Raw genomic sequence first — 63,960 nt, forward strand, 5'->3', positions numbered from 1 at the left:
CCTAATGGCGGGGCCTACTATCCAGCCAAAGCTGCTACATACGCTGCTTCGTTTTCGTACGTTCCTCATTGCGCTGACTGGTGACATTTGCAAGATGTACAGGTGTGTCCGAGTATCTGAGCCGGACAATTACCTGCAGTGCATCTTATGGAGGGATTCCCCTCACGAGGATGTGAAGGCGTTCAAGCTCGACACAGTAACATATGGAACCAAACCGGCTTCCTATCTTGCAATTCGTTCCATGCTCCAATTGGCAGAAGAAGAGAGGGCTGCATTTCCCATTGGCTCGGAAGTGTTGACCTCCAACTTCTATGTCGACGATTTGATGACTGGAGGAGGATCTGTAGAGGAAGTGCGCGAAAAGATGAGGCAGACATCCCAGTTATTGGCTCGGGGAAGGTTCCCAATTCGGAAATGGTGCTCCAACGTCCCTGGCGTACTTGAGGGAATTCCTGACAAGGATAAGGAAACGCTGCTAAGGTTCGACGATGGCACCGACTTCACAAAGGCTCTTGGATTGGTTTGGGAGCCTTCATCTGATAATTTTCTCTTTTCGGTAGTACCCACGCAGCTGCCATCAAAGCCGACGAAACGTTCAATGTTGTCAACGATTGCTCGTTTTTATGATCCTTTAGGACTGATTGGGCCTGTCATCGCAAAGGCAAAGATTTTCCTTCAGTTGGTATGGAAGGAGCAGCTCCAATGGGATGAGAGTCTGCCAGAGTCTCTTTCATCAGCGTGGACCATTTTCTGCGAGAGTTTGTCCACCCCTCAACTGTTTAGATTTCCTCGTCTGTCAGTTCTCCCCAATTCAACAGTGGAAGTTCACGGGTTTTGTGACGACAGCCTAGATGCCTATGGAGCATGTATTTACGTTGTGTCAAGGACAAATAATCGCGCGCACGTGCAACTTCTGTGTGCGAAGTCTCGTGTCGCCCCTCTTAAGGTATTGACGGTGCCCAAGTTGGAGTTATGTGGCGCTGACTTGCTTTCTCAATTGATCAGTGAGATACAGAAACTTAAATTGTTCACTGGAAGCTTCTATTGCTGGTCGGACTCCACAACTGCCTTGTCTTGGGTGCGCCATGACTCATCAAGCTTTAACGTATTCGTTGCAAATCGGGTCTCAGCCATTCAGGAGCGGACTGCTCAGATGGAGTGGCGCTACGTGCCCACCGCCCAGAACCCTGCTGACATATTGTCCAGAGGCGCTTCGCCGTCAGAGCTTCTGGAATCGCATCTTTGGGCCCACGGGCCACCCTTTCTTCAAGATGAGCAACCTCTGTGGCCAGCAGCGTCTATTCAATCTGCGCCAACACTGGAGTTGCGCAAGAGAGTCCTGATTGCAGTTTGTCCATTCGTAGACTTATCTGACGGCCGAAAGTTCTCCAATTCCTTCGGAAAGATCCAGCGCACATTTGGATATGTATTCAAGTTTCTGCAGCGCAAAAGGTCGTCCGGATTAACAGTAGCTGACATCGTTGGTGGTACGCGGATACTTCTTCGTTCGATTCAGCGAGTGCATTTGTGGCCTGACTACAAGACTCTGCGTGACGAACAGCAGGTGCAGTCGTCTAGCTCCATCTCGTCACTCGCGCCGTTCCTGGATGACCATGGCTTGTTACGCGTCGGTGGGCGGTTGGAAAATTCATCACTTGATTTCAACGCACGGCACCCAGTCATTCTTCCAAGGCGTCATCCCGTTACATCTGCTGTAATTGTGCATGTCCATGAGCAGAATCTGCACGCTGGGCCTCGGTCATTGCTCGCACTTATTCGGCATGAGTATTGGCCGATTGGAGGGCGCAAGACAGTGGCCAGCGTCGTAAATCGCTGCACCAGATGTTTTAAGGCCAAGCCGCGCCTGCTGCAGCATATTATGGCCGACTTGCCGAAGGATCGTGTGAATGCGTCGTACGTTTTTGCAGTCACCGGTGTGGATTTTTGTGGTCCGTTCTTTTATAAGAGTGAGGTGCGGACCAGACCACCCATCAAATGCTACATATGCCTCTTCATATGCTTTGCCACCAAGGCCGTTCACTTGGAGCTTGTGCAGGATCTATCGACGCCAGCGTTCATAAGCGCACTAAAGCGATTCATTTTAACTCGCGGTCGGCCCAGGGAAATTTGGTCCGATAACGCAACCAACTTTGTGGGAGCAAAGAACGAGTTGGCAGAGTTGAAGAAGCTGTTCCTGGCAGAAAGGCATATGAAGGAAGTTCAGGAGTTTTGCGTTGCGGATCATATTGACTGGCGGTTTATTCCCCCTCGCTCTCCCCACTTTGGCGGACTCTGGGAGGCTGCGGTTAAAACAGCCAAGCATCATTTCTACCGTTCCGCTTCCAGCTCCTTGCTGTGCTTTGATGACCTGAGAACGCTTGTGTGCCATATCACTGCCATAATAAACTCAAGGCCATTGCTTCCCATTTCAGAGCATCCTGACGATTTAGACATGCTAACACCTGCGCATTTCTTAGGTACTGCTCCAATCCGTACCTTCGCGGAACCAGATGTGACCGGACTCAACTTCAATCGTCTTGATCGCTGGCAGCAGGTCAGCTTCCTGCAGCAGACTTTCTGGTCCCGCTGGCGAGAGGAGTACCTCACGCTTCTGCAGGAGAGGGCAAAATGGAGGACTGAGCAGCCTAACCTCAGCGTCGGCGACGTGGTCCTCGTAAAGAACGAGAACTTGCCTCCACTTAAGTGGCCGCTGGGAAGGGTGACGAAACTGATCGCCGGCAGAGATGGCGTTTCCAGGGTAGCTGAGCTCAAAACGGCTACTGGGAGCACCACGAGGGCTATCGCAAAGCTGTGTATGCTGCCAAAGAATGATGTCGAAGACCCGTGCTCTTCAACGGGGGGAGAATGTTCGGCTAAGCGCCGGCCCATGGCAGCTCAAAGAGAGCAGAGCTAAGCTCACAACATTGCCTACCTGACTCTGCGCTCTTGAGTCATTTTCCCCCCTCCCGAAAATCGTCAGCCGACGAAGGCTGTGAGGGAGGCTCGTCTGCGCAGCAGAGACACTTCGAAATCTAGCATCATAAAACGTACAACATATCGTCGGTTGGCACAGTGACCTGCTACATTGTTATTAACCTTTATACAAAAACCCATTATTGTTTTCGCTGCAACACGGTCCACCACGGGTCCGCCTGTTGCTAACTCTTGCCCATTCTACTCCCACTCGCCTTGCATGGAAAATAAAGAAACTAACATAATCAAACAAACTGTGTTGTGAATTAATCAAAGTACAAATTGTCGATTTAACTCTACGCTATTGAAAAATCTCAATAGCTCAACAATGACCTACGCGGAAATGCTGAACTTTGTCACCCGGAGCCAAAGCGAGGAGCTAAAGAGTGTCGGCGAGAACGTGCGCAGGGTCAAGTGCACAGCCAAAGGCGCGCTCCTGCTGGAGCTGAATGGAACCACCCCGGAGACAACGAGGCGGCTCCGAGACAATATCGGGACTGCTCTAGGAGGCAAGCGCTAACCCAGCAGACGAGATTACAGGTAGTCGATCTGGACGAGATGGCCTCCAGGGAAGACCTGATGAATGCCTTCATCGACCAAATCGACATACGACTCGATGCGGACGCCATCAAGAGTCTGCGCCCAGCATTCGGAGGTACTCAGCGGGCTATTACACTAGTCAACACGATTTTTCCTCAAGGAACAAAACGAACTTTTTCTTAAAGATTTGGGGCTTAGAAATGGTTTGATGATATTTTTTTTTTTTCTATGGCAGAACTTTTTTTTGAAGAATTTTTGAAAACTGGTATTTTTTTTTAAGATTTTTTCGCTTGTTTTTTTCACATAGCTCTAGTATCTTACGTCTGGTTGTAAAGAACTTTGCTATTTTGAAAAGGTAATTAAAACAGCTAGAAGTTAAGCCCAAATACTTTGTGATTTCAGCTTACCGTCTGGGAAATATAAAGCATTGAAATGCAAAAATGATGATTTTTGTGCAGTATTTTTTACGAAATTTTGACTTTAAAAACTTAGGAAAAGTTCGATTTTGTCGAGTAGTGTTATTCGTACGATGCGTTAGCTTAGCTTAGAATTGAAAGAAGATCAAAACAAAATCAAAAATTGTAACATAATCACTATCTAGTCAGAATCTGGAATCAGTCATACAATGCAGAATGTAAGAAATGTGTAATTGGTTCAAATTAGTCAAAGTTTAGCAACGATGGCACGTGGTAAGCCGATTTGCAACGAAATAAGAAGTTTAGTTATTGATTATTATAAATCGGGGAACACTTTTGGTGAAATAGCCAAGCAATTAAATCTGGCTAAGTCGTCCGTTCAAAGCATTGTAAACAATTTAAAGAAAAATGGCAATATTGAAAATAATATCGCAAATAGAGGCCGAAAATCGGCAATAACATCTCGTGACAAAAGAGCCCTGGCCACAATTGTGAATTCTGATCGTCGACAAAGTTTGAGAAATTTAGCCTCTGATTGGTCTGATAAAATCGGAAAAAGTGTAAAGTGTGAATGGACGAGCCTGCAGTTGCGAGATATTGGATATAAGTTCTATAAAGTATGTATAGTGATTATATGTATGGAGTATGGAGCATCATCTCATACTGCCAAACGGACCAAATCATGGCTGCAGTATTAGGAAATTGGGGTCTTAGATTGGCCATCAAATAGCCCAGACCTATGCCCGAGAATATATGGGGCATAATGAAAAGAAACCTAAAAAATGAGCCTCAAAGAACACTTTCTGACCTAAAAATAAAACGTCAAGAGATGTGGGACTCTATTTAAAAACGAGAAGGAACGTGTGAGTCGCTTCTGGGGACGCGACTCTACTTATACCCGTACTCAGTCAGTATATACATTTTTGAGCATGATTTTTTAGAATTTTAGAATTAAAAAAAAAATTTTACATTTTAAATTTTTTTGCTACATTTGTTATCTACATCTCATCTACAATGTCTATTCTACATCTAACATGTAGTTTGTACAAGTACCATTTAGATTCTACATCTCCTCCGCTAGGGGTTGCTCGCGCACTGAACGCGGCAAAGTGTGCGAGCGAGATGGAAAATGAGTTGTGTTGTCGTAGGCTGGTGGGGGCAGGGGAAGCAACTGAAAATTAATTTCGTCATTCTGGCTATAATTATGATCCGATCTGATTCAGATTCGGCAATCTGGTATATATGGGCATTCTATACGATACTGCGTTTTTAGTTTTATCGTATCTTTAAAACTGTGCCTGCCACAGATTTTCGTCCTTTGTGTGGGAGGAAGGGGGCGGGGCGAAATTTTGAAATACACTTGTAGCAGTGTGATATCACATGAGTCTGGAAACCAAATTTGGTTTCTCTAGCTCTTATAGTCTCTGAGATCCAGGCGCTCATCAAGACGGACAGACGGACAGACGGACATGGCTATATAGACTCGGCTATTGATGCTGATCAAGAATATATACACTTTATGGGGTCGGAAACGTTTCCTTCTCTGCGTTGCACACATCCACTTTTACCACAAATCTAATATACCCCTTAACTCTTTTTTGAGTACGGGTATAAAAGACAATGCCAGAATTTATTAAAATATATGCCAAAGCGTTGTAAATGCGCTGTAGGGGTCAAGGGAGATGTTACACAATATTAATATTAACAAAAATTATTTTTTTAATCAAAACAGCTAATATTTAACGCACCGTACGAATAATTAGTGGTCATATATTTCTTATCAGTTAAGCAAAGCATTCAAAGAAATGTTTGTTATTATTGTTGTTGTTGAAGTACAACAAAACTTTTTGTTTCTAAGGTTAAGAGAATAAAATGATCTTTCAAAGAAAAATAAGTTCACATGTGTTATCTACATTAGTATTGAAAATATCGTCTGTTAAACATTGCATATGGCTTAAAAAGCTTGCCGTACGAATTAATAGTGGTCGGGGCTCGTAGCTTGGCAGGTTCAACGCCATTTTCAGAATTTTCAAATAATGGAAGAGCAAAATATTGATGGACTTCCATTATTCAGAAGTTCAAGGACACAGCTATGGCCCGTATTAGTTAGAGTCAACAATTTTCCAAATGTTCCAGTGTTTCCAGTTGGAACATTTTTTGGAAAAAGTAAAGTAAAGTAAAGAATTAAAGAATGGCGGTCTATCCATTTGTGGCAGACCTATAAATATTATTATTAGGGCCGTAGTTTGCGATGCTCCAGCAAGAGCATTTATTAGGGCCGGCCCCGGGACACACATCTAGTCACGGGTGCGCCAAATGTACACAGATAGCCAGAAAGGTAGACAGAATTTTGACCTATAGTACTACTTCAGGAATTTTAATTACCAATGAAGATTTTGAGCTTAGAAGATATCCTTGTCATCATAGCAGTCAGTATTTAAATTGTAGGTCAATATTAGAAGAAATTAACATTTCCATGGTGACACAGATTCCCTTAGATTGTTTACATTTTACATTTTTTTGCTACATCTGTTTCACATCTACAATGTATATTCTACATCTAACATGTAGATTGTACATGTTCCATTTAGATTCTACATCTCTTCCGCTAGGGGTTGCTCGCGCACTAAACGGTAGCGGGTCTTTTTGCAGAAGGGGAATCGCACACTCTGCCGCGTTCAGTGCGCGAGCAACCCCTAGCGGAGGAGATGTAGAATATAAATGGATCATGTACAATCTACATGTTAGATGTATAATATACATTGTAGATGTAGATGTAGATAGCAGATGTAGCAAAAAAAATATAAAATGTAAAATATTTTTTTTATTCTAAAATTCTAAAAAATCAAATACTCAAAAATGTATATATTGACTGAAAACGGGTATAAGTTGAGTCGTGTCCCCAGAAGCGACTCACACGTTCCTTCTCGTTTATATATGGAGTTTGACAAGAATTTTTCGAGTCCGAGGTGCTGGATACTATGCTTTAGAATGGAAATCATAGGAATTACCAAACTGACGGTAACGTAGTTTTCTCCGCCTTTTTTTTTAGTTGCATCTTTTAAAGCAGGGACCGCAAATAAGAGTTAAGAATGCCAATTTTAAGTAAATAAATCAATATAAAGGGAAAACGTTACGGAAACATAAGCTATATCAGCAACAAATTTCTATTTACGATTTATATATGTCGGAGACTCGGCTCCCTCATTGGTTTTATCTGCCATCTTCACTTCTTTTTTCTGCAGCGCAGTAAGTCCAAGCGTGTGTGTCCTTTCTCCAACCTTGACTGACTGTCCGACTCACTAGGGTTGCCACTCTTCCCCTTTTGCACACTTTGACATACTCGGCTGACATCATTCACTTCGCTGTCACGCCACGCTCTATGCAGCAACTCTACAACATCTATTAAGGGTATACACCAAAACTTCCCTTGATCCGTTCTCATTCTTTATTCAATAAACAATATAATTACTTATCCAATCTACGACACGGCTTCGTTATTTCGATTTCATTATCTCGATATTACTCAACATTAAAAGCTTAACCAAGCATCCATCCTTTAGCCATTCTCACATATCCATCTGTTAAATCACTTCACAATCAGGCTCAAAATACAAACAATTTTCACTCAACCTGATTGTTTCGACTGGAGCTTCGTCACAGAGCAGATGTTCAGGCAGAGTTGCGTCCCGCACGGAGTTGCCAGACAGCAGCGGATCGACGCAGTGCTGCCAGATCGGCCAACCGGTTAGAAGGTGGGCGCCAACTTTTTAAAAAACTTTTTAAAAATCTGAAACGTAGCAATGGAGGAGGAGGAAAAACGGGCTTTCGAGCGGAGATCGAGCTTGCAGCGCTCCCCACCGCAGTGGGGAGACGCCTAGAGGCGTCTGGCCTAGAGAGCAGGCTATCGAAAAACGATCGCAAATATGCCTCGGAACGGCATCCCCACTAAAGGAGCCCCTGAGAGTGATGCAGCAGCCAACCCTGACTGTATCAGCCTCAGCAGAAGTCCCAGTCAATCCTTTTGACTTCAGCGGAGTTACCGTAGACAACAGTTCCACAGGGTCGGCGGAATGCGGAGACATCCGTGAAATCCTGACGACTCTGGTCGACAAATCGACGGAACTGTCCAAAATGATGAAGGACGCACGTTACCTCAACAAGGACATGAAGGAGCTGGCGCAGAAAGTGGCGAGACTGCAAAAGAGCGCGCTTTTCAGCCTAGACGCTAAGTCCCGGAAGAGTGAGGAGGTAGAGCGGCGAGACCAGGAAACGCAGTGCTCCCCAGAACAGATCGGGCACAAGCGGCAATTAGAGAGGATATCAAAGCGAATACCAAAGCGCAATAAAAGACCGGAAGGGCCCTACAGAGCAGCCCCACCAGCAGACTGCCCGGCGGATCGTGTCAGCTGCTCCCTCAGCAGATGAGTGGACCGAGGTCAAGGGTAGGTCGCATGTCCGACAGCTGAGGCCACGTTCTGATGCCATCATCATCGAGGCAAAGGACAAGATGACCTACGCGGAAATGCTGAACTTTGTCACCCGGAGCCAAAGCGAGGAGCTAAAGAGTGTCGGCGAGAACGTGCGCAGGGTCAAGTGCACAGCCAAAGGCGCGCTCCTGCTGGAGCTGAATGGAACCACCCCGGAGACAACGAGGCGGCTCCGAGACAATATCGGGACTGCTCTAGGAGGCAAGCGCTAACCCAGCAGACGAGATTACAGGTAGTCGATCTGGACGAGATGGCCTCCAGGGAAGACCTGATGAATGCCTTCATCGACCAAATCGACATACGACTCGATGCGGACGCCATCAAGAGTCTGCGCCCAGCATTCGGAGGTACTCAGCGGGCTATTACACTAGTCAACACGATTTTTCCTCAAGGAACAAAACGAACTTTTTCTTAAAGATTTGGGGCTTAGAAATGGTTTGATGATATTTTTTTTTTTTTCTATGGCAGAACTTTTTTTTGAAGAATTTTTGAAAACTGGTATTTTTTTTAAGATTTTTTCGCTTGTTTTTTTCACATAGCTCTAGTATCTTACGTCTGGTTGTAAAGAACTTTGCTATTTTGAAAAGGTAATTAAAACAGCTAGAAGTTAAGCCCAAATACTTTGTGATTTCAGCTTACCGTCTGGGAAATATAAAGCATTGAAATGCAAAAATGATGATTTTTGTGCAGTATTTTTTACGAAATTTTGACTTTAAAAACTTAGGAAAAGTTCGATTTTGTCGAGTAGTGTTATTCGTACGATGCGTTAGCTTAGCTTAGAATTGAAAGAAGATCAAAACAAAATCAAAAATTGTAACATAATCACTATCTAGTCAGAATCTGGAATCAGTCATACAATGCAGAATGTAAGAAATGTGTAATTGGTTCAAATTAGTCAAAGTTTAGCAACGATGGCACGTGGTAAGCCGATTTGCAACGAAATAAGAAGTTTAGTTATTGATTATTATAAATCGGGGAACACTTTTGGTGAAATAGCCAAGCAATTAAATCTGGCTAAGTCGTCCGTTCAAAGCATTGTAAACAATTTAAAGAAAAATGGCAATATTGAAAATAATATCGCAAATAGAGGCCGAAAATCGGCAATAACATCTCGTGACAAAAGAGCCCTGGCCACAATTGTGAATTCTGATCGTCGACAAAGTTTGAGAAATTTAGCCTCTGATTGGTCTGATAAAATCGGAAAAAGTGTAAAGTGTGAATGGACGAGCCTGCAGTTGCGAGATATTGGATATAAGTTCTATAAAGTATGTATAGTGATTATATGTATGGAGTATGGAGCATCATCTCATACTGCCAAACGAACCAAATCATGGCTGCAGTATTAGGAAATTGGGGTCTTAGATTGGCCATCAAATAGCCCAGACCTATGCCCAATCGAGAATATATGGGGCATAATGAAAAGAAACCTAAAAAATGAGCCTCAAAGAACACTTTCTGACCTAAAAATAAAACGTCAAGAGATGTGGGACTCTATTTAAAAACGAGAAGGAACGTGTGAGTCGCTTCTGGGGACGCGACTCTACTTATACCCGTACTCAGTCAGTATATACATTTTTGAGCATGATTTTTTAGAATTTTAGAATTAAAAAAAAAATTTTACATTTTAAATTTTTTTGCTACATTTGTTATCTACATCTCATCTACAATGTCTATTCTACATCTAACATGTAGTTTGTACAAGTACCATTTAGATTCTACATCTCCTCCGCTAGGGGTTGCTCGCGCACTGAACGCGGCAAAGTGTGCGAGCGAGATGGAAAATGAGTTGCGTTGTCGTAGGCTGGTGGGGGCAGGGGAAGCAACTGAAAATTAATTTCTTCATTCTGGCTATAATTATGATCCGATCTGATTCAGATTCGGCAATCTGGTATATATGGGCATTCTATACGATACTGCGTTTTTAGTTTTATCGTATCTTTAAAACTGTGCCTGCCACAGATTTTCGTCCTTTGTGTGGGAGGAAGGGGGCGGGGCGAAATTTTGAAATACACTTGTAGCAGTGTGATATCACATGAGTCTGGAAACCAAATTTGGTTTCTCTAGCTCTTATAGTCTCTGAGATCCAGGCGCTCATCAAGACGGACAGACGGACAGACGGACAGACGGACATGGCTATATAGACTCGGCTATTGATGCTGATCAAGAATATATACACTTTATGGGGTCGGAAACGTTTCCTTCTCTGCGTTGCACACATCCACTTTTACCACAAATCTAATATACCCCTTAACTCTTTTTTGAGTACGGGTATAAAGGACAATGCCAGAATTTATTAAAATATATGCCAAAGCGTTGTAAATGCGCTGTAGGGGTCAAGGGAGATGTTACACAATATTAATATTAACAAAAATTATTTTTTTAATCAAAACAGCTAATATTTAACGCACCGTACGAATAATTAGTGGTCATATTTTTCTTATCAGTTAAGCAAAGCATTCAAAGAAATGTTTGTTATTATTGTTGTTGTTGAAGTACAACAAAACTTTTTGTTTCTAAGGTTAAGAGAATAAAATGATCTTTCAGAGAAAAATAAGTTCACATGTGTTATCTACATTAGTATTGAAAATATCGTCTGTTAAACATTGCATATGGCTTAAAAAGCTTGCCGTACGAATTAATAGTGGTCGGGGCTCGTAGCTTGGCAGGTTCAACGCCATTTTCAGAATTTTCAAATAATGGAAGAGCAAAATATTGATGGACTTCCATTATTCAGAAGTTCAAGGACACAGCTATGGCCCGTATTAGTTAGAGTCAACAATTTTCCAAATGTTCCAGTGTTTCCAGTTGGAACATTTTTTGGAAAAAGTAAAGTAAAGTAAAGAATTAAAGAATGGCGGTCTATCCATTTGTGGCAGACCTATAAATATTATTATTAGGGCCGTAGTTTGCGATGCTCCAGCAAGAGCATTTATTAGCGGCACCCCGGGACACACATCTAGTCACGGGTGCGCCAAATGTACACAGATAGCCAGAAAGGTAGACAGAATTTTGACCTATAGTACTACTTCAGGAATTTTAATTACCAATGAAGATTTTGAGCTTAGAAGATATCCTTGTCATCATAGCAGTCAGTATTTAAATTGTAGGTCAATATTAGAAGAAATTAACATTTCCATGGTGACACAGATTCCCTTAGATTGCATGCATTTGGTAGAGTTAGGAGTGATGCGTAAGTTGTATTGTATTGTATTCGGTGAAAATAGCGTGTCTTATAATGTCACAGTTTTTTGCACGTAAAGGAGACTGTAGATCAAATCGGAGATCCGATTTCCGGCTCTTCGTATGTGTTTGAAAATTATTTACAAACTTTAAAAAAATGTGTCCGAAAGCCTAGTAAAATTCATGAACAAACATTTAGAAAAATTAGTGAAGACAGAATGGAAATAAAAGTACAGAAAATCCTAGGATAGTGGGTAGTAAGTGCTTTTTTAATAATTTTGTGTTATCAGAAAAGGAACCTGATAATTTTGATAATATCCCAATTATTGTGACAGGGCTTACGACAAATGAGGGAGGAGCTGTTATAGGGAAAAGACTTTCAAATATCAGAATCTTTTATGAGGAACCTATAAACTCAATCGGACTAGGAATAGCTTTAGTAAATAGGGAAACCATAGCATTAGAGGAAAGGTTTGAATTTGTAGATTTGCAAAATAAAGGTGTAGGTTTACCGTATGAGGGAAATATTTTAGTCATTCCATTGCTTCATCATTGTATTTAAATTTAAATATCTTGTCAGTACCTAAAATAAAAACAGATTTATATTGGGGGTGTTTAGTCCGTAGGCGTGTTTTTTCAACACGAATCGGGCATGCCCTTTATCGTCGGCTTTCAAGGGTATCTTTAGAAGATTCACCTAATTACCATGGTCCGCAAACCAAAAAAAAAAAATATATATATGTATAAATCTGTTAATTTTAGCAAAAAAATTAATAACGAAAAATGGCATCACCCAGAAAAATTAGCCGTTTCTCCATGTCAAGCAAGGGTAAGTATCTTTGTATTTTATATTAAAAAAATTAATACTATTTTTTCAGAAAATGAGCAGTGTAAAACCTGCAAGCAAATTTTGGAAGAGGTCAAGAGGTCGACAGGTAAATACAAACTTTGTTTCCAAATAAAATTGGAATAAATAACTCGAATTAATTATAAACTTTCAGAAAATCAACAGCGGGAGAATGATCTTTTTCATGGAAAGGCGAATAAGGATTAATATAACATTTTTTGTATTATCGAAATATTTATATACTGTCAGAAAATCTACAGCGGGAGAATGCTCTTCGTGGTAAGACGATAAATGTGATATTATTATAATTTATAAATAGAAATAAATATGTACTTTCAGAAAATCTACAGCAGGAGAATGCCGTTGTTCGTGGTAAGACTAATAAAGATTAATATTTGTATCAGCAAAATTAATGCCAAAATTCCTTTCAGATCAATTGAACGCATTAGCAAAAATTTTAGCTGACCAAACAGTTTTGCTAAAACAGCTTACAAAGGAGAAGGGCGAAATGAATTCTGTTCAGGACCAGTTCCCGATTGAAACGGACGAGCAGTTGATGAAAATGGAGGAGAATGTAAAAATGAATAGAGACATTTATGTAAGTAAATTAAAACTCTAAGTAATATGACCTATTTATTTTCTAAACCTTCTTCTTGAATCCTTCTATTTACAGATTTCAACAATAAAATCCATTTTACAGCCAGCCGGAGTGCGCGTCAACCTAAAATTTATTTTAGTGACGAAATCGTACTGGCGTATAATGTGGATGGAGTACAAGGGAAGAAAGCCCTCAGGAGCCACTCGGAGTTTTATGGAGCTTTGCTAGGTAAAATACACTACTAGTGTTTATTATATTTTAATTAAATTAAACAGATAATTATTACAGAATGTATTCCGCCTGGAGACGAAGCACCAGAAATGCTGATGCGCAAAGCGATGCAGAGGGTGAAAAAACGAGTGTTCAAGCAAAGGTGTAACAAACCCAAAAATGACTTAGAAACTGTTTAGGCTAGGCTAGATTTTAATATATATTTTAAGTTTGAATTTTGAAAGAATTTTGAATTAAACATTCATATAACACAATTTTGTATTTAATTTATTTATTATAAAGCCAGAAAGCTGCTGGTCAACCAGCTACTGGTAATCGAAGGGTAATCGATCGGAAACTAGTTGCTGACGATCTACTGGTAACTAGGCCGTACCCAGCGCCTAAGAAACCAGCTACTGGTAGTCGAAGGGTAATCGATCGGTAACTAGTTGCTGACGATCTACTGGTAACTAGGTCGGAACTAGCTCATAAGCAACTAGCTAGTGGTAGTCGAAGGGTAATCGATCGGGAACCAGGGGTGGTTACGCCCTAGGACATGCATGTGTTAAATTCTCCGCTGAAATACATTGTCGTGGAAACGAAGCGGAACTAGGGACATGAGAATGGTAGCTAGTTCGGCACCGGTACCGAACTAGTTGCCTGGTACTAGAGGGACATGACACACACACAAACATTTACGTAACTTGGAAACGATACTCAAAACAAACTCAAAACGGTTTCGGAAAATAAGAATTCATAAATATTGTCGTGTCTGTGTACACACATACATTTGCAATTCTCGGCTTGCTTTCGCATCTCGTCATGAATCGAACATGTCGAAAAAATGCCGAACGTCTCAGGGCCACGACCCGAACGTCTCAGCACCACAGCCGAATGGTCCCAGCACCATAGCCGAAGACCTGGGGGTGCTGAGACAGAAACCTCAACTGCGCCCCTTTCGTTGTATGAACTGACACATCTATATACTGTATTGTTAGTGGCAGTACTCAGGCCTTAAAGGCCTGTCTCCAGCACCGCGGAAAATTGCGGCAAGGAATTTGCTAGTTACTCCGTGAGGGTGTGGAACTTAGCTAAAACAGGGTTAATGAATCAGCTGTGTTTTGTAAACAGAGGCAACTGTAAAATTCTGCTAAAATTAAAAAAGGAAAAAAATGCACTCTGATGATGAAGTGATTGTGTTGATGGCGGCATATATTGTTGCAAAACAAAAAAGAATAATTTTCATCTCTCTTTTTGGTTTTGCGGAAAGTTTTTGCCAACATCTCGCACCATTCACTTCAGGAAGAATTGTAAAGTATATATTTCTGAGCTGGGTATCAGCTGTTCTCTCAGTCCACACACGGTCCCGATGGGCAACTATCGATATAAATCTGTGGATTCCGCTCGTGTTGCTGGATACACACTCCAGGAATACGTAAACGAAACATTTCTGTCACAGTTTTTTTTATATGGAGTTTGACAGGAATTTTTCGATTCCGCAGTGCTGGATAGTATGCTTAGGGAAAGAAAGGGGGAAGTGTGAGGAATGGACATGCATGGACCCTAAGGGGTTAAGGGATATCCGGGTTATCCGGATAAGGGCGAATTGACCGGTGGCTCTCTGAGTCTCTGGGCAACGGAGAGAGAGCCGCGTTCAGAGGGGTGCGCTACCAGGGAGAGTGGAGGAGCGCGGAAGAGCGGCGGGATAATGGGATCGGGCCGGCAGTGGTCTAGCGCATGACCTTTTATGGTCATGCGATCACGCCACCAGCTTGGTCCCGTTACGAAGCGAGGCAGGATGATGGGATCGGGCCGGCAGTGGTCCAGCGCATGACCATTTATGGCCATGCGATCACGCCACCGGCTTGGTCCCGTTACGAAGCAGATGGAAAGCATCAGACGAGCCGATGGAAAAGTACGGCCGCCGCGTGGAAGGAGGTCCCGTTGTTGCTAAGCAGCAGCGGCCGCGGCCGGGCATCAACGAGGGAATAAAAGGAGGCCCGCGGCAGCGGCTCGAGACAGTCAAGTGCGGAGAGTGCAAGTGCGTGTATTGGCGAACGTAAAGGAAAGTCGAAAGTCATTTCAGAGTGTCGGAAGAAAGGACCTGGTATACCGCTCACTCAACGGGAGAATCCATTGAGAGCGAACGTGTCGTGTGCGAGCTGAGTACGGCGGATTTGGGCCTAGCGCTAGGAATCGTAGTCGTACCAGTTCTTAGAGCTGCCACGCTTGGGGATTCCGAGGGCGGCGAGTGGTCGAGAAGGACCGACAGGCGGCAGGAGCGTCGCGTAGTGATAAACCAAAGAGTAGGCTAAGTCGTCGTCTTTAAGCATACTTCCTAAGATACCAATAAAGAACTCGTGTGTAAAGAAGCCATTCTCATTCTTTATTCTCTCATTCTCTACGATACTGCGTTTTTAGTTTTATCGTATCTTTAAAATTTTGCCTGCCACAAATTTTCGTCCTTTGTGGGGGCGGAAAGGGGCGGGGCGAAATTTTGAAATACACTTGTAGCAGTGTGATGTCACATAAGTCTGGAAACCAAATTTGGTTACCCTAACTCTTATAGTCTCTGAGATCCAGGCGCTCAACAAGACGGACGGACAGACATGGCTATATCGACTCAGCTATTGATGCTGATCAAGAATATATATACTTTATGGGGTCGGAAACGTTTCCTTCTCTGCGTTACACACATCCACTTTTACCACAAATCTAATACATTTACCCCTTAACTCTTTTTGAGTACGGGTATAAAAACAAAAGCAAATAAATAAACAAAAAAAACCTGGTCCAACTTAACAGATTGCAAGCAAATTACCTGTAGACGTTCATTTCTGATGAAATGTGCAGTTATGGTGAGAAACGATCGAGTTGAATTTTCAATTGTTACACCATCGCAGGTGAATGCAAAGTCATTGACCTCCTTAAAAATCTTTCAATACTTCTGTGCAATGTGTGTAATTTTCGTTCATCAAATATGTTATCTGCAAAAACAATATACATATGTAGATAAATGCGATGAATTGTTATTTATGTTTAGTGGCAACAAACAACAACAACACCACATATAATCTTTATGCTCTAGTTTCCATCCACTTGGAAATACATTTTGTGAAGTCCTATCTCAGGCTGAGGTATGCTTCAGTCTGTCCAAGGTCCGCTACAAGAAAATTTGTAGATTGCACGTGACTTCAGGTGTCGGGCTGGCTTGAAAATGCAGTATGCAAGGGAGAAATGATGACGCGAGAGTTTTATTTGGTTTGTTCTTGGTTTATTCAGTACTTTTCATTCACTTAGTTATTTGCGTTGTTGCCCTTGCTTTTGGCTGTGTGGTGCGCTGGTGGACTGCGTAGTGTGGTGTTTTGCGTTTGTGACTGCCTAGTGCAGTGTCTTGTGTTCTTGGCCTCTTTTGGTTTCGGTCTGATGTACTGCCTAGTGCAATGTCTTAGGTGTGTGACTGAGGAACTGCCTAGTGCAGTGTCTTGTGTTCGGGCTAATGGACTGCCTGCTCTTTCGGTCGATCTTGGCCCTTTTATGCAGCTGGCGATCGCACCTGAGACCCGAAAATAATTGCTTATTGCTAACTTATGATTATTGGGTGACAATAATTGTGGGGCGTGGAAAGTGGGTCGAAGCTTGGTGCTTCGTTGACAATTGCTTAGCTTTACACTGCACGAATCTATTTGTGGTTGATGCTGCAATTATTTCGTGTTGAAACTTTCAAGGAAAACAAAAGTTTAAAGCAAAACAATACATAATCCATATTTTGGACAAAGAAAAATTTGTTTTCCCAATTCCCATCGAACATTTTTTGTCTCAGTGTATATTTCAGTAGTAGCGTGGTCTCACATTGATGACGGCTGATCAGCAACTGATGCCATTTTCGTTCTGTATCTGGTGTGAAAACGAGACAACAAGTGCCGAAGTCGCATTGCCGAAGCCATACGAAGCGCCGCTGCTTTTTTATACTGTCGGTGTACCGGCAGCGCAGCAGCAGCGCCTTGTCCCGCACCCATGGGATAGGGCCAAAGACAATATAAGTATAAGATGCGGAACGCTCATACATTTCAATTGCCATATGCAAGACAATTTTCGGCCAGCGACGAAATTCGCGCCATCTCGCTCGCACAAATTTGAGAGCGTACGAATCTAAAAATAGAATCCGCTTGCATGTGTAAGTACACACAGAACAGCAAGTGCGTATGTGTGCGTACTTGTGCTAAGCGGACGATTTTCGAGACGGAAACCTTTTTATGAGTTGAGAAACGAAATTATATACCGGCGTTGAATACGTCGCATCCTGAAACCCTAATGGCAATTATTCCAATGTGATTCATGGAATTTCATGTATTAAATATATTATGTATTTTTATATATGTATATCCGATCATCATTATCGAATATACCATCTTAAAATAAATTATCGTTGAAGGGATATACATATACAATATAACAGTTTTTTAATATTGGGGTGGTAAGCGTCTTGCAAAATTAACTTACACTTATAAAGTGAAGGGTATATTTCGACAGCGCTGTAAAAAACGTATGCATGTGCACACATACAGTCGTCGCGACGACTCGGCTCGGCTGTCGCATCGGCAAAGAACCAACTTCGTGTGCCTTCGTATGCTGTATGCATACAAGAGAGCGGCTGGCTCTAGAGCGCTCTCTCTCTCTAAAAAATTTCAAGAGAGCCTGGAGCCAGCTCTAGAGCCAGCCTCAAAAATTCGTGTGCAGAAATTTCGTATGGCGTTACGCATCTTATACTTATATTGTCTTTGATAGGGCCGTGCCGAGCCCTGCACTACAGCTATAAAGTCAGATTTATTAAATTGTGTTGTCGTGCCGCCGTTTTCTTTTTTTTTTCTCTCTTCGTTATACTTTCTAGTGATGGGCAAAGCGGCTTCGTCCCAATATTTATTCGTTGTTTAGAAATATCGATAGCAGGCTGATAAGTTTAAGGGTGGGAGCATGGTTGCTCTAGCTCTTATAGTATCTGAAATCTAGGCGCTCATCATGACGGACAGACGGACATGGCTATATCGACTCGGCTATTGATGCTGATCAAGAATATATATACTTTATGTGGTCGGAAACGTTTCTTTCTCTGCGTTGTACACATCCAATTTTACCACAAATCTAATATACCCCTTAACTCTTTTTGAGTACGGGTATTAAAACAATTGTAAAAACCGCACACTGTACAACAAAACAACCGTTCGGGTCTGGCTCCAGCTGGAGATTGGCATGGGATCACAATTAGCTACAGGGCCATGGATGAATAACCACTTTTCACTGGGTCACTGTTGATGCCGTTCTCGGTTGGGCATGATGGCCATGGATCCCAGTCGCGGCTGCTGGGATGTGGATCTTCCAAGGGGGCCGCTCTTCGCTGGCGATCGACGCTTGGGAACTGGTACGCGCCTGCGGGACAGGTGTCGGCATCAATCGGGGACGATGCGAAAGCCTTCCAGCTTTATGGAGGCCAGCGGAGTGGTGGCGATTAAGGAAATATTTGGAAAATTGGCCAGCTACTTCTATCGGCACAGGGGACACCATAGACTCATTGTTGGAAGTGCGCACTCCAAACGGGGTCAACTGCTGGTCTCATGCGAGCCAATCTTCAGGGCAGACCGCCTTCTCTTGGGACTCAATATTTCTGTGATCACGTTTGTACGTCCGTGCTGTTGGACCGTCTCGAGGAAATCTTCCGGAAATCAGATCTTGCCAGAATTATTCTTCAGAATAATTTAGAACTATTTTCCTTTCTTTTTGTTTGTTGACAGTGGGAAACAAATACTGACCAATACTGGCCAAGTGATGGCTAGAACGTAGCTCACAGCAGACACTACTTAATTTCTCATCCCAATTACGTTGATCCGTGTCAACATAACTTTTAATAGCAGCAAGAACGGATCTATTTACTCTCTCCGAAGCATTGGCTTGAGGAGAATAGAATACAGTATAGGTATGAGAAATATTTTATTTGTCAAGCAGTGAGTTAAACGTTTGAGATTTTAATTGAACCCCATTGTCAGATACAATGGTTTCTGGGATACGAAAACAGTGGAAAAGCTCTTCTTCCAGATAGCTTTTTATTGAATCTGCGGTAAATTTTCGTATCGACACAGATACCAATATTGCCTGACCTACTTCTCGGATAAGATCCCGTATTTCCCATCGTAGGCTTTAAGGGTTGATTTGGATGCTTCGTGGCCTTAAAGATATGGCAATTATTTATCAGTTTTTTGCAGAGCTCGAAAAATATGCTCAGCAACTGAGCATCAGTCACTGAGCAAAACGAGCCAAGTGCATGCACGAAGTGTCTTTTTGTTGTAGTTGCATTAGGTATTTGTTTTTGCTACTATATATTTCCTCGCTGGCAAAGCGTCGAAGAGGAAGGGAGAACGAAGAACGATAATATAAATACGAAATCATAGACAAATTTATACTTAAAAGATTTAATATCCATATATTTACTTCCACATTTTCTTCATAACAAAACAAAAAATTTGCTTAAATTAAGAATCAAACTTAACAATTAATATTGAATTAATATTTTTGGGAGTAAAAGAGGTGCGCTTCTCATTTAAAATAAAATTAAGGGCTGAGAACGACCTTTCCACCGACACCTGAGTTGCCGGTGTGGCTAACACCACCTGTATCAGCTCACTTATTTGTGGAGACTTAATCTTTTTGTCGTGATAAAATTGTTTAATATCACTATTTAGTGGTAAACGGCCAAAAACAACATTTGAAATTTTCGATTTGTCCGGTACTTCTTCTCCATTGACTAAGGCACTGGTTGCAAATCATCTAAATATGATGATAGAAGTGACTGTTCCTCGGAAGCATCGATTCTGCTTGTTGTGGAAGAAACATCATTTGTTGACACGGGCTCTGACGTAACACTTGACTTAATAAAAATATAAATACAAACGTTATTATGGATACATTATTAGCACTTAGTGTATTAATTAGTATTAAACAAAGACGATTTTATTTGTTAGAAACAAATAACTACACACGTATCTATCTAAAAGACTGTAATAGGTCGTTTGGTCGAGTAGCTATATACTAATACAGTATATATATAGTACACCCTAAAAGTAGACACCGATCAAACAGCACTTAGAACGAACGTAGAGCCGTACGGTTTTGAAGGGGAAGGGCAAGCTTTAAGCTTATATATACGTATATACATATGTAATATATTAAAGCTTGGTGTTGACTGCCAACGTTCTACTGTGAGGGAACGCCAAGCTTTGAAAAGGCAGTTAGGTATATACATATATTAAAAATATTAGCGGCGCATCTCTATCAAACTAGGGTGAGAAGGCAAAGACCTGATAGGGCCCAAACGGCAGAGATAGGTAGCAGGCAAAGTTAAGGGTACTCGAAGCCGTTAAAACGCCCCCAAGCGGCGATCAAGGAACACTGAGGGCCGAGAGACCAGCTGTTAGGAGCAAATGTCAAGGGACAAGGATGCAAAAAGGAGAGAAGAATGACACTGAGCCTCCCAGTAGTTCCGGTCTGGGCTTCTACCTAACGATTTGGTTTCCAGACTCATGTGATATCCCACTGCTACAAGTGTATTTCAAAAATCTGTAGCAGGCACATTTTTGAAGATACGATAAAACTAAAAACGCAGTATCGTAGAGAATGACCATATCTACCAGACTGCCGAATCTGAATCAGATCGGATCATAATTATAGCCAGAATGAAGAAATTAATTTTCAGTTGCTTCCCCTCCCCCTCCCGCCCACGACAACGCAACTCATTTTCCTTCTCGCTCGCACACTCTGCCGCGTTCAGTGCGCGAGCAACCCCTAGCGGAGGAGATGTAGAATATGAATGGAACATGTACAATCTACATGTTAGATGTAGAATAGACATTGTATATGTAGATGTAGATAGCAGATGTAGCAAAAAAATGTAAAATGTAAATTTTTTTTTTCTAAAATTCTAAAAAATCATAAGCTCAATAATGTAAATACTGACTGAGTACGGGTATAAGTAGAGTCGTGTCCCCAGAAACGACTCACACGTTCCTTCTCGTTTTTTATGACTGCTTGCAAAAAGGGACCACTTCTTGCCAGCTCTGGTTTTTTGACGTCTGCAACCAAGCTGGGCCAATAATAAAATCGCCTGAGTCTTTCGAGTGCTTTATTTATCCCACTGTGTGCACGTAAGGGATCCTCATGGGCGGCTTTAAGAGCTGTTTCGACAACGGTCGGTGGGATCCAAAGTTTCCAGCAGGAATCTTCTGAGAACGAGTGTTTCAGAGAACGGTATCGAGAAATTTGGGCTATGTAAAACTGATGCGGAGCACATTTGAGACTTTAAGGACTCGAATGCCATCTGAGCATCGTCAGTCCAGTCGAACTTGCGCTTAGATTTCAGAGTATCTGATATGGGTGCACTGATAGCTGCATAATTGTGAATGAACTTGTTTGATCGACTGGGGCACCGGGAAGTCCCTAACGGAAGCTATTTTTTCGGGATCAGTGTGAATGTTTCCACAACCAATCACGTTCTCTAAGTATTTAACCTATTTTCGGTAAAATTAGCATTTCTCAACATTTATAGTGAGATTGGCAGAAGAAAGTTGAGTGGCCACAAGGGAAAACACCTCTAGATGGCGTTCGAATATAGCTGATATAACTAATAGGTCGTCTAAAAATATAAAGATTTTATTCCGTAGATGGGCTGGAATAAGTTTATCCATAAGTCGCGACATGATACAGGGTGCGGTGGTGAAGCCGAATGGCATAACTACAAATTTATATAAAGGACGGCCAGGAAAAGTGAACGCGGTGTTGTCACGGCAACTTGGATAGAGAGGAATCTGCCAAAACGCCTCCTTTAGATCAATGCTTGTGACGAACTCAGCTTTCGGTAGTCTACTTAAAATTCCATCTATAAGAAGCATTGGATAAGCATCCTTTACGGCAGCGATGCCCAAAGTCAGCTTACGGCAGGGCACTCACCAATACTCCCAAACAAAAACACAAAAACGAATAAAGGAACAGTGAAATCTCGAAGAAAAGACAACAACAAAATCATAACAAAAGTCAGGTAACACCAATCAGAGAAGAGACAAAACCGGTTTTTGCTGGACGGATCGCATACACACAAATTTGTTTGCATGTGTTGGGCTTTCGGTATTCTGGTACACAGCACAAACTGTGTATGCATACAAGAATTGGTTTCCTATGCTGGGGGCAATTACAAAAATAAAAGGGTTTGGAGGGCAATGGGCCTGGGCATCGCTGCTTTACGGTAACTGAGTTTACCTTCCTACAGTCGATACACAACCTAACTTTCCAAAGCTTTTTATTCAGCACGACGGGCGAAGACCACGGGCTGGTTGATAGAGATGGAGAGACAACGATTTGCTAGATATTCCGTGAGGGTGTGAAAAATAACTAAAACATGGTTGATGAATCCGCTGTAAAAAACGGAAAAAAAATGCACTCTGACGAGAAAGTGATTTGGCGGCTTGGCCAATGTACGCTCTATCTGTCGTTTAGTATAACTCTTTATTTCTTAATATTTGATAACAATGTCTGGTCGCGTGTCGTCGTAGTTGCTGAAGCTGCTAACTTCTCGAGAGTCCGTTGCTGGAGCTGCCATCTCGTCTCGAGGTTGTTGCTGGCCCTGCAATTTTGAATGTTTTTAAGCAGGAAGAGTTTATGTGTGCTGTGATGCGAAGTTGGAGTTGGCTTCACCACCTGCATTCTTTTGCGGAACTGACTGGCAAAGTCGAGTGGGTTCGAAGGCGCGTCTAGGTCGTAAAAGAATTCGTTTGGAAGGCGTAGAGTACAACCATATAACATTTCTGCTGCTGATGCCTTAATGTCCTCCTTGAAGCATGTGCGGAGGCCCAGCATGACGGTCGGAAGCAGCTTGGTCCATGGTGTATCCGGTTGGCACATCAAAGAGGCTTTCATAGACCTGTGCCAACGCTCGATCATGCCATTTGACTGGGGTTGGTATGGCGTCGTGTGAATGTGCTCGCTTCCCAGCATATTGGCCAGTGATTTGAAGAGTGCCGACTCGAATTGAACTCCTTGATCAGTTGTAATAGTCAATGGGCAGCCGAAACGTGAAATCCAGCGAGAACATAGTGCCTCAGAAATGGTCTCTGCAGTCATATCCTTTAATGGCACAGCCTCTGGCCAGCGAGAAAAACGGTCGATCATTGTCAGGCAATATCTGTATCCGTCAACCAAGGGCATCACGACAATGTCTATGATGGGTCTGGGAACAGGAATGGGCTCAAGATCGGCCTCAAGCTCGGGCTCTAGCTCGAACTCGGACACAGCACCCAAATCAATTTCACGAACTTTCTCTCGGGGTGGCATTATCACAGTTTTTTTCTTGCACAGACCGAATATACACAATTAAATTTAATTTTAGAATTTTTCCATTTGCTTTCGCCTTGGTTGATTTTCCAGCCGCAATTGGATGGCCACAAAAACATGCTCAATGCGCGTGACCGGTGACCAATGTTCACCCAGGATTTCCAGAGTTATAGTTCCAAATTCGTCCACGTTGCAATGATAAATCTTCGTGGTGAAGATCACACGTGGTGGTAGAAAAGGGTATTCCTCTGAAAAGCGTATATCCAAGTGGAACTGACCACCCGCGTAGGGAGTGTCAGACGGTCCGAGAATGGTGGCCACCCAGTGCCGGATATCGCCCCTAACGATATCCGCATGGCAGCCTACCAGCGGATTGCGCGTAATAGCGATGAACTCGCGAATGATGCGACGAGTGTACTTTGCAATGTCTGGTCGCGTGTCGTCGTAGTTGCTGAAGCTGCTAACTTCTCGAGAGTCCGTTGCTGGAGCTGCCATCTCGTCTCGTGGGTTGTTGCTGGCCCTGCCAGAGGGCCGCGATCCGGGTTGCCACAGTACTCCCCCTAGAAAAGTGCCAAATCTTAAGGTTTGATTTTTTTTTGCATATGTCCGCGGCACATTCGACTGCTGATCTTCCGTAGGGCTGGTCTCGTCGTTTGCTATAAATGCTGGCTTAAGCCGGTCGATTGAAATGGCTGTCTCCTTTCCATTAATCCGAATCAGGAAAACCCGGTCTGATGACTTGGATATAATCGGGTATGGTCCCGTGTACGGCGGCTCAAAGGGTTGTTTCACCGCATCAGTTCGGACGAAGACATGTGAGCAATTTTGAATGTTTTTAAGCAGGAAGAGTTTATGTGTGCTGTGATGCGAAGTTGGAGTTGGCTTCACCACCTGCATTCTTTTCCGGAACTGACTGGCAAAGTCGAGTGGGTTCAAAGGCGCATCTAGGTCGTAAAAGAATTCGTTTGGAAGGCGTAGAGTACAACCATATAACATTTCTGCTGCTGATGCCTTAATGTCCTCCTTGAAGCATGTGCGGAGGCCCAGCATGACGGTCGGAAGCAGCTTGGTCCATGGTGTATCCGGTTGGCACATCAAAGAGGCTTTCATAGACCTGTGCCAACGCTCGATCATGCCATTTGACTGGGGGTGGTATGGCGTCGTGTGAATGTGCTCGCTTCCCAGCATATTGGCCAGTGATTTGAAGAGTGCCGACTCGAATTGAACTCCTTGATCGGTTGTAATAGTCAAGGGGCAGCCGAAACGTGAAATCCAGCGCGAACATAGTGCCTCAGAAATGGGCTCTGCAGTCATATCCTTTTATGGCACAGCCTCTGGCCAGCGAGAAAAACGGTCGATCATTGTCAGGCAATATCTGTATCCGTCAACCAAGGGCATCACGACAATGTCTATGATGGGTCTGGGAACAGGAATGGGCCCAAGATCGGCCTCAAGCTCGGGCTCAAGCTCGAACTCGGACACAGCACCCAAATCAATTTCACGAACTTTCTCTCGGGGTGGCATTATCACAGTTTTTTTCTTGCACAAACCGAATATACACAATTTAATTTAATTTTAGAATTTTTCCATTTGCTTTCGCCTTGGTTGATTTTCCAGCCGCAATTGGATGGCCACAAAAACATGCTCAATGCGCGTGACCGGTGACCAATGTTCACCCAGGATTTCCAGAGTTATAGTTCCAAATTCGTCCACGTTGCAATGATAAATCTTCGTGGTGAAGATCACACGTGGTGGTAGAAAAGGGTATTCCTCTGAAAAGCGTATATCCAAGTGGAACTGACCACCCGCGTAGGGAGTGTCAGACGGTCCGAGAATGGTGGCCACCCAGTGCCGGATATCGCCCCTAACGATATCCGCATGGCAGCCTACCAGCGGATTGCGCGTAATAGCGATGAACTCGCGAATGATGCGACGAGTGTACTTTGCAATGTCTGGTCGCGTGTCGTCGTAGTTGCTGAAGCTGCTAACTTCTCGAGAGTCCGTTGCTGGAGCTGCCATCTCGTCTCGAGGTTGTTGCTGGCCCTGCCAGAGGGCCGCGATCCGGGTTGCCACAGTACTCCCCCTAGAAAAGTGCCAAATCTTTAGGTTTGATTTTTTTTTGCATATGTCCGCGGCACATTCGACTGCTGATCTTCCGTAGGGCTGGTCTCGTCGTTTGCTATAAATGCTGGCTTAAGCCGGTCGATTGAAATGGCTGTCTCCTTTCCATTAATCCGAATCAGGAAAGCCCGGTCTGATGACTTGGATATAATCGGGTATGGTCCCGTGTACGGCGGCTCCAAGGGTTGTTTCACCGCATCAGTTCGGACGAAGACATGTGAGCAATTTTGAATGTTTTTAAGCAGGAAGAGTTTATGTGTGCTGTGATGCGAAGTTGGAGTTGGCTTCACCACCTGCATTCTTTTCCGGAACTGACTGGCAAAGTCGAGTGGGTTCGAAGGCGCGTCTAGGTCGTAAAAGAATTCGTTTGGAAGGCGTAGAGTACAACCATATAACATTTCTGCTGCTGATGCCTTAATGTCCTCCTTGAAGCATGTGCGGAGGCCCAGCATGACGGTCGGAAGCAGCTTGGTCCATGGTGTATCCGGTTGGCACATCAAAGAGGCTTTCATAGACCTGTGCCAACGCTCGATCATGCCATTTGACTGGGGGTGGTATGGCGTCGTGTGAATGTGCTCGCTTCCCAGCATATTGGCCAGTGATTTGAAGAGTGCCGACTCGAATTGAACTCCTTGATCGGTTGTAATAGTCAAGGGGCAGCCGAAACGTGAAATCCAGCGCGAACATAGTGCCTCAGAAATGGGCTCTGCAGTCATATCCTTTAATGGCACAGCCTCTGGCCAGCGAGAAAAACGGTCGATCATTGTCAGGCAATATCTGTATCCGTCAACCAAGGGCATCACGACAATGTCTATGATGGGTCTGGGAACAGGAATGGGCCCAAGATCGGCCTCAAGCTCGGGCTCAAGCTCGAACTCGGACACAGCACCCAAATCAATTTCACGAACTTTCTCTCGGGGTGGCATTATCACAGTTTTTTTCTTGCACAGACCGAATATACACAATTAAATTTAATTTTAGAATTTTTCCATTTGCTTTCGCCTTGGTTGATTTTCCAGCCGCAATTGGATGGCCACAAAAACATGCTCAATGCGCGTTATAGTTCCAAATTCGTCCACGTTGCAATGATAAATCTTCGTGGTGAAGATCACACGTGGTGGTAGTCGTGCCCGAATCTATGGAGGTAGCTTCTAAAGCAGCCGTGCCCGCTTAGGAGTTGGGTTAGCCAAAAGTTGACTTCTCCATGCCTCCTGTTGACCCACCTACTGATGTCCGGAATTAGGGTATGAGTCCATCTTCCCTTTTGTGATGTGGCCCAGCGGTTCTGCCACCTAGCTAGGCTTCTTTCCCTCGCTGCCGTCTTTATACGTCTCCTATCTGCCGGGGAACGATGTTGAGCGGGAACGTCGAGCTCCAACGAGATTTCCCTAGCTTCCTCGGCTAGGTCCACCATTGGGAGCATTCCGGCGATGACTAGGGCCGCATCTTCCGAGATGGTTCGAAAGCCGCAGCAAACTCGCAGGGCTCCCCGGTGCGTCGCATCTAGCCCCTTCCTGTAGGACTTGATCCTCGCCGCCTCAGCCCAGATTGGGGCTGCGTACATCATGACCGCCTTTCGGACTGACTGAAGCAGGAGTCTGCGGCCTTGTTTGGGTCCCCTCGTGTTCAGCATCATGCGTGACAGGGCCCTGCCTAGGACTGCTGCCTTCTTGCTGGCTGCTTCGAGGTGCTCGCGGAAGGAATGTGCTCGTGTGAATGTGCTCGCTTCCCAGCATATTGGCCAGTGATTTGAAGAGTGCCGACTCGAATTGAACTCCTTGATCGGTTGTAATAGTCAATGGGCAGCCGAAACGTGAAATCCAGCGAGAACATAGTGCCTCAGAAATGGTCTCTGCAGTCATATCCTTTAATGGCACAGCCTCTGGCGACAGCGAGAAAACGGTTGATCATTGTCAGGCAATATCTGTATCCGTCAACCAAGGGCATCACGACAATGTCTATGATGGGTCTGGGAACAGGAATGGGCCCAAGATCGGCCTCAAGCTCGGCTAGCTCGAACTCGGACACAGCACCCAAATCAATTTCACGAACTTTCTCTCGGGTGGCATTATCACAGTTTTTTTCTTGCACAGACCGAATATACAAAATTTAATTTAATTTTAGAATTTTTCCATTTGCTTTCGCCTTGGTTGATTTTCCAGCCGCAATTGGATGGCCACAAAAACATGCTCAATGCGCGTTATAGTTCCAAATTCGTCCACGTTGCAATGATAAATCTTCGTGGTGAAGATCACACGTGGTGGTAGAAAAGGGTATTCCTCTGAAAAGCGTATATCCAAGTGGAACTGACCACCCGCGTAGGGAGTGTCAGACGGTCCGAGAATGGTGGCCACCCAGTGCCGGATATCGCCCCTAACGATATCCGCATGGCAGCCTACCAGCGGATTGCGCGTAATAGCGATGAACTCGCGAATGATGCGACGAGTGTACTTTGCAATGTCTGGTCGCGTGTCGTCGTAGTTGCTGAAGCTGCTAACTTCTCGAGAGTCCGTTGCTGGAGCTGCCATCTCGTCTCGTGGTTGTTGCTGGCCCTGCCAGAGGGCCGCGATCCGGGTTGCCACAGTACTCCCCTAGAAAAGTGCCAAATCTTAAGGTTTGATTTTTTTTTGCATATGTCCGCGGCACATTCGACTGCTGATCTTCCGTAGGGCTGGTCTCGTCGTTTGCTATAAATGCTGGCTTAAGCCGGTCGATTGAAATGGCTGTCTCCTTTCCATTAATCCGAATCAGGAAAGCCCGGTCTGATGACTTGGATATAATCGGGTATGGTCCCGTGTACGGCGGCTCCAAGGGTTGTTTCACCGCGTCAGTTCGGACGAAGACATGTGAGCAATTTTGAATGTTTTTAGCAGGAAGAGTTTATGTGTGCTGTGATGCGAAGTTGGAGTTGGCTTCACCACCTGCATTCTTTTCCGGAACTGACTGGCAAAGTCGAGTGGGTTCGAAGGCGCGTCTAGGTCGTAAAACAATTCCAACGAGATTTCCCTAGCTTCCTCGGCTAGGTCAACCATTGGGAGCATTCCGGCGATGACTAGGGCCGCATCTTCCGAGATGGTTCGAAAGCCGCAGCAAACTCGCAGGGCTCCCCGGTGCGTCGCATCTAGCCCCTTCCTGTAGGACTTGATCCTCGCCGCCTCAGCCCAGATTGGGGCTGCGTACATCATGACCGCCTTTCGGACTGACTGAAGCAGGAGTCTGCGGCCTTGTTTGGGTCCCCTCGTGTTCAGCATCATGCGTGACAGGGCCCTGCCTAGGACTGCTGCCTTCTTGCTGGCTGCTTCGAGGTGCTCGCGGAAGGAGAGGCGAGTGTCCAGCAGTACCCCAAGGTAGCGGATTGCTCGCGAGGATGTGATCTCGACGGAGCCGACTCGCACCGTCGCAACCTCCACTTTCTTGCGGCTGGAAATCAACACCGCTTCCGTCTTGTGATCAGCCAGCCTTAGGCCTACTGATGTCAGCCACTCTTGGATCACGGCCACCGCTTGGTTGCACCTGGCCTCCACTTCTCCGAGGTGCTTGGCAACCACTACCAACGCGACGTCGTCTGCAAAGCCTATTGTCCGAGTATCGGCAGGGAGCTGTAGCTTGAAGATAGCATCGTACATTACGTTCCAGAGGGTCGGGCCGAGGACAGAGCCTTGGGGAACGCCGCATGTGACCTGGTACTCCACGGTGCCGCAGTCTGTGTCGTACAGCAGCCTCCGGCTTCGAAAGTAGTCCTCGATAATGGCCACCAGGTAGTCTGGGATTCCCAGCCGCCTGAGGGACCTGAGGATGACGTCCCACCTCGCCGAATTGAATGCTTTTTTGACATCCAATGTGACAACGAGGCAGTACTGCTTCCGCCCTCCAAGCCACCTGGTGCCCTTTATGGCTTTTGCCGCGATGTCCGTCACTATGCGGATCGCGTCAGTTGTCGATCTTGCCTTCCTAAACCGAACTGCATGGGGGACAGGTCCCTGCCTGCGAATTTTTGGAGCTTCCTGCAAATGCAGCGCTCCAGTGCTTTGCCCACGTTGTCGATTAGGCAGATGGGCCTGTACGACGAGGGGTCCTCCTTTTGAGGCTTCGGCAGCAGGACTAGCTTCTGGAGCTTCCAAGGCGTTGGGAAGACTCCTTCACGGAGGCACATGTTGAAAGCCTGCGCGAAATCCGACGGGTGCGCGGTCATTGCCAGGTTGACTGCGGTGTCAGGGATGCCATCCGGGCCTGGCGCCTTGCCGGTTGGGGTTGCTCCAGCGATTTCCAGGATTTCGCTCGCCGTTATGTCGCTCCATCCGATGTGGCGATAAGGAGTTCGCGACGGGCTGACAGCTGGGTCGACGGTAGGGAAGAGGCTTTCGACGATGGTTTTCATTTTAACGGGGTCAGCCTTGGTAAGGGGCTTCACCGCGTTAAGCTTCTTGACTATCACCTTGTAGGCGAGGCCCTCTTGCTTCCTCTGATAAGCCTTTTAAGAGCACGGCGTTTCGCTGCGTACTCCTGGGACATCAATGGGAAGGCTTGGGATCCCCTCGCGCGAGTTTGGCGTCTTCTAGCACGAATGCATTCGGTGCGAGCCTCGGAAATCTCCATGCTCCACCAAAAGACCGGCTCGCGGTGGCGAGAGTGGCTTCTTTGCTGCCTTGTGCTTGCCCTGCATGCCGTTGTCAATGCGCCGATGAGGTTCGTTGCGCAGTCCTCTGCGGTTCCCGGGGCCTCGGGAATGCTCAGCTCCGACAAGAAGATATCCGGCCTGAGGGTTCTGGCATTGAAGGTCGTCCTTGGTTGGAGAGCTGTCCCTTGTGGGTGGGCCTCGATGCTGCAGATGATGGCGTTGTGGTCACTAGCCGTGTATGCGCTGCTGAGTCCCCACGCTGTTCTCCCAAAGAGAGCGGTGCTGCAGAAGGTAAGGTCGATGATAGATCCCAACCCAGCTCGGGAGAACGTGTGCTCTGATCCGCTGTTGAGAAGTTGTAGCTCTAGAGTGGCAAAGGCTTCCATGAGAGTGCGACCTCTAGCATTGGTGGACCTCGATCCCCATTCCTCTGACCAAGAGTTGAAGTCGCCGACCATGATGATGTTTGGCCGTCCCCTAGCGTCGTCTGCTATCTCATCGAGAATGGCTCCGAACTCCTGGATAGATAGGCGTGGTGCCAGGTAGCAGCTGTACAGCCAAAACTGGCCAACCTTGGCTCTTACGTAGCCGTTTCCCCTGCGAACAGACTCAGCTTGGGGGGTGGAGTGCCCGCATACCCATATCGCTGCCGTTTTCGTGCTATCAAGAATGTAGTTGGTGTTGCTGGTTCTGCGGTATGGTTCGGAGAGAACTGCCACATCCGCTGTAGTTTCTCTGACTAGCTGGCAGAGTAGATTCTGCGCGGCTTCGCAGTGGTTGAGGTTTAGCTGCAAAAACCTCACTTTGCTATCCGTTTCTTAGTCTCTGCTCGTCTACCCCGGCATCTCTTGCTGCCAGCTATGTGGTCAGTCGCTGCAGGATGCTTTTCTGCACCTTGGCTCGTCCGTGCATCCGGCTACTTTGTTGCCACTCTTTCCACACTTGTAGCAGCAGTTGCTGCGGTCGATGTTGCTCGTACACCTGGCTGCAATGTGCCCGAACTCTAGGCATTTAAAGCAGCGCCTCTGGCCTGATCGTTCTACGATCCTGCATCTCGTCCAGCCAATCTTTATTTTGCCCACCTCCGTGAGACGCTTCGCCAATGGGTACGCGAGTCCAGCGATAGCCACCTGCGAACTTCCGTATCCCGGGCGCAGGGCCCTGATGCTTCCTACACCCACCGAATGCTCCAATTGGGCAGACATTGCCTCGGCGATCTCTTCCTTCGTGGCTAGGTCGTCGATGTCGCGGATCTCGACAAACGCTTCGCTTACCACCGCCCGGACGCCTGCCTGAGTGCCAAGCACCTGGCTTATATCCTCCGTTAGCTGGGCTGTGTTCTCCTTTAGCGCACCATTCAGCTCTAGCAAGAGCTCTCCCTTTGCTGTCCGTCGGACTCTGTCGACATTGTTGCCGACTTCCTTCAGCTTGCCGTCATCCCTCCTGGTCACCATCCTGAGAATGTCGCTGTAAGACAGGTCTCCTGTAGTGGCAATTATAATAGCGTCTGGCCTATTACGCTTGGGCGGGTGGGATGTAGTCTCTCTGGGTCTGTTTGGTCGTACTACCGGCGCTTGGCTAGGCCGGCTTCTGGGCCTGCTGCTGACAGTAGACCATGTCTCTGCCTGCGGTGCTTCTACCGTTTGTGTCGATGCCTCCGTTAGCTTGCCTACGAACGGGGATGTCTGTTGGTCCGCCGTCTCAGGTGTGTGGACTTTGAGCTGCTCCTCTTGAATCCTCGCGCACATTGACGAGTGCAACTCTTTAAGGATTACTATAGAGTCCCTTGTCGCCTGGTTAATGTACCGCGCTGCCGGTCTCCTCTCTATGATCTCGAGGACCAGCCCGTCTAGGATCTCTCCCATTTCGGACGCCAGGGCCTGTAGGCTTTTGGGGACCTTCTTCTTCTTCTTTTTCGCCCTTTCCGTGCTAGCAGGGCTACCTTGCTGCCTGCCTCTTTTGGGCGTGTCGGCGTCCATGTTCGCGTCGCAATGGGGTGCAGACCCAGAGGGTGACCTCGCAATTTTCGCTCTCTGAGCGAACGCCTGCAGGTCGTCAGAGTCTGAGAGGCCAGATTGGGCCAGATTCGGAGCCCCTGGCGAGATCGGCTGCCGGCCTAGGCGGCCTCCAGTCGGTGAAAACGTGCGTGAACCATGTCTGCAAACTTTCCAGCCTAGGGTACTCCCCAGTTGCACAGCTGAGGTGCTTCTGGAGTGAAAAATTTGACAGCAGCACTCGAGAAAATGGGAATTGAAGATGGAGTAAAAAGAAAGAAAAAAGGCGGGAGCCCCTCGGCGTTGAGTGAAAAGGCCGCGAGCGCAGTCGACGTGAGCCCCAGCCCCTCCCTGCCCCTTTGGGTGACCGTGGAAGAGCGGCGAGAAGCCCGGTTTTCGGAGCCAGGAAAGTGGGTGCCTTGATCCTCCCAGGTGAGCACGCGGTGTCAGCAACGCCTGTGTTAATTTGCCGTATTTTCCGCAGGTCTCTATCGCGATTTTGGGTTTGTTATGCAGAGCAGCTGTTCGACGCGTCCGCACTCGAAAAATTCGCGTGTAGACTCCAAATGAAGCTCCATATGTCGCAAAACCGTGCCTCAAAATCAAACATCCGCATTAATTTCATGCATTTCATGACCTCCTTACCTCACCCTCCACCTATTGCCAGTATCCCAAACAATTACGTGTTGCTAGCTACAGCCATCGTTTTGGTTAAGAATGGAGCTGGAACGCTGGTGCCCTGCCGAACCATCTGGCCATCTACAACTAAATCATCGTCATTCGCCCATTTCGATATCTAGCATCGGAGAATCGTCGCTCAGCTCTTATAAGGTCGTGGAAGTTGTTATGCAGTCTCAGGATGGTGGATAAAAGTCTTCATTCACGGCGGTCGTTCCTAAGGTCATCACTGACTACACTACTCGACAAAATCCAACTTTTTTTTTCCTCAAGGATCCAAACCGACTTTTTCTGATAGATATGGGACTTTAAAATTTTTTAAAGAATTATGCTTTTTTTATGGCAGAAGAAGATGAATTTTTTGAAGAATTTTTTAATTCTGGTAAAGCTTTTGTAAAGCTTTTTTCAGAGGTAGCGCCTTTTTTTCACATAACTCTAGTATCTTACGTCTGGTTGTAAATAACTTTGCTATTTTGAAAAGATTAAAATTAAACTTAAATTTAAATTAAATTAGATTAAAATCTATGGAGAAACTTTGGAGCTAAAATTCGTTAACCAAACCTAAAAAAGGTTGCGGGCCCAACTGCCAATTGGGAACAAAGCAAACGAAAAAGGGTTGTACATTTGGTACCTGATCGCGATCCCAATTCCCAATTGGCAGTTGGGCCCGCAACCTTCCAAAAAGTATTTTTTGTCTATTTTTTCACTTTTGAGGTTTGGTTAACGAATTTTAGCTCCACCGTTTATCCATAGATGTTAACGAGCAATACCTTAAGCGATGCCTAATTAATGCGTACATCTAAAACTTAAAATGCATGCCAAGAATTGTTTTTTTTTTCGACTTTTCCCGAGTTTTTAAAGTTAAAATTTTTGGAAAAATACCGCAAAAAAATGATGAAATTTAAATTTGAAAGCTTAATATCTTCCAGGCGTTAAGCTGCAGATACAAAGGGTCTGAGTCGGATTAATAGCTGCGTTTGTCAGTTTTTCAGAACTGCAAAGTTCTATGCAACCAGATATAAGATACTAAAGTTATGTGAAAAATAGAAGCACTATCTCTTAAAAAAAAACTACACCATAAAAAAAAACCATAATTCTTTAAAAAAATTTTAAACCCCGAAATCTATTAGAAAAATGTATTTTGGGCAACAGCCTAATTCTAGTGTGGACTAGTGCTATCAGCAGCATTGCGACATTAATGCTGCTGGCTGGGATCTGCCTAAGAATATTAGTTTGGCTGACCCTTTATTCTATAGGTCTCAGCGAATCGATATGCTGATGGGGCGGGCTTATTTTCCGATTTGATCTGCGTTGGACACATACAGTTGGCTGAAAGATACCGTCGCTCCAGAACACCAAACTTGGATCGTCTCTGGAGGTCTGGCCACCAACATCACAAATCACTGCGCTCTGGCTGCAGCAGCTCGACCGCACATACTAAAGGAAGGAGAGGATTCTCTGTCTGAAGTTGTGAAGCGTTTTTGGGAGCTTAAAAACTGTTAGTCATCGGAGGCAGTGTTATCAAGTGAGGATACACTCTGCGAGCGATTGTTCAAGGACAACTGTGTTCGGCTTGAAAATGGTCAAAATTCTGTTTGGCTCTTGGCTGCTGCTGGTTTTCAAGCCCTTGGCGACTCATTCTGTCTCGCTCTTCGTCGATTCAAAGGTCTTGCGACAAAGTTGTTAAGAAATCCGTCACTGAACGCTCAGTCTAGCGCGTTCCTTCAGGAATATCTAGACCTAGGGCACATGTCGTTGGCCTCTAACACACAGAAATTGGCGCAGTTTTTCTTGCTGCATCATTGCGTTCAAAAACTCGACAGCAGCAGCAGCTTCGTGTTGTCCTCGATGGATCCGCAAAGACCACATCCGGGCGTTCCCTCAATGATTTGTTGATGGCGGGTCCAGCCATTCAGCCAAAAATATTCAACACACTGGTTAATTTCAGGTTCTTCAAGATTGAACTTTGTGGAGACATCTGCATCGCTGGTCGCCCCCTCTGCGCCCCCGGGTGGGGGGGTCCGGCCCGGCCTATGGTGCTTGGTGAGGAGCCGGATTAAGACACGAAGAAGCTTCTCAAGTTTCATGATGGAACGGACATAGCGAAGGCGTTGGGGCTTGTATGGGATCCTACTTCAGATAGCCTGTTGTTCAATTTTCGCAAATTATGCCAGACGGCCCACCCACCAAACGCTCTGTCCTGTCCGCTATAGCCAGATTCTATGATCCCCTTAGTTTAATAGCACCTATTCTGTCTAAAGCCAAATAATTCTTACAGAGCTTATGGAAGGAGGAGTTAGGATGGGATGCTGCACTGCCTGAACCTTTGTCGACAGTGTGGTTAGACATGACATCTCAATTACGCATAATTAAGAACTGTAAATTTGCTCGTTTTGTCATGCTCCCGAACTCACCTCTACAGTTGCACGCATTCTGTGACGCCAGCATGACCGCATATGGAGCTTGCGTTTACATAAGATCGAATAGCCAAGGACTCTTACTCTGCTCAAAGTCCAAGGTTGCGCCTTTAGACGCTAACCATACCCAAGTTGGAATTGTCCACTGCGTTGCTGTTGGCTGAGCTCGTCGTAAGCGTAAAAGAAAACATCTCTTCACCCTGTGATTTCCACTCTTGGTCGGATTCAACTATTGAGTTGTCTTGGATACGTGAAGCCTCATCAAATTTTAACGTTTTCGTCTCCAACAGAATTGTGCAAATCCAGGAGTTGACAATGGAAATGGAGTGGCAACACGTGCCAACGGATCTTAACCCGGCAGATCTAGTGTCAAGAGGATGTTCTCCAAAAGGGCTTTTAGATTTGGAATTGTGGATAAATGGACCGTATCTGTTATCGGACTCGTCAGAATGGCCTTCTAAAGCTCAGACAACTGAGGACCTACCAGAACGGTGACAAACGGCATTGGTTAGAACAGTTGTAACGGACCTCTCAATGAGAGGTGGAAAAACATCGACGTTTGGAAACATCGATGTTTTAGTGAAAAACATCGATGTTTTGCAAGATAAAAAAATATCATTTTAAAGCATATGATTAAAATTAAAAAAAATAACAGTTTTATTTCATTTGAGATCAATAGTTCCTAAATCCATTCGGGAAAAATATATATATAAACGAGAAGGAATGTGTGAGTCGCTTCTGGGGACGCGACTCTACTTATACCCGTACTCAGTCAGTATATACATTTTTAAGCTTATGATTTTTTAGAATTTTAGAACTAAAAAAAAAACTTATATATTAGATTTTTTTGCTAACATGTAGATTCTACATGTACCATTCAGATTCTACATCTCCTCCGCTAGGGGTTGCTCGTGCACTGAACGCGGCAGAGTGTGCGAGCAAGAAAGAGAATGAGCAGCGTGTCTCTAGCAGGAGGAGGCGGGGGAAGCAACGGAAAATTAATTTCTACATTCTGGCTAAATTTATGATCCGATCTGATTCAGATTAGGCAATCATGTTGTTCCAAAACAAAAGCCACATCTTGGTATTTTGCGTATAGTCTTGGCGTAATGCCTTACCGTTCAGGGACCCACGAGAACAAGTCTCTACTCAGTGTTTGTACGCTCGCGCTTTATGTACGCGTCGCTTGCTTGGAACTGCATTCATACATTCATTTATTCAAAATGCGTGGATCGAGAGGCTTGCATAAAAACTGACAAACTAACGGATTAAAAGACAGACCTGATCCATGTACATATGTACTTACATATACAGTTGTGTTCAATGAAATAGTAGTGCCGCACCTCACTACTTTCAAAACTCTTTTTGAGATAGTTCTAGTCTTTCAAATTAAAGTGATACCTTTACGGAAAGCCCGGAATGTAGGCATTGGAAACCGAAGAAACCCCGTTCCTTTGCGTTCCCTCTTTTTTTTTGCCCACATAAGCCGAATACCCATAAAATATGCTGTTCAATGAAATAGTAGTGTTTTTTTAGAAAATTAAAAAAAACAACGAAACTCAAATAAAAACATATATCTCATGTTCTTCATGTTTCTTGAGCTTTAATTTGTAGTTTTTTATCAATTTGGTTTTCATTGCGAACTTGCACCGGCCGGATATGGGTCATTAATTCTTGCCAACGCTTCAATAAGATTTGAGCCAATAATCCATGAACCACTTGCTAAAACTTGGCTCTGGTTCACGGATTTGCAGTTGCAACAATGTATTTGGTATTCCAGCATAAGATTTCGATGAGATTTATATCCAGTTGGACAGTTGGCCATGGAAAAACGTCGATCTTTTCCGATAAAAATCAATTCCTAGCGAGCTTTTCTGGGTATTTTAAGTCATTATCCTGTTAAAAGATCCTTTTAACATGAATTTTTCAACTGTAATTTGAATTTAATGTATTCTAAAGTATGCCTACATACACAGTTTCGCTCAAAACCATAATATACTCAAACGCCAGGCTAGAAAGTACTAGCTTATATGAGCTGGGCCCCATAAGGCTCAGCCTTCCATGCCCAATGCTATTTTTTTCATGATTTTAAGTAGTAATTGAATTTCTGTGAATGCCAAACATATTCTTTTGAGTCTATCTTACCATATAATACAACTTTACTATCATCAGTCAAAAGTATTTTTGTCACTGTGACACAGGCCATTCCACATGCGTTTTTCCAAACTGAAGTCGTGCACCCATGTACTCTTAGACCCAAACGCGAGCTTTCTGGGACTTCTTGCATTCAAACAATGTGTAATCAACCGTCTAAGAACCGTCACATCACTGACAGAGCGATTTAAAATTTTTTTCATAATTTTTGAGGATATTAAAGGCCTGGTCTTGCCTTCGACCATCGCCGACCATCCTCTAAAAAATAATTTTTTCGCATACAAAATCGATTTGCAGTCTACTTCTTTTAGTTAATTGGGTTAAATCACTAACCATACAGTATATACACTTGCCAGAATAACTATGCGTACAAACCTTTTTTACAACTTTGTCGTAAAAAAAACATGTGTCAAAGCAAATATAGAATTTTAAATTTTTTTTGAATAACTGTGTGTTTATTAGGCTTTATTTTGATTATACTCCCTAGCTTCTAGCTTATCAACTTTTCTTAATATAAAACAAAATGTACAATATAGTCAGAATTTCGGTCAGAAAAAGTATGCGTACAAATGAATGGACACGCCAAAAACACGAATATTGTGCTTTTGAATGACTGCCCTGAAATTGATAACGGTAAAACAAAGTTCGTTTACTTTCTTCTGATCATTTTTTGTACATAAATAGTGTGGCCACAGGTTAAATTAATTATGGGGAAAAAAACCAAAGAAATTGATCCTGATATGAGGCAACTCATAATAAAACTTCGCAATGAAGGGAAAACTCTTCGCGAAATTGGAGGCATAATTGGTAGAGCACACTCCTCTGTTCAAAGAGTCCTTGAAAACTTTAATTCAACCGGTTCCTGTGAGTCTAAGCCCCGATCTGGTAGGCCACCGAAGCTTACTGAGCGTGAGAAGAGGAGCATTTTAAAATCCGTTAAAATAAAACCAAGCACAACAGCCTCTCAAATCGCCAAGGATATTAAGGACAAGTTCAACAAGAACCTTCATAATGATACCATTTGCAAAATTCTAAAGAAGGAAGGCTTGAATAGCCGTACTGCCCGAAAAAAACCACTCATATCAGCAGTTAATAAAATCAAACGCATGGAGTTTGCCAGAAAATTCCAAAATATGCCCACTGAGTTCTGGAAAAAAGTTCTTTTTAGCGACGAAAGCAAGTTTTGCATATTTGGGATTAAAGGCCGTAAGCTTGTGTGGCGAAAAAAAGGTACAGCCCTGGATATTCAAAACCTTGCCCCAACCGTAAAACATGGTGGTGGTGGCGTTATGGTTTGGGGATGTATGGCGGCTAGTGGAGTTGGAAGTCTTGTCTTCATTGAGTCAACAATGGATCACAAGATGTATATGAATATATTAAAACAAAATTTGCACCAAAGCGCCACAAAATTGGGACTGGATAACGATTTTTGGTTTCAACAAGACAACGACCCGAAGCATACAGCCCACAATACAAAGCTTTGGTTGCTATATAACGTAAAGAACCAACTGAAATCGCCGCCGCAATCCCCAGATCTTAATCCCATTGAGCATCTGTGGGACCTCCTGGAGCGCAGGATCCGACGGCACACTATAACGTCGAAGGATATGCTCAAAAGAGTCATTATTGAAGAATGGAGCCAAATAACGGTCGAGGATACCAATAAATTGGTCGAATCAATGCCAAATCGATTGGCGGAAGTAATAAAACGTAAAGGGTATCCAACTTCATACTAAAATTCTTATTATTTTGTGAAAAAAAAGGAATATTCATTGGTTTTTTTTGTTTGTACGCATACTTTTTCTGACCGAAATTCTGACTATATTGTACATTTTGTTTTATATTAAGAAAAGTTGATAAGCTAGAAGCTAGGGAGTATAATCAAAATAAAGCCTAATAAACACACTGTTATTCATAAAAAATTTAAAATTCTATATTTGCTTTGACACATGTTTTTTTTACGACAAAGTTGTAAAAAAGGTTTGTACGCATAGTTATTCTGGCAATGTATGTAGATGTGCCAGTTCATACAACGAAAGGGGCGCAGCTGAGTTTGCAGCGTACGTTCCCAGATCTTTGGCTTTGGGAATGGCCGCGTTGGGCTCATGACGTCACACGAGCCGACTGGCAGCAAGCATGCATGTGTTGTGTACGTGTACACTCCAAAATATATGATTGTATGCATAGAATAATTTTTAGCTGCCGAAACCGACTTTGTTCGAGATTTCAGTTTACGTAAACGTGTGTGTGCCATGTATTCACACATACTGTGCTTGTGTGTGGGCTCTACAATGTTGGCCGCTTGAATTGGTTTTCATTTTGTTGAAGGCTGATGTGATGTAGCGACCTATTCAGGGCCGAATCCCCTGGGCAACCATCAATCTGGGGCCCTCCTATTTGTATTTCTCAGTGGCTATTATATTTTTTATTCATTATTTGGAATTCTGTTTTTCAACAAAATTTTTCTGTTATCCCTAGTGGGCCCTAGGCAACTGCTAATCCGGCCCTGGACCTATTCCCGTCGTAAGACTTAATATTTTCTTGTCGTATTCCGTCGCTTTCTGTTGACGAAGCCGAAAGCTGAGGCAAAGGCTAGCCTAAAAGAGAAACGCGCGCCCGTCGCAACATCAGCTTTTCAAAACAAAACGAAAAAATATTTTATGAGCCGCTTCGTCAATGCCTCAACCCGCGTCGAGTCGAACTACAGAACACACCAAGAAAATATTAAGTCTTACGACGGGAATAGGTCCAGGGCCGGATTAGCAGTTGCCTAGGGCCCACTAGGGATAACAGAAAAATTTTGTTGAAAAAACAGAATTCCAAATAATGAATAAAAAATATAATAGCCACTGAGAAAAATACAAAATAAAGGAGGGCCCCAGATTGATGGTTGCCCAGGGCTCGGTTGAGGGTTGATCCGGCCCTGAATAGGTCGCTACATCACATCAGCCCTCAAAACAAAATGAAAAACCAATTCAAGCGGCAAACAATTGTAGAGCCAAAGACAATATAAGTATAAGATGCGTAACGCCATACGAAATTTCTGCACACGAATTTTCGGGGCTGGCTCTAGAGCTGGCTCCAGGCTCTCTTGAAATTTTTTAGAGAGAGAGAGCGCTCTAGAGCCAGCCGCTCTCTTGTATGCATACAGCATACGAAGGCACACGAAGTTGGTTCTTTGCCGATGCGACAGCCGAGCCGAGTCGTCGCGACGACTGTATGTGTGCACATGCATACGTTTTTTACAGCGCTGTCGAAATATACCCTTCACTTTATAAGTGTAAGTTAATTTTGCAAGACGCTTACCACCCCAATATTAAAAAACTGTTATATTGTATATGTATATCCCTTCAACGATAATTTATTTTAAGATGGTATATTCGATAATGATGATCGGATATACATATATATATACATAATATATTTAATACATGAAATTCCATGAATCACATTGGAATAATTGCCATTAGGGTATTCAGGATGCGACGTATTCAACGCCGGTATATAATTTCGTTTCTCAACTCATAAAAAGGTTTCCGTCTCGAAAATCGTCCGCTTAGAACAAGTACGCACACATACGCACTTGCTGTTCTGTGTGTACTTACACATGCAAGCGGATTCTATTTTTAGATTCGTACGCTCTCAAATTTGTGCGAGCGAGATGGCGCGAATTTCGTCGCTGGCCGAAAAATTGTCTTGCATATGGCAATTGAAATGTATGAGCGTTCCGCATCTTATACTTATATTGTCTTTGGTAGAGCCCACACACAAGCACAGTATGTGTGAATACATGGCACACACACGTTTACGTAAACTGAAATCTCGAACAAAGTCGGTTTCGGCAGCTAAAAATTATTCTATGCATACAATCATATATTTTGGAGTGTACACGTACACAACACATGCATGCTTGCTGCCAGTCGGCTCGTGTGACGTCATGAGCCGAACGCGGCCATTCCCAAAGCCGAAGATCTGGGAACGTTCGCTGCAAGCTCAGCTGCGCCCCTTTCGTTGTATGAACTGGCACATCTATATACTGTATGGTTAGTGGTTAAATACAATAGTGAGAGTGCATACTAGAGGTGGAAAAACATCGATGTTTGGAGACATCGATGTTTTCGATGTTTTAGTGAAAAACATCGATGTTTCATCGATGTTTTGCAACATAAAAAAAATATCAAAAATACATAGTAAACTGCAAAGAAAATAATTAAAATTATACATAATAACAGTTTTATTTCATTTGAGATCAAGAGTTCCGAAATCCATTCACAAAAATATATATATATAAATAAGTACATTTACCAGATTATATCTTAAAATAAGTCTTGATTCTTGTTGAGAAATAATAATTGGTACACCACTTCCGGCTTAAGGCGGCTACGACGATCGGAAATAATTTGCCCACCCTTGCTGAACATCCTCTCTGACTCGTAGGATGGGCATAGCGACATACCTCAGGGTGACATATCTCCTGGCAGACCCTAACGACATATCTCCGCACGGAGATTTTGAAACGACACACATATCTCCTCGCGGAGATTGGCGTTATATCTCCGCCCAGAATTTAGCGACATATCTCCTGCTAGAAAAAGTAATGGCAGGATATACATATGTCGCCCGGAGATATGTCGTTACCCCGTAGGATGTTGCCGGGACGCACAAATATTTTTGGGCTTCAGCTTTAAATGGCATGTAAAAATGTAACCATTTGAGCTTGATCTTCTTCTCTCTTTAGGTTTTTCTTTCATAGACGACAAAAACATAAAAGCAAAACATCGATGTTTCGCCAAAAAACATCGATGCTTATAAAAATTTTAAAAACATCGATGCATCGATAGTAGCATCGATGTTTTTCCACCTCTAGTGCATACAACTTAGTTTTCAATTCCAATATACCTTCTGCCTTAAGTTTTTAGTCTAACTCTTGAGTATCCTCTTCTGGACCGAGCAATGATTTCTTTAACGCTTCAAAATCAAAAGTACCGCTATGTCCAAAACTTTCTTTCATCAAATTATTCGATTTTTGAATTGAGCTTGCGGATGGTGGCTTATTTAAATTAATTTGCTTTGTTTTTTCATTTTTAAAAATTAATTTAATCTAGCACTACTATTTCATTGAAACAGAAGATATCATGGGTAGTTATCTAAAGTCATGAAAAACAAGAAGATGGAATGCAAATGTAACGGTGTTTCTTCGGTTATCCAATGCCTACATTCCAGGCTTTCCGTAAAGGTATCACTTGTTCAATTTGAAAGACTAGAACTATCTCAAAAAGAGTTTTGAAAGTAGTGAGGTGCGGCACTACTATTTCATTGAACACAATTGTATACTTTTTTGACTCGGAGATGCGTATTTCTGTGGGCTACAACATGCTCTCAATTTTGAATATACATTTTTATGTACACATATCTTCACAGGTATAAAAATAAAAAAATGTACTTTTTGGAAACATTAAATACATTTTTTTTAATACGGGTATATTACATAGATTCCGAAAAAATTATGTGTTAATGGTCAAGGTTCGTTGAATTTCAAGAAAGATCGAGTGAGAACGTTGTGAGCCATGGCAAGAGGCTACCCACAAGGCAATTCGATTTGTTTATTATAGTTTATTAACCTAACCGAACCTAATAGTCCAATCTGATTCAGATTCGGCAATCTGGTCATTCACTACGTTACTGTGTTTTCGGTTTCATCGTATGTTTGCAATTTTGGATGAGAGAGTTTACTGCTTTGTGGGTGTGGAAGGGGACGGGGCTAAATTTTGAAATACACTTGTTGCAGTGTGATATCACAGCAGTATGGATACTAAATTTGGTTGCTCTAGCTCTTATAGTCTCTGAGAACTAGGCGCTCATCGAGACATACAGACACGGCTATATCGACTCTGCTGTTGATGCTGATCATATACTTTATGGGGTCGGAAGCATTTCCACCAAAGTAAAAATTTATCCCTAAACTCTTCGATGATAAAAGGAACACGCAGCATGTCGGCAAACGCAGACCGTTGATCCAGGGCCTTGGCAAGACAAGTGCTGCCAAGTGTGAAGCTGTGTTTCTTACGCATATGCTTCACAAATTACGCATATTTTTGTATTTTGTGAATGACAAACTACATCGAATTAATTAAAATTATTAAATTATTGTGTTATCAGCCGGCAGCTGAGGACGGCCTGATGGCCCACCGCTTCCTTGTTAGCTCATCTCACTTCTCCTCGCACCACTCGTTCTCCTTGCGCACCTGCTCCTCCTCGGCGGGAGTGAAGTCCTTTTTAATGTTGAAAGTCTTACGTATCTCCTCTGGGGTCTTGCCCTTAATCATATTTGCCACGGTCTTGCAAGTCAGTTCGAGCAAACCCTTGATATCCAGATAATTGGCGGCCAGGATTAGCTCGAAGAGTGTGCCCTGGTCTACCTTAAGGAAATCGGCGTCCCACGAGATGATGTCGTCGGTGCGCTTCTCCTTGCTCTCGTCATCTTCAGTGGGCTGGGGATCGTCCTTATGGTAGTGGGCCCAGGTCAATACCTTACGCAAAATGGTGGAATTCACATTCGGCAGAGGGACACTGGCATTCTCGTCATCCTCCATTCCGCAATCCTCAAGCATTGTCTTGATAGTTCCTGAGCACTTTGCGATCTGGATATCGGTATCAAATATTTCCTCGTCCGAGGACTGCAGTTTAATGCTGGGCATTTTGGATATTGTTTTCCTGGAAATGGGGAAAAAGTGCGATATATAGATATGTAGGAAAAACAAGCCACAAACATCCACACATATGCAGGCACGCGTCATTGAAATGCATATATGATTGCGCCTGTGTGTGCGTATTTTTTGTCGCCCTGCACAATCGTTTTGAAATGCATACATTTCGTCTTTTCATCTCTTGTTATTGGTAGAACACTCACCTTTACGTATTGTTTTAGTTGAATACAGCTAAGTTGTTAAACTATTTTTTCAGCCAGAAATTTAAATGTTTTTACGAATTGTGAAGCGAAAACCGTGGTAGATAAAAGATTAGGACTTGTAGGGCTGCAAAAACATCGACATCATCGATGTTTTTTTTATCATCGATGTTTCACTGCATTCACTGACATAAAGCACTAACCAGTTCATACACCGAACGTGTCGCAGCTGAGTTTTCAGCGTACGTTCCCAGGTTTTTGGCTCTGGTAACGCTCGCGGTCGGCTCATGACGTGACAGGAGCCGACTGGCAGCAAACATGTATGTGTGTACGTGTAACACTCCAAAATATATAATTGTATGCATAGAATAATTTTTAGCTGCCGAAACCGACTTTGCTTGAGATTTCAGTTTACGTAAATGTGTGTGTGCCATGTATTCTCACATACTGTGCTTGTGTAGTTTTTCAGATAACTTTTTATTGCGATAAAATCATGTACAAACGTATGTCCTTCTATATATATATGTATGCATACGTGTATTTTGATTTTTTACCACTTTTTTTTTATCATATTCATTGATTTTTACTTAGGTATATAAATATTGTGTAAATGCCGTCGGCATTTGACTTCGTTGCTGCCGTACTATCAACTTTGTCAATAAATTTATGTTGCTTAGATACCATATAACAAGTGATTTGAACGATCGGCCCCAGAGCCGAAGACCTGGGAACGTACGCTGAAAACTCAGCTGCGACACGTTCGGTGTATGAACTGGCACTTCTAAATATATACTGTTTGGTTAGTGCATAAAGCCTAGTAGACAGATCCGAAACAACACCTTGCGAACAGAATCAGGGTTGATATTCGTATGAAACCGATAAGAAATTTTTTCGGGCAAAATTTGTTTTCTAGGCTCTGTACGGAGGCAGTACTTAGATCAACAACAACAAAAAAACATTTGTTTGCTAGCAAACAGTCTTTGGATCTGAGTACTAGGCTTTAAAATGGACAATGTTTTGCGCATATCAAAAACCAATGGCTAAATGACGAATAGATATCAAACAAAAATTAATAGTTTTAAGAAATGAGTCAGTATTTTTGTTTTTTTTTTCCAAGATATTGATAATAAATTATAATAATAAATTAAATTAATTATTAAATTATAATATCCATATAATTGTCATTCATATAATACTGCATTAATTAGATTCTATTTGTCTTCATTATTGAAATATTTCGTTAGATTTTTTGTTCTCATATTGCAATGTTTGCTTCGTGTTTGCTGACAAAATATATCAAACTGATATAATTTTCGAGGTTGCTCATACCAAAAAAAACAGGCAAATACTCGGATACTTTTCCAGTATATACCGACCTTTTTTTTGTTTAAGCATAGTATCCAGCACTGCGGAATCGAAAAATTCCTGTCAAACTCCATATAAAAACAACTGTGACAGGAATGTTTCGATTACGTATTCCTGGAGTGTGTATCCAGAAACACGAGCGGAATCCACAGATTTATATCGATAGTTGCCCATCGGGACCGTGTGTGGACTGAGAGAACAGCTGATACCCAGCTCAGAAATATATACTTTACAATTCTTCCTGAAGTGAATGGTGCAAGATGTTGGCAAAAACTGTCCGCAAAACCAAAAAGAGAGATGAAAATTCACTTCATCATTAGAGTGCATTTTTTTTCTTTTTTAATTTTAGCAGAATTTTACAGTTGCCTCTGTTTACAAAACACAGCTGATTCATCAACCCTGTTTTAGCTAAGTTCCACACCCTCACGGAGTAACTAGCAAATTCCTTGCCGCAATTTTCCGCGGTGCTGGAGACAGGCCTTTAAGGCCTGAGTACTGCCACTAACAATACAGTATATAGATGTGTCAGTTCATACAACGAAAGGGGCGCTGTTGAGGTTTCTGTCTCAGCACCCCAGGTCTTCGGCTAGGGTGCTGGGACCATTCGGCTGTGGTGCTGAGACGTTCGGGTCGTGGCCCTGAGATTCATGACGAGATGCGAAAGCAAGCCGAGAATTGCAAATGTATGTGTGTACACAGACACGACAATATTTATGAATTCTTATTTTCCGAAACCGTTTTGAGTTTGTTTTGAGTATCGTTTCCAAGTTACGTAAATGTTTGTGTGTGTGTCATGTCCCTCTAGTACCAGGCAACTAGTTCGGTACCGGTGCCGAACTAGCTACCATTCTCATGTCCCTAGTTCCGCTTCGTTTCCACGACAATGTATTTCAGCGGAGAATTTAACACATGCATGTCCTAGGGCGTAACCACTATTTCCGACCTAGTTACCAGTAGATCGTCAGCAACTAGTTCCCGATCGATTACCCTTCGACTACCAGTAGCTGGTTTCTTAGGCGCTGGATACGGCCTAGTTACCAGTAGATCGTCAGCAACGAGTTTCCGATCGATTACCCTTCGATTACCAGTAGCTGGTTGACCAGCAGCTTTCTGGCTTTATAATAAATAAATTAAATATAAAATTGTGTTATATGAATGATTAATTCAAAATTCTTTCAAAATTCAAACTTAAAATATATATTAAAATCTAGCCTAGCCTAAACAGTTTCTAAGTCATTTTTGGGTTTGTTACACCTTTGCTTAAACACTCGTTTTTTCACCCTCTGCATCGCTTTGCGCATCAGCATTTCTGGTGCTTCGTCTCCAGGCGGAATACATTCTGTAATAATTATCTGTTTAATTTAATTAAAATATAATAAACACTAGTAGTGTATTTTACCTAGCAAAGCTCCATAAAACTCCGAGTGGCTCCTGAGGGCTTTCTTCCCTTGTACTCCATCCACATTATACGCCAGTACGATTTCGTCACTAAAATAAATTTTAGGTTGACGCGCACTCCGGCTGGCTGTAAAATGGATTTTATTGTTGAAATCTGTAAATAGAAGGATTCAAGAAGAAGGTTTAGAAAATAAATAGGTCATATTATTTAGAGTTTTAATTTACCTACATAAATGTCTCTATTCATTTTTACATTCTCCTCCATTTTCATCAACTGCTCGTCCGTTTCAATCGGGAACTGGTCCTGAACAGAATTCATTTCGCCCTTCTCCTTTGTAAGCTGTTTTAGCAAAACTGTTTGGTCAGCTAAAATTTTTGCTAATGCGTTCAATTGATCTGAAAGGAATTTTGGTATTAATTTTGCTGATACAAATATTAATCTTTATTAGTCTTACCACGAACAACGGCATTCTCCTGCTGTAGATTTTCTGAAAGTACATATTTATTTCGATTTATAAATTATAATAATATCACATTTATTGTCTTACCACGAAAAAGAGCATTCTCCCGCTGTAGATTTTCTGAAAGTATATAAATATTTCGATAATACAAAAAATGTTACATTAATCCTTACTCGCCTTTCCATGAAAAACCGCTGTTGAATTTCTGAATGTTTGTAATTAATTCGAGTTATTTATTCCAATTTTGTTTGGAAACAAAGTTTGTATTTACCTGTCGACTTCTTGACCTCCAAAATTTGCTTGCAGGTTTTACACTGCTCATTTTCTGAACAAATAGTATTAATTTTTTTTAATATAAAATACAAAGATACTTACCCTTGCTTGACATGGAGAAACGGCTAATTTTTCTGGGTGATGCCATTTTTCGTTATTAATTTTTTTGCTAAAATAAACAGATTTATACATATGTATATATAAATTTTTTTTTTTTTGGTTTGCGGACAATGGTAATTAAGTGAATCTTCTAAAGATACCCTTTAAAGCCGACGATAAAGGGCATGCCCGATTCGTGTTGAAACGAGAAGGAACGTGTGAGTCGCTTCTGGGGACGCGACTCTACTTATACCCGTACTCAGTCAGCATATACATTTTTAAGCAAATAATTATTTAGAATTAAAAAAAAAAAAAATTTTACATTTTACATTTTTTTGCTACATCGGTTATCTACATCTACATATACTATTTATATTATACATCTAACATGTAGATTGTACATGTTCCATTTAGATTCTACATCTCCTCCGCTAGGGGTTGCTCGCGCACTGAACGCGGCAGAGTGTGCGAGAGAGAAAGAGATAGGTACCGGGTCGTTGGCAGGGGGATGCAGAGGAAGCAACAGAAAATTAATTTCTTCATTTTGGCTATAATTTTTATCCGATCTGATTCAGATTCGGCAATCTGGTAGATATGGTAATTCTCTACGATACTGCATTTTTAGTTTTATCGTATCTTTAAAATTGTGCCTGCCACAGATTTTCGTCCTTTGTGGGGGCGGAAGGGGGCGGGGCGAAATTTTGAAATACACTTGTAGCAGTGTGATATCACATGAGTCTGGAAACCAAATTTGGTTACCCTAACTCTTATAGTCTCTGAGATCCAGGCGCTCAACAAGACGGACAGACGGACGGACGGACGGACGGACAGACAGACATGGCTATATCGACTCGGCTATTGATGCTGATCAAGAATATATATACTTTATGGGGTCGGAAACGTTTCCTTCTCTGCGTTACACACATCCACTTTTACCACAAATCTAATATACCCCTTAACTCTTTTTTGAGTACGGGTATAAAAACACGCCTACGGACTAAACACCCCCAATATAAATCTGTTTTTATTTTAGCTACTGACAACATATTTAAATTTAAATACAATGATGAAGCAATGGAATGACTCAAATATTTCCCTACACCTTTATTTTGCAAATCTACAAATTCAAACCTTTCCTAGCTATTCCTAGTCCGATTGAGTTTATAGGTTCCTCATAAAAGATTCTGATATTTGAAAGTCTTTTCCCTATAACAGCTCCTCCCTCATTTGCCGTAAACCCTGTCACAATAATTGGGATATTATCAAAATTATCAGGTTCCTTTTCTGATAACACAAAATTATTAAAAAAGCACTTACTACCCACTATCCTAGGATTTTTCTGTACTTTTATTTCCATTCTGTTTTCACTAATTTTTCTAAATATTTGTTCAAGAATTTTACTAGGCTTTCGAACACATTTTTTTAAAGTTTGTAAATAATTTTCAAACGCATACGAAGAGCCGGAAATCGGATCTCCGATTTGATCTACAGTCTCCTTTACGTGCAATAAACTGTGTAAATTATAAGACACGCTATTTTCACCGAATACAATTGAAAAATTGTGAACAAAATGATCTAAAATGCGTTGACAAGTTTCCTTATTGTACTCACGGAGCTTAGAACTGCATAACATTCTATATGAGCAATGAAGTAACATAAACTCATAATAAAAGTCGTCACTGACTTCGTTTTTGAAGGCAATGATTCCCGTGTACAGCAAAAATTGTCTAAACTCCGTGGCCTTACAGTTACACAATTCATCTAAAGATCTAGGCCTACGCGCAAACTCTCTGGGAATAAATTTTTTTTAGGGACACTAGCTGATATTTTTCTTATCAGTTAAGCAAAGCATTCAAAGAAATGTTTGTTATTATTGTTGTTGTTGAAGTACAACAAAACTTTTTGTTTCTAAGGTTAAGAGAATAAAATGATCTTTCAGAGAAAACTAAGTTCGCATGTGTTATCTACATTAGTATTGAAAATATCGTCTGTTAAACATTGCATATGGCTAAAAAAGCTTGCCGTACGAATTAATAGTGGTCGGGGCTCGTAGCTTGGCAGCTTCAACGCCATTTTCAGAATGTTCAAATAATGGAAGAGCTAAATATTGATATAAATATTGATGGACTTCCATTATTCAGAAGTTCAAGGACACAGCTATGGCCCGTATTAGTTAGAGTCAACAATTTTCCAAATGTTCCAGTGTTTCCAGTTGGAATATTTTTAGGAAAAAGTAAGCCCCATAGCTGTGAGCAGTTTTTAGCAAAATTTTGTTTAGAATTTAACGAATTAAAGAATGGCGGTCTATCCATTTGTGGCAGACCTATAAATATTGTTATTAGGGCCATAGTTTGCGATGCTCCAGCAAGAGCATTTATTAGCGGCACCCCGGGACACACATCTAGTCACGGGTGCGCCAAATGTACACAGATAGCCAGAAAGGTAGACAGAATTTTGACCTATAGTACTACTTCAGGAGTTTTAATTACCAATGAAGATTTTGCGCTTAGAAGATATCCTTGTCAATATTAGAAGAAATTAACATTTCCATGGTAACACAGATTCCCTTAGATTGCATGCATTTGGTAGAGTTAGGAGTGATGCGTAAGATGTTGTTAAGGTTTGTCAATAATAAGTGAGAAGTAAAAAGTTCGAAAGAGTCCAGAGAACGCATTTCAGAAAAGCTAGAGAGTTTGCGCGTAGGCCTAGATCTTTAGATGAATTGTGTAACTGGAAGGCCACGGAGTTTAGACAATGTTTGCTGTACACGGGAATCATTGCCTTCAAAAACGAAGTCAGTGACGACTTTTATTATGAGTTTATGTTACTTCATTGCTCATATAGAATGTTATGCAGTTCTAAGCTCCGTGAGTACAATAAGGAAACTTGTCAACGCATTTTAGATCATTTTGTTCACAATTTTTCAATTGTATTCGGTGAAAATAGCGTGTCTTATAATTTACACAGTTTATTGCACGTAAAGGAGACTGTAGATCAAATCGGAGATCCGATTTCCGGCTCTTCGTATGTGTTTGAAAATTATTTACAAACTTTAAAAAAATGTGTCCGAAAGCCTAGTAAAATTCTTGAACAAATATTTAGAAAAATTAGTGAAGACAGAATGGAAATAAAAGTACAGAAAAATCCTAGGATAGTGGGTAGTAAGTGTTTTTTTTATAATTTTGTGTTATCAGAAAAGGAACCTGATAATTTTGATAATATCCCAATTATTGTGACAGGGTTTACGGCAAATGAGGGAGGAGCTGTTATAGGGAAAAGACTTTCAAATATCAGAATCTTTTATGAGGAACCTATAAACTCAATCGGACTAGGAATAGCTTTAGTAAATAGGGAAACCATAGCATTAGAGGAAAGGTTTGAATTTGTAGATTTGCAAAATATAGGTGTAGGTTTACCGTATGAGGGAAATATTTTAGTCATTCCATTGCTTCATCATTGTATTTAAATTTAAATATCTTGTCAGTACCTAAAATAAAAACAGATTTATATTGGGGGTGTTTAGTCCGTAGGCGTGTTTTTTCAACACGAATCGGGCATGCCCTTTATCGTCGGCTTTCAAGGGTATCTTTAGAAGATTCACCTAATTACCATAATCCGCAAACAAAAAAAAAAACAAAATATATATATGTATAAATCTGTTTATTTTAGCAAAAAAATTAATAACGAAAAATGGCATCACCCAGAAAAATTAGCCGTTTCTCCATGTCAAGCAAGGGTAAGTATCTTTGTATTTTATATTAAAAAAATTAATACTATTTTTTCAGAAAATGAGCAGTGTAAAACCTGCAAGCAAATTTTGGAAGAGGTCAAGAAGTCGACAGGTAAATACAAACTTTGTTTCCAAATAAAATTGGAATAAATAACTCGAATTAATTATAAACTTTCAGAAAATCAACAGCGGTTTTTCATGGAGAGGCGAATATTTATATACTTTCAGAAAATCTACAGCGGGAGAATGCTCTTTTTCGTGGTAAGACAATAAATGTGATATTATTATAATTTATAAATCGAAATAAATATGTACTTTCAGAAAATCTACAGCAGGAGAATGCCGTTGTTCGTGGTAAGACTAATAAAGATTAATATTTGTATCAGCAAAATTAATACCAAAATTCCATTCAGATCAATTGAACGCATTAGCAAAAATTTTAGCTGACCAAACAGTTTTGCTAAAACAGCTTACAAAGGAGAAGGGCGAAATGAATTCTGTTCAGGACCAGTTCCCGATTGAAACGGACGAGCAGTTGATGAAAATGGAGGAGAATGTAAAAATGAATAGAGACATTTATGTAAGTAAATTAAAACTCTAAATAAAATGACCTATTTATTTTCTAAACCTTCTTCTTGAATCCTTCTATCTACAGATTTCAACAATAAAATCCATTTTACAGCCAGCCGGAGTGCTCGTCAACTTAAAATTTATTTTAGTGACGAAATCGTACTGGCGTATAATGTGGATGGAGTACAAGGGAAGAAAGCCCTCAGGAGCCACTCGGAGTTTTATGGAGCTTTGCTAGGTAAAATACACTACTAGTGTTTATTATATTTTAATTAAATTAAACATATAATTATTACAGAATGTATTCCGCCTGGAGACGAAGCACCAGAAATGCTGATGCGCAAAGCGATGCAGAGGGTGAAAAAACGAGTGTTTAAGCAAAGGTGTACCAAACCAAAAAATGAGTTAGAATCTGTTTAGGCTAGGCTAGATTTTAATATATATTTTAAGTTTGAATTTTGAAAGAATTTTGAATTAATCATTCATATAACACAATTTTATATTTAATTTATTTATTATAAAGCCAGAAAGCTGCTGGTCAACCAGCTACTGGTAATCGAAGGGTAATCGATCGGGAACTAGTTGCTGACGATCTACTGGTAACTAGGTCGGAACTAGCTCATAAGAAACCAGCTACTGGTAGTCGAAGGCACTAACCATACAGTATATAGATGTGCCAGTTCATACAACGAAAGGGGCGCAGCTGAGTTTGCAGCGTACGTTCCCAGATCTTTGGCTTTGGGAATGGCCGCGTTGGGCTCATGACGTCACACGAGCCGACTGGCAGCAAGCATGCATGTGTTGTGTACGTGTACACTCCAAAATATATGATTGTATGCATAGAATAATTTTTAGCTGCCGAAACCGACTTTGTTCGAGATTTCAGTTTACGTAAACGTGTGTGTGCCATGTATTCACACATACTGTGCTTGTGTGTGGGCTCTACAATTTTTTGCCGCTTGAATTGGTTTTTCATTTTGTTTTGACGGCTGATGTGATGTAGCGACCTATTCAGGGCCGCATCAACCCTCAACCGGGCCCTGGGGCAACCATCAATCTGGGGCCCTCCTTTATTTTGTATTTTTCTCAGTGGCTATTATATTTTTTATTCATTATTTGGAGTTCGGTTTTTTCAACAAAATTTTTCTGTTATCCCTAGGGGGCCCTATGCTAATCCGGCCCTGGACCTATTCCAGTCGTAAGACTTCATATTTTCTTGGTGTGTTCTGTAGCTCGACTCGACGCGGGTTGAGGCATTGACGAAGCGGTTCATAAAATATTTTTTCGTTTTGTTTTGAAAAGCTTTTGTTGCGACGGGCGCGCGGGGTATTTCTTCCATTTTTTTAGGTTAGCCTTTGCCCTGCTTTCGGCTTCGGACCCGCGTCGAGTCGAGCGACAGAATACACCAAGAAAATATAAAGTCTGACGACGGGAATAGGTCAGCCGGATTACATAGGGCCCCCTAGGGATAACAGAAAAATTTTGTTGAAAAACCGAACTCCAAATAATGAATAAAAAATATAATAGCCACTGAGAAAAATACAAAATAAAGGAGGGCCCCAGTGATGGTCCCAGGCCCGGTTAAGGTTGATCGGCCCTGAATGGGTCGCTACATCACATCAGCCGTCAAAACAAAATGAAAAACCAATTCAAGCGGCAAAAATGTAGGCCCACACACAAGCCAGTATGTGGATACATGACACACACGTTTACGTAACTGAAATCTCGAACAATCGGTTTCGGCAGCTAAAAATTATTCTATGCATACAATCATATATTTTGGAGTGTACACGTACACAACACATGCATGCTGCTGCCAGTCGGCTCGTGTGACGTTATGAGCCCAACGCGGCCATTCCCAAAGCCAAAGTTGGGAACGTACGCTCAATCAGCTGCCCCTTTGTTGTATGAACTGGCACATCTATATACTGTATGGTTAGTGTCGAAGGGTAATCGATCGGGAACTAGTTGCTGACGATCTACTGGTAACTAGGTCGGAACTAGCTCATAAGCAACTAGCTAGTGGTAGTCGAAGGGTAATCGATCGGGAACCAGGGGTGGTTACGCCCTAGGACATACATGTGTTAAATTCTCCGCTGAAATACATTGTCGGGGAAACGAAGCGGAACTAGGGACATGAGAATGGTAGCTAGTTCGGCACCGGTACCGAACTAGTTGCCTGGTACTAGAGGGACATGACACACACACACATTTACGTAACCTGGAAACGATACTCAAAACAAACTCAAAACGGTTTCGGAAAATAAGAATTCATAAATATTTTGTCGTGTCTGTGTACACACATATTTTTGCAATTCTCGGCTTCCTTTCGCATCTCGTCATGAATCTCAGGGCCACGACCCGAACGTCTCAGCACCACAGCCGAATGGTCCCAGCACCCTAGCCGAAGACCTGGGGGTGCTGAGACAGAAACCTCAACTGCGCCCCTTTCGTTGTATGAACTGGCACATCTATATACTGTATGGCTGCTTCCGTACAGAGCCTAGAAAACAGTTTTTGCCGTAAAAAATTTCTTATCGGTTTCATACGAATATCAACCCTGATTCTGTTCGCGAGGTGTTTTTTTCGATCTGAGTATGTTACGAACCTGTTTTAGTGGTGGGGCAAGGCCGGCTAGCCAGTCATCTCAGGAATAGGTTTTTCCCAGGCCCCCAGGTCGCACAACAAACCAGCTGTTCGGGCATCTCGAACAAATATGACAACAAAACGACGATTCAAAACAAACCAACGGACTTTACACTAAACCTCACGGACAATCATCTCTCCGACGCGGAACAACTACAAATCTCCTCTTTTCCTCAAGTGTAGCGGCCGATCTCCATTTCGCCGCTGTGGTCCCCTTTCCCCCCATACTAAACACACTAGCAATTCATATTAAACGTTATAATTTCACTTTAAATAACTTTTTTCACACATTCTTTTGGTATTCTATAACTCCTAGCTGGTTTAGGTCGACCTCCTAATCCCCATCCTAACCTCTTCCATTCTGTGACCTAAATTATGGGCATGGGCGTATCAAATTAACTATGATTAAATAAATAAATAATTATAAATAGTGACAATTACATATATAAGAACAAATAAATAAATATAATTAACGGTAAATAAATAAATAAGTGTATACACAGATATGCGACGGCCTAGTGGGTTCTAAATTACATGTAGGTATTTAAATCGGGTTTAATAACATCTTTGCTGGAGGACGGGGACGATATTCCGGGGTCCACTTCTAGGCCGGGCGAAGGACCATGCCGCTGTGGACAGGACGGCGGAACTGGGCACAGTTTTTGTTCCTTTTTTTTCCAGCTTTTCTAATATATCCGCATCGGTCCCGCTAGGCAGCTCTACTTCCTCCTTGCTATTCGAGGAAACGTAAAACAAAAAAAATTCACTTTGAGTGATGACCACAACCCATCCTCATTTCACTCACTTTCTAATTATTTTTATTTTTATTTCTCTGAGACCCGATCCGTAACCGATTTTTTTTTTGTACCGTCTTCCGCCAACGATTTTTTTGATCTGTCCTAAGCCTAAGCCTAAGCTTTATATCGTTGGTCGCCAAGCCCCATCGATCTCTTCTATTGCCCTTGAACCAGGTTCAAGGGCATGGCCTACTCTTCCTGTAACCGCTCTCTCTCCCCTTAAGCGTGTGTGGGTGAATTGGCTCCGGGACACCGGCTCTCCTCTCTCCACAAGGGAATTCAAGAGCGCGCGGATCTCATAGTTTTAAGATCGCCCGACTAGGGGGCGCCACCATCCGCTCACCACTATCCCTTCAACCTCGGCCTTGCCACCCTGTCTGGAAACCTTCCTCTCTAACATGCAGATTATTTCAATCGATTACCCTGAAATGCAACACCTAGTGAAAATTCGGGGGACCATGGACGCGAAGAATTATTCACCAACATTGAAGGACTTATAAGTTTGCGTCGGCCTTGCCTACAGCGCCCCAACGTAGGCTTACACCCACTCTTCTACCAATTAATACGTGAGTACATCTTGGTGTTAATTTTGCTCCTACAATTTTAGGTCTTTGGCGTGAAAAATCCCCACCGGCTTCCCCGCCAGGTCTTCAAGTTCGTAGGCATTATTTCCAACCGGGCGTACGACTCGGCACTTCAGGAACTTCCGGGCGAACTTAGCGTTGTAGCTCTTCCCAAAGTCACTGAGGGTGAAGTTGCGCCTGTATACTTCTTGCCCAGGTTTGGCGAAGAATATTCGGGCCCGTTTGTTGTAGCGCTGGCTGCTGCGCTCATACGCGTGGTGAAGGTTGGCCTTAATACGTTCCCGGATGATGTGGCATTTATCCGCGGGGTCCAATGCGTGCACCTCATGCTCCGTCAGCGACTGCAGCTTCCTCGCCAACTTATAGCAGTTCCCATTAAGGAACATTTGCTGTCCAAAAACTGCAAAAAACGGCGTCACGCCTGTTGCTTCGTGTACTGAGTCACGGATCGACACTTCAATCTCCGGTAGGTATATATCCCAGTCTCGATGATCCTTCTCTAAATACGTCCTGATTGCAGTTAATATTGTCCGGTTCACCCTCTCGGCGGCATTGCTCTGTGGTGAGTAGACTGCTGTGCGCAGATGTCGGACGCCAAAGGTGCTGATCATGTCCTGGAAGATCTTCGACAGGAACTGTTTTCCGTTGTCGGAGTGGATCACCTCGGGCACCCCAAACTTGTAGAACACTTCCTGTACTAGGAATTGAACTACGTTCGCCGCGGTCGCCTCTCTCATCGCTTTCAGGAAGGTGAATTTAGAGAAGTGGTCTACGACGACAAATATCCAGGCTTGTCCCCTTTTTGACCGGGATACTTTCCCAGAAAATCGATGTATAATTTCTGGAACGGCCTCTCCGTTACGACTTCCTGACCGATCCCTACCTGGCTTCGATAATTGGGAGCTTTGGACTCCTTACATGCATCGCAATTCCGGACATACTCCCGCACTTGTGTCGTCATCGCTGGCCAGTAGAATTGCCTTCTAAGCCGATGCAGGGTCTTCTTAAGTCCGCCGTGTCCAGCTGTGTGGTCTTCGTGGGCCTTGGAGATGAGAGTTTCCGTCAGTGACGCGGGAATCCATAATTTCCAAATGGACCCTTCCACTTGGTCGTCCATTTGCGTGAAGGCCATCCGCTTGAATATCAAATCCCCTTCCACTCGTAAGTCGGGCAACATGTCTTGATTCTTGCCGATTTCTCCTTTCAGCTCCTGATATTCTGAAGACTCAAACTCTGTCGTCTGGAACCCGAGGATCTCCGTTGGATCTATCACCACTTCGTCGATGCAGCGTGAGAGCGTATCCGCCACGACGTTATCGGCTCCTTTCCGGTGTTCGATCCCAAAGTCAAACCTCTGCAGTCGCAATGACCACCTCGCAAGACGTCCGTTTAGGTCCTTCAACGACATGAGCCATTTCAGGCTGGCGTGATCCGTGATAACCGTGAAGGGCATCAATTCAACGTATGGTCTGAATTTCTCAATGGCCAACACCGCAGCTAAACACTCTTTTTCCGTTACAGAATAATTTAGCTGATGCTTGTTTAACTTGGCGGAGAAGAATGCCACCGGACGCTCGGCTCCTTCGACGTCTGACTGAAACAACACCGCTCCCACTCCGTAATTCGATGCGTCGCACTGTACGTAGAAAGGCTTCTTGAAATCCGCATGACTCAATACCGGAGCCGTGGTGAGTGCCTTCTTCAGGGATCCTATCGCCGTTTCGGCCTCCGTGGACAGGAAAAACTTTCCACGCGGATGCTTCTTCAGCGCGTCTGTCAGCGGCACTGCAATGGAAGCGTAATCCTTGATGAAGCGCCTGTACCATCCTGCGGTTCCTAGGAAGCTTCTTAGTTCCTTCACTGAACTCGGATTGGGAATCCTTTGAATGGCCAAAACTCTCTCAGGATCCATCTGCAACGTGCCACCTCCGATGATAAATCCCAGGTATTTCAGGGACCTAAAGCAAAATTTTGATTTTTGTAAGCCTATTGTTAAATTTGCTTTTCGCAGGCACTGGGCCACCAACCGAAGGTACCGGAGATGTGTCTGGAAATCGGGAGCTATCACCAAGAGATCATCTAGATAGACGAAAACGTTTGATCTCAACTGCGTCGGGATCACTTTGTCCATCACCCTGCATAGCCTCTGTGCAGCGTTACACAGACCGAAGGGCATCATTACAAACTGGTACAGCGGACGACCTGGAACGGTGAACGCGGTACACTTTCTGCTTTCTGGATCCAGCTTAATTTGCCAGAAAGCAAATTTGAGGTCTACACTGGAAATGTAGTGCGTCTGGTCGATCCTGGACAGTATTCCCTCGATGCTAGGAAGAGGGTATGCGTCTTTGACGGTGAGTTGGTTCAGCTTTCGCGCGTCCAAACAAAATCTGTTTTTGTTAGGCTTCCGCACTACCGTCGTCCTGTTGCTCCACGGACTATCGCTAACCTCTATCACTCCCAGTTCCAGCATCTTGTCCACTTCGGTCCAGACCACTTCCTGCATCGCTGGGGATTGAGGGTAGTGTCGATCTTTAAACGGCTCGCGCCCTCTACCAACTGGATCCGATGCTCCTCTACCGTCGTTGACCCTAATCCGGCATCTTCGTAAGTTAGGAACTCCTTCTTCACCTCCTCTAGTTCTTCAGCTTCTTTCTCTTCCAGGTCCCACGCGTCCACATGTACGTTCTCCTGATGGTCTTCGGCATATTGGCTGATCTGTGACATCTGGACTTCGGATATCTTGGCATCGCTGGGCGAACTTGGATAAGCTCCGAGGACTGTGGGAGCCAACGCGAACGACCTCCAAAAATCGACACCCAAGTACATGACTTGCTCCAGGTATGGACAGATGTAAAAGAGAACGTCCTTGCTGATTCCTTTGTACTCCACAGGGATTCTCGCCTTGCCGATTATGGTCCGGTCCTCTCCTGCGGCGGTTTTGACGATCGAGACATAGTTGTCCATCTCCACCCCGAGGTCGTCTAGGAGCTCACGACTGCCCTTTCCGAGGACACTTACGGATGCCCCAGTATCCAGGAGTCCGGAAATCTTCCGTCCTAGGATTTGCACCTTGGCAAAAACCCTTGGGTCACGTCCTGCTCCACGCCTGACTGCTTCAGCCACCTCCTTGCGAGTCTGTCTCCTTTGCCGGAAGCGTGCCCGGGCCTTCTGGAGTCTACGGCTGACACCTCGCATTCCACTCAGCTGATGTCCGTCAAAGATCCGATTTCGGACTTGTGTATATCTCCTCATCCTCTCTTCGGCCGGTAAGAATTTTAAACTATATTTTTCTACACTACTTGGGTTAATATGCTTAATTTTTACAAACTCCAACAGTGCATCCTTCACTTTCTCGCGGGCCTTCGTCCCGAGCTCTGATGTCCCGCCTTTATCAAGCCCGTTCTTGCGTTTCCCGAGCAGTTGGGACACTTCGGCGTGTACGTTTCGGGCTTTCCGCAGAGGTAACAGAATACTCTGCGTTCCTTTGCCATATACTCTCGGAACCCGTGATCAACTTCTCCGCAATTCCAGCAACCCAGCCTCGGCTTCGCTGTCAGGTGGGTTTCCTCAACCATCAACTCTTCCTTTCCTTCCAACAGCTCCGAATCTGGCTCTATCTCCTCGACTCGCTTCCCGGATTGTTGGAATTTTGTCGTCGGGCGAAAAGCTGACCTTCGCTCACGTCTGCGTAAATGGTATTCCACCTCTACACACTCTTCCCTCAGCTGCTCCAGGTTCCGGACTCGGATCGCGTACACATACCGAGCGATCTCCTCCTCGAGTCCCTTCTTGACGACTCTGACCATCTCGGAATCCGCTATTGGTGTGATAAGCCTTGCGTCCAGCCTCCGCATAGCTCGGAAGTAGTCTTCCACCGATTCTCCAGGTTCTTGGCGTCGCTCATGCAACGCACGCAGCCGCTCGTACTGCCCACCTACTGCACGGAATCGGGTCACCAACTCGTCCTTTAAGTCCTCCCAGACTTCTGGAGGCCTCTCTCGGACAAACTGCCAGTACCACTCGGCAGCCCGTCCTCTCACCAGATGGTGAAAATTATTGAGGACTTCGTCCCACGAGCGTCGACTCTGCCTCTGGAGAAATTCGACCCGAAAGACAAAATCCTCCACCGTCAGTTTGGCTGGGTCTGGATCGCCGTCGAAATGGATGTCCCACTTGTCGACGCGTCCCCATCTCGGCTCTCTCCACTCGTCTCGCCTCTCGTAGGGCGTCGTGAATCGCCGAGCTCCGCCGTCTCCTGCTGGTTCCCGTTCCAGTTCCATCGGTCTCGTTTCCAGACCGCCATCTTCCACCATGTGGGCCCAACTTTGGCTCCGTCTCTCCGGCTTCCTTGGAGGCGCTTGTGGAATATGCTCCTGTTGTTCCACGGAACCTTTGGGTCTGGTGCCGGTACTCTGTCTTCGCCATTCTGGAGCCGCTGGACCGCCTTCTCTGCCATTTGGACCATTCTCCCAGCCCAGATCATGGATCAATTCTCCCTTCTGGCGCAGGGGCGTCATTGCCTCCGTTATGGCACCCATCAGCTCCATAAATCCACGACGGATCTCTTCTTGCAGCGTCCTGCTGATGGTGTCCGCCATAGCACCTCTCTGCGTCTCCTGCGCTTGTGCTATGGCGACGTTTATGCCCGAAAGAATTTCCGACGGCAATTCTTTTGGGGTCTTCGGCAGGTTCCAGCTGTCGTTCTCGCCTCCTTCCGCGCCCTGACTATCTCCTCCTCGCATCTGTTCAGGCAGGTTTCCTGGCGGAGGAGTCCTGTGAGTCATTTTCCCTCTTGACCGTAAGTTGTAGCTGCTCATAAACTTTTCTAACTACCTAACTTTCCTTTCTTTCACAGATAACTACCTAACTCCAACAAAACTCAACACAAAAAAAACAAATAAAAAAACTGCAAGATCAACCACAAGAGGGGAAAGTAACCACAACTGCTACTGGAGCCATCTGCACTTGGTTCCCTACGTCTTTGCTTGTCCAACGTCTACCTTCTTAGTCGCGAGCGCTGTTGACTTCTCATCTTCTACAGAAGATTAAGTGTCAAGGGCGCTCACTCTTCTACCTAGCTGCTTCTGTCCCACTACTCTACTGAAGGATATCCTCGGGATCCTGTAGCTGCTCCAGGTGCATCGCGTGACCGACTAAATGTCCCCACGGGCCACCTACAGCAAAAATCTCTACGAGATACTACCTTCCCGCCTCCTCCAGCGGTAAGTAGGGGAAGCAGCACAAACAAAAACTACTCGACCTTAACTAACTTTGGGTATTTTTTCTTTCCAGGCTCTCTTTCGTCCACCAGGCAACGGGTCGGTTGCTAACTGGCTTGAGGATTCTCCTCCGTCAGTGCCAACCTCACCCCCTTGAGAGCTCCGGCTTCCCTCTGTCAGATAAGTTTAAACACAAACTACAAAAAAAACAATTTACTTTGTGGATTCCTACATTTTCAGATCCCTCAGTGCCGTGCATCTGCGAGCCAACCTTCACAGCTCCTCCCAGGCCACCGGTACACAGACGGACCCTTACTGCAGACTACCACTCGAGATCGTTCCTCTCGGCTGGACATTTATAACCTCCTCGACTTTTGTGATTCGCAGCCGTACTCTCCCACTTTCGTGTTCGAGAACGGACTGCGACTCACAAATTTGTCTTAGATTGGGCGCCATTATTGTTACGAACCTGTTTTAGTGGTGGGGCAAGGCCGGCTAGCCAGTCATCTCAGGAATAGGTTTTTCCCAGGCCCCCAGGTCGCACAACAAACCAGCTGTTCGGGCATCTCGAACAAATATGACAACAAAACGACGATTCAAAACAAACCAACGGACTTTACACTAAACCTCACGGACAATCATCTCTCCGACGCGGAACAACTACAAATCTCCTCTTTTCCTCAAGTGTAGCGGCCGATCTCCATTTCGCCGCTGTGGTCCCCTTTCCCCCCCATACTAAACACACTAGCAATTCATATTAAACGTTATAATTTCACTTTAAATAACATTTTTCACACATTCTTTTGGTATTCTATAACTCCTAGCTGGTTTAGGTCGACCTCCTAATCCCCATCCTAACCTCTTCCTTTCTGTGACCTAAATTATGGGCATGGGCGTATCAAATTAACTATGATTAAATAAATAAATAATTATAAATAGTGACAATTACATATATAAGAACAAATAAATAAATATAATTAACGGTAAATAAATAAATAAGTGTATACACAGATATGCGACGGCCTAGTGGGTTCTAACTTATATGTAGGTATTTAAATAGGGTTTAATAACATCTTTGCTGGAGGACGGGGACGATATTCCGGGGTCCACTTCTAGGCCGGGCGAAGGACCATGCCGCTGTGGACAGGACGGCGGAACTGGGCACAGTTCTTGGTAATACAAACGGGTGTAATTGGGTTTTTCTCCCCATTGGAGCGGACTCACTTTGTTCCTTTTTTTTCCAGCTTTTCTAATATATCCGCATCGGTCCCGCTAGGCAGCTCTACTTCCTCCTTGCTATTCGAGGAAACGTAAAACAAAAAAAATTCACTTTGAGTGATGACCACTACCCATCCTCATTTCACTCACTTTCTAATTATTTTTATTTTTATTTCTCTGAGACCCGATCCGTAACCGATTTTTTTTTTGTACCGTCTTCCGCCAACGATTTTTTTGATCTGTCCTAAGCCTAAGCCTAAGCTTTATATCGTTGGTCGCCAAGCCCCATCGATCTCTTCTATTGCCCTTGAACCAGGTTCAAGGGCATGGCCTACTCTTCCTGTAACCGCTCTCTCTCCCCTTAAGCGTGTGTGGGTGAATTGGCTCCGGGACACCGGCTCTCCTCTCTCCACAAGGGAATTCAAGAGCGCGCGGATCTCATAGTTTTAAGATCGCCCGACTAGGGGGCGCCACCATCCGCTCACCACTATCCCTTCAACCTCGGCCTTGCCACCCTGTCTGGAAACCTTCCTCTCTAACATGCAGATTATTTCAATCGATTACCCTGAAATGCAACAAGTACTAGGCTTTAATTGTGCGGTGTTAAACCAGGCACATCAAGGAGTTTAAAAGTTCAGTTGGATAACACTAGTCAACACGACATTTACGCTGTGGCCCAAAATGACTTTTTCTTATAGATTCCGGGGTTTAAACATTTTAAACAAATTATGGTGTTTTTTTATGGTTTAGTTATTTTTTTAAGAATTCAAAAAAATCTGGTATTTTTTTATGTTTTTTTCAGAGGTAGTGCTTCTTTTTTTTACATAACTTAAGTATCTTATATCTTTGCAGTTTTAACGAGAAGGAACGTGTGAGTATCTTCTGTGGACGCGACTCTACTTATACCCGTACTCAGTCAGTATATACATTTTTGAGCATGATTTTTTAGAATTTTAGAATTAAAAAAAAAATTTTACATTTTACATTTTTTTGCTACATTTGTTATCTACATCTCATCTACAATGTCTATTCTACATCTAACATGTAGATTGTACATGTACCATTTAGATTCTACATCTCCTC

The 63,960-nt window shown here is 43.5% G+C and overlaps 4 protein-coding genes and 5 long non-coding RNA genes across 9 annotated transcripts; 2 read left to right on the forward strand and 7 right to left on the reverse strand.

Moving 5' to 3' along the window:
• The first annotated feature begins 12,784 nt into the window (after nt 1-12,784).
• LOC121405466 lies at nt 12,785-13,420 on the forward strand. The gene is made up of 4 exons (XR_005968584.1): nt 12,785-12,818; nt 12,878-13,044; nt 13,120-13,272; nt 13,333-13,420. It is a non-coding gene; the product is annotated as an uncharacterized LOC121405466 (long non-coding RNA).
• A 9,387-nt stretch (nt 13,421-22,807) lies between these two features.
• Nucleotides 22,808-23,625, reverse strand: LOC121405427. Its single transcript, XM_041596094.1, has 2 exons — nt 22,990-23,625; nt 22,808-22,918 (listed from the first exon to the last, which is right to left on the reverse strand). Exons 1-2 carry the CDS (start codon nt 23,623-23,625, stop codon nt 22,808-22,810), a joined length of 747 nt encoding a protein of 248 aa, XP_041452028.1.
• A 1,575-nt stretch (nt 23,626-25,200) lies between these two features.
• On the reverse strand, nt 25,201-25,644 carry LOC121405428 (ubiquitin-conjugating enzyme E2-16 kDa-like). Its single transcript, XM_041596095.1, has one exon. It carries the CDS (start codon nt 25,642-25,644, stop codon nt 25,201-25,203), a length of 444 nt encoding a protein of 147 aa, XP_041452029.1.
• Nucleotides 25,645-27,866: 2,222 nt separating this feature from the next.
• Nucleotides 27,867-28,274, reverse strand: LOC121405429 (ubiquitin-conjugating enzyme E2-16 kDa-like). The gene has a single exon (XM_041596096.1). It carries the CDS (start codon nt 28,272-28,274, stop codon nt 27,867-27,869), a length of 408 nt encoding a protein of 135 aa, XP_041452030.1.
• A 15,388-nt stretch (nt 28,275-43,662) lies between these two features.
• On the reverse strand, nt 43,663-44,637 carry LOC111082134 (S-phase kinase-associated protein 1-like). The gene is made up of 2 exons (XM_022378317.2): nt 44,518-44,637; nt 43,663-44,321 (listed from the first exon to the last, which is right to left on the reverse strand). The coding sequence occupies exon 2, from the start codon at nt 44,303-44,305 to the stop codon at nt 43,817-43,819; it is 489 nt and encodes a 162-aa protein (XP_022234009.2). The 5' UTR covers nt 44,306-44,321; nt 44,518-44,637; the 3' UTR covers nt 43,663-43,816.
• A 2,394-nt stretch (nt 44,638-47,031) lies between these two features.
• Nucleotides 47,032-47,866, reverse strand: LOC111078247. Its single transcript, XR_005968571.1, has 5 exons — nt 47,826-47,866; nt 47,733-47,765; nt 47,507-47,673; nt 47,279-47,431; nt 47,032-47,218 (listed from the first exon to the last, which is right to left on the reverse strand). It is a non-coding gene; the product is annotated as an uncharacterized LOC111078247 (long non-coding RNA).
• Nucleotides 47,867-52,065: 4,199 nt separating this feature from the next.
• Nucleotides 52,066-52,797, forward strand: LOC111065123. Its single transcript, XR_005968568.1, has 5 exons — nt 52,066-52,101; nt 52,162-52,194; nt 52,254-52,420; nt 52,496-52,648; nt 52,709-52,797. It is a non-coding gene; the product is annotated as an uncharacterized LOC111065123 (long non-coding RNA).
• Nucleotides 52,798-55,734: 2,937 nt separating this feature from the next.
• LOC121405450 lies at nt 55,735-55,900 on the reverse strand. The gene is made up of 2 exons (XR_005968567.1): nt 55,862-55,900; nt 55,735-55,789 (listed from the first exon to the last, which is right to left on the reverse strand). It is a non-coding gene; the product is annotated as an uncharacterized LOC121405450 (long non-coding RNA).
• A 6,067-nt stretch (nt 55,901-61,967) lies between these two features.
• Nucleotides 61,968-63,066, reverse strand: LOC121405443. The gene is made up of 3 exons (XR_005968561.1): nt 63,028-63,066; nt 62,884-62,955; nt 61,968-62,828 (listed from the first exon to the last, which is right to left on the reverse strand). It is a non-coding gene; the product is annotated as an uncharacterized LOC121405443 (long non-coding RNA).
• Nucleotides 63,067-63,960: the final 894 nt, after the last annotated feature.

Source organism: Drosophila obscura, unplaced genomic scaffold (assembly GCF_018151105.1).
Source record: "Drosophila obscura isolate BZ-5 IFL unplaced genomic scaffold, ASM1815110v1 contig_96, whole genome shotgun sequence".
Taxonomy (NCBI): domain Eukaryota; kingdom Metazoa; phylum Arthropoda; class Insecta; order Diptera; family Drosophilidae; genus Drosophila; species Drosophila obscura.

Excerpts from the sequence above, each read along its gene's own strand:
- LOC121405427 (XM_041596094.1), bottom strand. The coding sequence starts at position 23,625 with ATGCCACCCCGAGAGAAAGTTCGTGAAATTGATTTGGGTGCTGTGTCC. Across the intron at positions 22,919-22,989 it reads TCCGCAAAAGAATGCAGGTG|GGCCAGCAACAACCTCGAGA; the intron begins GTGAAGCCAACT and ends TCAAAATTGCAG.
- LOC121405428 (XM_041596095.1), bottom strand. The coding sequence starts at position 25,644 with ATGGCAGCTCCAGCAACGGACTCTCGAGAAGTTAGCAGCTTCAGCAAC.
- LOC121405429 (XM_041596096.1), bottom strand. The coding sequence starts at position 28,274 with ATGGCAGCTCCAGCAACGGACTCTCGAGAAGTTAGCAGCTTCAGCAAC.
- LOC111082134 (XM_022378317.2), bottom strand. The coding sequence starts at position 44,305 with ATGCCCAGCATTAAACTGCAGTCCTCGGACGAGGAAATATTTGATACC.